The 72,089-nt window shown below is 40.2% G+C and overlaps 1 protein-coding gene across 3 annotated transcripts; it reads left to right on the top strand.

Moving 5' to 3' along the window:
• The first annotated feature begins 22,252 nt into the window (after nucleotides 1–22,252).
• Nucleotides 22,253–41,367, top strand: LOC147619210 (phosphatidylinositol 4-phosphate 5-kinase 9-like). Of its 3 annotated transcripts, XM_086772843.1 has the most exons (10): nucleotides 22,253–22,680; nucleotides 22,831–24,476; nucleotides 24,586–24,753; nucleotides 25,614–25,779; nucleotides 25,992–26,102; nucleotides 26,248–26,317; nucleotides 26,348–26,435; nucleotides 39,760–39,902; nucleotides 39,978–40,152; nucleotides 40,236–41,367. In XM_086772843.1, the coding sequence occupies exons 2-10, from the start codon at nucleotides 23,203–23,205 to the stop codon at nucleotides 40,525–40,527; spliced, it is 2,487 nt and encodes an 828-aa protein (XP_086628969.1). In that variant the 5' UTR covers nucleotides 22,253–22,680; nucleotides 22,831–23,202; the 3' UTR covers nucleotides 40,528–41,367. The 3 variants fall into 3 exon arrangements, with proteins under 3 accessions (XP_086628969.1, XP_086628968.1, XP_086628967.1); XM_086772842.1 differs by having other exon boundaries at nucleotides 26,248–26,435; nucleotides 39,999–40,152; XM_086772841.1 differs by having other exon boundaries at nucleotides 26,248–26,435.
• The last annotated feature ends 30,722 nt before the right edge of the window (nucleotides 41,368–72,089 follow it).

Genomic DNA, 72,089 nt, shown 5'->3' with positions numbered 1-72,089 from the left:
TATTGACAAGCTTTTAGACTTTTTTAGCTAGTGGCCTAAAAGCCTGCACGCATTAAATGCGGACAGCTAGTGAAGATGCCCCATATTAGATAGAGGATTAACCCTAATTAACTCATGTTAATTACACTAATGCAAAAACATAGAATGTGCAAAAAAATTTGTGTTGCAAATCCTCCCCTAATTTATGTTTTTATTCCAATTTCTCCACGTAAGGAGTCCAAATTAGGATAAATACTATGTTAGGAAACCAATTTTATGGTCTATTTAACCCAATTCTTTCAATTTCATGTTCAATTGACTTTTTTCCCCTTTTTGAAATTGAAAAATGCAGAAAAACAAGAAATGAAGAACACCAAAAATTGTACTTGTAAATGATAAGTTACAGTAGAGTTAACCTAAATGCACAAATTACAGAACTCATTGAAAATGCAAAAATTATAGAAATTGAAAAACATGTAGCATGTAGAAATTGTAAAACATGTAGAAATTGCAAAACCTATAGAAATTGTAGAAATTGAAGATAAGTTTCTTAAGATTTCAACAACATTGCAACAAAATGGATAGATTTTTAGAACTTCATTTCTACCATTCTTGAAAAAAAAAATAGAAATATAACATAAATCAACCATATGCACAACTCTATGTGGTGGGCTCGGTGATGGCCTCTACTACACCACCTATAGACACAAAAGAAGAGAACACAATAGAATCAAAACTAGGGGACACTGAAATCCCCGCTCCAAGGGCACTCATCAAACCTGCAACTATCCTTAGCCCTTCAACAGAGCTGACATCTCCAAACACGCAAACACTCTCCCAACCTCCCTATCTGATCTAGTTTCCTCGTTAGACTTTCCTCCCAAGTCAGCACCAGACCTCCAACACCTCAGATTTCCACCTATATGCCTCAACTAGCCTTAGCTGACTAAAAATCTAACTTAGAAATCCTCCCCTTGGTCCCAATCAAGTAAATGTCCTCCAGGCTCTCCAACCTTCCTCAAACATCATCTAACCTCAAGCTCTAACCCTTAGAGCCTCATTGAACCTACCAGTTACCCTCTGCACCTTACTGACTCAGATCTAATCTAGTGGCAGGCTGACTCAGAAATATTCATCAATGTCCTCTAACACCTATATACTCTCAAAACACTCAAACCAACTAGGATCTATCACGATAAACCCTCAGTTGACACCTTGCTGACTCTAAGACACCTTCAGCAGCCCACTAGTCCTTCTCACTGATGCTGATACTCTTGACTATCAGACCAAACTCCAAATAGGTTCCACTCAACCCAAATAGACTAGTTCTCCCCTCTCTACACACACAGCTAACAAGATCTGACATTTAAATGACTCAATCTGGCTCTAGCCTCTCAATTGAAGGTGACTCACTCAGTTCTCACACAGCTGACTATGGACTTGCACCCACATGGGTTCTTCCTCTAGCATCTCAATCAAAACAACACAAGTAAGGCACCATGGCATGAAAACTCATCAAACCACACAGAACTCAAGCTCCACTCACTCTATCCTTCATTGAAACAAAACATATAGTCTTAACATCCCTGAGACTTGGGGCTTAAAGAAAAAGAAGAAAACACAAAAAAACTCTTGGGTCCTTCATTGATAGACCTCAGCAACAACTTTTCATAGCAACATCTTCAAACTTCATAGAAGTCAGCATCCAACTAGCATTCAGTAGCATTAGTTGAGTAGTTCTAATCTAGACCAAGTATCTAACATAGGGGCTACAAAGAGAACCTAAGGGACACACCTCTTAGCTAATTTTCTAGACTCCAGCCCTTCCTCTACTCTGATTCGATCAGCCTTCTCACAATACACTATCCCTCTAAAAACTTGAACAAAAACTGCAGATACCCCAACCTGCAACTATCGACAGACCTGCAGGACTCCACTCAATTGCAACATGGGCTCTACTCTCCTCTCTCACTCGTGGTAACATGAACCACTTCGTCTTAGAGAGACCTTGAAAAAAACTATAATCCTCTACTTAAACCCCATGCCGCCTTGCCTTCTTTCAAGAATGTTTTGTAGCTCAGCTTACTCGTTCTCCCATACCGTTTCTATTTTCATTCGCACACCTGCGTTTGTCCACTCAATTGCCACACATCTTTTGCCACTTGGGATCCTCTACACACTATCTTATCTACATTTCTTCTTCCTATATTACATATTTAGGATGGGCTTGGGATTCCCCTCACATATATCCCACCCCCTTGGATGAAAACATTCATGTTTTCAAACCTTATTTCCTACAACTCTCCTTCTTGCTAACTTACGTCTCCACCTTTCCAAGACTACATGCCAAAAGGCCACCATAAAAACACTTACCAACCATGCATAAAGAAACTTTGTTTTATAGCCCATCCCCTCGGGTCAAATGGCGTGAAATGGTCAAACACATCAGCCTTCCAAACTAAGGCACACATCTATGAAAAAAACACCAAAATCTGCCTCTTCATCACATCCAATCACCCGCTCTTTTTGCGTCACAAAAACCTCATAAGTGCTCACATCACACTAACACCATAGTAAACATAACCATTATCAAATAAAAACAAATCCTTTATGTTTTTTGCTGCAGCTACACCTGACAACCCACTATGAGGCACACCTACAAACTCTTCATTTAAACAAACCACAACACCTGCTGCATCATCCTTGCACATAAAATATGGCTCACGTGGATTAACTATTATGCCATACTCATCCTCATGCTCAGCAAACTCAGAGAATATACTCTCCATATCCTTTGTCTCAAATAAATCATCTCTCAAACCATTTAATGAAGCCAAATCATCAACATCACATAAAGAAGGAAAATCCAAGCAGCAACTATCAGCCATGTCCACGCTCACATTACTCCTATCACTCTCAACAACTTGAGACACTTTTGTCTCCTCACTACTGCTTTCTTGTATCTTCTGCGCTTCAAGACCTTAGGCATCTCTTCAAGACTCTCCACACCTTGCAAAGCATATTCAACCTCGTTCAAGCTCTCTTGCCTTGACTCCACATTGACACATGTATTGTCTCCCACATCACCACCATCACTCTCAATCAAGCCTTCACTTTCTTCACACTCAAATACTGAGCTAGCAGCAACTTCTTCATCATCAAACTTTAAATCATATGACATTGCATCCAGACTCATAAAAACATGAGACATATCATGATCCACTACTGAGTCTGACATTCCAACTTCAACCCATACCTACAAACTTTTCGACTCCGATATTTTATCATAATCTACATCCGCAAACTCAATTCCCTGAATAGCTAGCAGGCGGCTCAAACCAGCATAGAACCTCAGCTTCTTCTCCTTGCTGCAAGAAATCTCAAGAGGTTCTTTCAAGCTCTTAGGTCTCTTATACTCCAGCTTCTCCCTCAAGGTAGGGTTCAACTGACTGATCAATGTCTGTAACTTTAGCATCTTCATATAAGTACCATATACCTTTGGCAAAGACATCTCTTTAGCATGCATAATTGCTCTCTCCCATGAATGCCATGCTTATTCAAATCTTTGCCAGAAATCAGCCACACATTCATCAACGTGCATATACATGACTACCTTCCTCTCCAAGCTTCATTCGAAGTCAATTTTCTTGCAAATCTCTAAAGAAACCTTTATTCCAACAATGCCCAACTATCTCTCACATCATCCTGCAAATCTTCATACCACATGCGTGCATGGTCCTCCAAGAAACAAAGGAAATGTCATCAACCATTCTCCTCTCTCACTCGGTAGCCCGACTTGCTCATTCTCCTATGTCGTTACTATTTTCATTCACGCACCTGTGTTTATCCACTTAATTTTCACCTGTGTTTATCCACTTAATTTTCATGCATCTTTTTCCACTTGGGATCCTCTACACACTACCTTATCTACATTTCTTCTTCATATATCACATATTTAGGATGGATGGGCTTGGGATTCCCCTCAGAATGCACTATGGCTATGCAGTGGGGCTTGGGATTCCCCTCACAATGCATTCAGAATGCACTATGGCTATGCAGTGGGGCTATCCCCCCCGGTAGCGACACCACTTATGGAAAGCCCTTGCACTATAGAAAGAGTGCAAGAACAAACCAATGCCATGGGGCTTTGCCCAACCACACTTGGGAGCATGAAATAGTTCAACCGAGAAACCAATATCCCATTACCTAGCTTACAATTGGATGGGTAAGGTGTGTCACTCAACTGAATAATTATGCTTTTGATTCATGTAGAAGATGATGTTTTTGTACAGTTGCACTCCAAAGCTCCACTCTACCGCCACCACCACCGTCACACTCTAAAGGAAGCTCAACCCTCCTCCACAGCTTACTCTCTCACACTCACTCTCTCACATGCAAGCAGGTAAGCACACTCACTCTCTCACACTCACTCTCTCACATGCAAGCAGGTAAGCACACATAAGAGCTCACACAAGCAAGCAAGAAATAGCATAAAAGAATGAGTCATAAGATAGTAGATATAGAAGAAGAACACTCTATTGAATTGGCATAAAAGAATGAGTCATAAGCATTACATTTTAGATTTTGTAGGTGACCTCTAGGGTTCACACTCTTGGGTGGCCAAAGTTAAAAGTTTGGTGCTCGGGCTCATTTGGCCACTCTAGCTAGTGTGAACACCTATTCTAAAGCTAGCACTCTCCACCTAAAATCCTATGGTGCGCCTTTAATATATAAGCAGTAAGCACACACTTAAAATATACAAAACATGGTTTTCAAGTAAATTTTGCACAATCTGGCGCATGTGGCCCAAAGGTGGTGAAAAGGATGTGGTGGTTGGCATCGACACCATAGAGGTCTTTGATAAGGGTTAACATAGTGCTTCTACTAACTACCTCATATTAAAGAATCCACACCACTTCTAAACCAACGGAGGCCTAGTATGAAGCACCTCTACATCACCTACCATTTTTCATTGTGCCTCAACAAGCTATGTGATGTGGCCATCAGGCTACCCAAAGCTGCACATCACTTTGTCCTACATCTAGTTGTTGCCGATGGATAAGTCCCCAACTAGCCACCACCACCAACTTCATAGCATATCCTGGACCATTCACACCATCCACTTCCCAGTAGCTTCACCACCCACTGACTTGGGTGATGCAAGGATCTGGTCACTATAAGAAGGAGGGTATGTTAACCATGTTAATAACCACTCCCTTTGTTAACATGGTTTCGTTCATCTGACTTACCGTAAGGCGCTCTATGATCTTACCCATGAAAAAGGGCACTTATCTTTTATAAGAGAGTGTCAAAATATATAAAGCAGCCTTACCATGTGCTTACTGTCAAACAGGGAAAGTCTACAAACTTAGTGTACATAGTTACTTAAGACTAGTGATAGAGAGGCCATACCATTTTTTAAGATTAGCTAGCCTAGTGTGAACACTCCTCATTTGTATATGTCACTTTTATAATAATCAAGACAATCATTTGAATACTTAAGACTAGTGATAGAGAGGCCAGACCATTTTTTAAGATTAGCTAGCCTAGTGTGAACACTCCTCATTTGTATATAAGTCACTTTTATAATAAGCAAGACAATCATTCCCTTGCAATAGTTCTCTTTTGAGCTCTCTTTCTTCCTTCTTCTTTCTTCCCTCTTCTTGCTTGCTTGCATGCTATTGTATTCTTACTTGCTTAATGGATGCTTATTTAGATGGATGTGATGGTAGCTTTCCCTCTTCCATTAGTTTCTTCTTTTCTCGCCTTTTGTGAGAGAGAACCATCAAGAAAGGACCATCTCTTCTTGCCTCCATCTAGGCATTAAGAGCTCTCCCTCACCCCTTTGGCAAGGAGCATTTCGATGTGGCAATGGAGTAAGGATGTGACAGACAAGCTATTACACCTACAATGGAGTAAGGATGTGGCAATGGAGTAAGGATGTGACGGACAAGCTATTACACCTACAATGGAAAGTTGCATTTATAGCTCAAAGGAGGCAAGACTCGACAACACATACTTTGGCAAGGCACGTAAGCTCTTGACTTGAACAATTATGTTATCATCCTAGTCTGTTGATATGAAGCTTTTGCGGCATAGCGTCAATTGTAGATGGACACCATCATAACTTAAAAAGGTTATAAATAGTAACTTGTATATAAAAGGACCTTATTAAGCTCCTTTTCTACAAAGGCCATTGTAAAAAAATTATTACTTGTATATAAAAGGACATATTTAAGCTCCTTCCCTACAAAGACCATTGTTATCTTTCACTTTCCTTATCATGTGCTTAACATGTCCTAATATTTCTAAACCATTAAAAAAAGCATGTGTATTAATCATACTTTCAAATTTTCAAATGAGATATGCATGTTATCCTTAACTTGGAGGAATTTAAAATGATGAGTAACATTAAGCTCAAGACCCTTTGATCTAAAGAAAGATGTAAAATATACATAAGTAAACCACAACAAAGAATTTATAGCAACTAAAGTGATATGCTTAACCTTGTTGAGGAATTTATAGAAGCAACTAAAGTGATATACTTAATCTTGTTGAAGAATTGCAACTTATATTTCACCATTTAAGTTATTAAAGTCCGCTTTTCTTTTCAACATAGGCACAATTAACAAAGGTAAATTGACAAACTCTTGGGAGTGCAACTTATAAGTTTGCATATACCTTTTTTTAGTAGAAAAATAAAAATATGTATCATGACCTTAATAGAGCTTTCTCATCACCTTCATACCGGTTTAACTCCTCGTGGCAATAACATTATTTGAACTTGTGGGATTGATTTTTATTTTTATATATATGTTTCCCTTATATGCTCAAGAACCTTGTGAGGGATTTTGTAATTTATTATACTACATTAGCTAAATATTAAATTGCCACCACTGATATCCTCAAATCTAATTTGTCACATCCATAATAAAGACCTATAGGCTAAAACACTTAAAAAAATGTGCAAGCATATTTGTAGTTTTGCATTTATATTTTTAATCTTTTTATCCATATCTTACACTAGTAAATAATTAAAAATATATATAAAGTATCCCATTTCACATCAGCAACTTTGTGAAAACATAGTGTGTTTGTGTGTGTGTGTGTGTGTGTGTGTGTGTGTGTGTGTGTGTGTGTGAGAGAGAGGAGAGAGAGAGAGAGAGAGAGAGAGAGAGAGAGAGAGAGAGAGAGAGACTCTGCCCTTAGTCTAGTCAAAACATCATGTTTAAAGAAGGGAACATTCATCATGGGAAAAGACACTTTCAAGTTTTGTGGTTTAGATGTCAAGTAGTTAGTCATGGGTGACTTGATAGTACACTTAAAAATTACTTGAGAGGGACAATGAAGATAGAAGGCATGAAGATCATGATGTTGCTTCATCAAAATCTTAGACATATAAGGATAATAGAATACATACTAACTTGTCTCCATGCTCTTAAAAAATAATGAGAAGCTTTATTATAAAGCTTTATAAATGTGTTGTAGAAGCATCACAACGTGATGAAAAGATATAATTGAACTAGTCATAAGGACTGTACTTAGAATATAACTCTTTAATTTCCAAGCACATCCAGTACCAAAAGCACTAGATATGCACATGATAATGTGTATTGGGTTTGAAATAATATTTTATTGCTTTAAAAAAGGGGAGCCATTTTAATGAGTTTGAGAGAGTAAAAACTTTGTTCCTACTAAAAAATGTCCATATGATGAGCACCACAATCATGGAAAAGATAAGCTATCACTTGAAGTGCTATGTTAACTATTTTTCACCCCCACACAACATGATAAGATTCCATGCAAGAAAACATCTCTACTAATTTGAAGCGGTTTTAGAAACTTTGTAATCATGCCTATATCTATGTTAAGGTGTATATTGTGGTGTAAAAAATGAGATGAACATTGAGTCTACATTATATGCTTTTGGGCTTGTTAATTGCTAAGGAGACAACATAATGATTACAAAGGAAGCCTTTATGAAAACGAGTGTGCTTGAATGTGAGGCATATGGACAAAAGGAATAATAGCAATCCTTGCCAAAGTAACCTCCTTTTAGTTTTAAAAGTGAACAAATCCATTATTAAATTAACCAACATGACTTTTAGGAACCACCAACTAAATATTGAATGCTACTTATCATGATATTGATTTGAAATATAAAAAAGAATCAACATGTTCATGAAGGGGTTTTACAATGCTATCATATTTTAATTTTGGCAAGATCTAGCCTAAGTGTTTAACACCTTGGCTTGTCGATGTGTAGGCATATGGTCCAAATCTTAGCACCTAAATTTAATACTTAATATCTCAATCAAAATAAAAGACATCAATTTTTTATGGTGTCAATACAAATTATGTTTTTGGGGTAAGCAAAGAGATTTTTTATGGTGTCAATACAGACTATGTTTTTTTGGCAAGTCATTGATTTTTTGTATGTTTTAGTGGCTGGCCATTTTTAGTACATATTTTTTCATTACTTCCATTTTTAGTGCAATAATTCATGGGCAAGGAGTGTATCTACTCCTTCAAAGTCAACCAAGACTTGCACTTAGCCCCATCCATGCTCCATATGGTTTGGTTTAGCCATGAGATATCAGTAGGTATCTTTATAATATGCAAGGAATTTTTATCTTCCTTGCTAGTCTATCACACTTCTTGTGACCATGGCTAGGACTTAGCCCCATCCATGCTCCATATGGTTTGGTTTAGCCATGAGATAATAGCTATCTTTATCATAAGCAAGGAATTTTTCCTTCCATCTTGTGACCATGGCTGACCACACCCATGGGTAAGAATATTAACCTTTCTCACTAGATAATTTCCTCTAGTGGTGGTGAGCTAGTGTGGTGGGGTTTGAACTTATACTATTGGGCTACAAGAAACCGCACAATAATGAAGGCGAAGCACTACAATTGGAGCTTTACTATTAAGTAGTGCAATTGAGAATTTTAACTCTAAAGTAACAATAGTAGTTAGGGCATAGAGAGACGAACCCCTCAATTGCATTCAACTATGCTAGAAGGTGCACACTAGTGTTGATTCATTAATCTCAAAATTTTACTCGCATCAATATAATATAGTATAATATATATTAAAGCTAGGTATGAAAATGGTAGTTTAAAGTCTAGTAAGAAATATCAATCACCAATATTGTATGTGAGAGTGGGTAGAAGCCTCTAAATTTACGATTACTACAATGACGTGGAAAGTGAAGGAGGTTATTACAATATTATAGGAATCATTCTAATAATACTACTGTGAGGTAGAAAGTGGAGGAGGCCAATACAATATTGTATAAATCGTTCTAATAATAGGAGACATATTTTCGCGCAATAAAAGAAACACACATGAGAGAGAGAGAGAGAGAGAGAGAGAGAGAGAGAGAGAGAGAGAGAGAGAGAGAGAGAGAGAGAGAGAGAGAGAGAGAGAGAGAGAGAGAGAGAGAAACACACATGAGAGAGAGAGAGAGAGAGAGAGAGAGAGAGAGAGAGAGAGAGAATAATGGGTTCAAGTATAAACCTTAATTTGGTAAGATAAATATGTAGAAAAATCTACAAACAAAAATGAGCAAGTTTGAATAATATTACCTGTATATATTCTTGAAGACACACACAAGTACTTAACTTTATTTAAAATAATAATATAAGCATAATATTTTTGAGGATACACACACACACAAGTACTTAGCTTTATTTTAAAAAAATATAAGCATAATATTGATTAGTAAAGTAAATGGCATGGGAATAATGACCAATAAAGTAAATGGCATGTGATAGGGTTAACAAAGTGTAAATGTAAGAGTGTAGAAGTGTGTGCATGTGTGTGTGTGTGTGTGTGTGTAGACTTGACAAAACTTCAAATGATTTTGTCCTATATTTGTAGATAACACTCATCAAAGAAACAAATTTTAAAGTCTTTAAATAGCATAATAAAGGATTTAAATATTATGAAGTAATGTAAATGTTCCTCCTTGGAAATTGAAATGTTTCTCCTTATGTAATGTAAATGTTTCTCATTAAAAATGTCAATCATTTACTCCAACCATCACCACTCACCTGTGCCCACCATTCCAAAGGATAAGTTGATAACAATATACTTAATCCCATGGGGGAAGCTTCAATAGGCTTCAATCAGAATTTGATCCTTCAAATTTTGTTCCCTTTATTGAATCAATATAGAAATAGACTTGGAATGTTTTTTTCCCCTTTATTGGACCAATATAGGAATAATGTTTAGTTTCTTCAATAACATTGTTGTTATAAAAGGAAATTCTCTAGCTGTCTGAAATTTAAACATCTATGTACTTTTGCTAAATTCAACTTCTTGAAATTAAAATCTAATTGTTTTATAATTTTCTTTTAGATATATTTCTCATCACTCTTACTTCAAAAATTTTAATTTTGTTTTTTTATTTGAAATGAATAACTAGTTTATTTTTTGTACACACACCCCTACTCATGGGTGCCCCCTTCCCCTTATAATGCCACTCCTAGGCCATAGCTAGCACTAGGACCTTGCCTAGAGACTTTGAATTGTTATGCTACATGGCTTAAGACTATAATAGTTGGTTTCTCAAAGTATATTCTTGCTTAGATGTTCATCCGAAATAAATATTTGCCTAGTTTGTTTTGCCATGGTCTTAAACAAAGAGGTCTCAACAAGCTTATGTGATACATCTTATTTGCCTATGTCATTTTGCCATGGTCTTAGAGGTTCATCCTAGATAAAGATTTGCATAGTTTATTTTGCCAGGGTCTTAAACAAAGAAGTCTCAAGTTTTCATGATACATAACTAAGCCTATCTTATTTGCCTAAGTTATTTTGTCATGGTCTTATCAACAAAAAGTGCCTAGTTTATGTGATGTATAGCTAGGCATATTTGCATAGATTCATTGAGACACATTAAGTGAATGCCAACATTATTCTCTTAAGTTCTTTTGAGAGATATTCAAAATAATGGCCCTAAAATGATGAAAATTGGTATAGGTAATAGTGATTGAGCCCACAACCATAAGAGATCATTCCATAAAGATTCAATATTGTATTCAACCCTAACAACTTTGCAAAAACGATTGTGGTAAATTTGTTTAAGTAAAAAGATAGTTACAAAAACATAGACACTATTAAATTAACTTGAAAAAAATATCACACGTAGAGTTTAAATGTTGTCATCATCCTAAAATCTTAATAAACTTCTTTTTGTGGCATGGCCTTAATTGTAGATGGGCACCACCATGACCTTAATTGTAGATGGGCACCACCATGACCTTAACCATAAATGGACACCACCTATTGACTTAAACTTGAAAAGTTAAAAAAACTATAACTTATATATTTAGGCTTCTTACCTACAAAGGCCATTGTAATCTTGGACTCCCCTTATTATGTGCTTAACATGTGTTGGGACCAATCCTAGACCATAAAGAACGTGTAGTAATCCTTTTATATTTTTATGTGATATTATAAGAATATAGCACAATGGAAAGATAGATAGCAAAACAAAGTGCAATAGATATAGAATTTAAAAATTCTAGTACAATGTGATATTGTTGTCCACCCATGTGCTCTAAGTAGAGCTTAGATGGTGATCTAAACAGAATCTAGATGGAGGAAGTACTAAGTGTGGAGGGTATGGATACTCACAAGCATTGGATACTTAACTGTGTCCATATATAGTGCTGCAGGTGGTGTGGTACGCATATGCAACATGGACAATTTTACGAAGTCACCGCCTACCACGTATCAAAAACACAGCCAACCATCCACCGCCCACTAATAATGAACTTAGGTATCTTAGGAAATATTCCAAGAATATTCTCCATACTGTCAGGGAACCCTAGAACCCCCCAGCAGAGCAGGGGTGCTGTCCCAGGCCCAAGCTAACGTTTACACCCCTTACCATCTCCTCTGATGACCCATCAATGGGGTTAACCATCCATTGCCCACTAATAATGAACTTAGGTATCTTAGGGAATATTCCAAGAATATTCTCCATACCATCATCATCGGGGAACCCTAGAAGCCCCCAGAAAGGGTGCTGCCCCCAGGCCCGAGCTAACGCTTGCACCCCCCTTACCATCTCCTGACCACATCAATGGTCACAATAATGTCTAAGCCAGGGTTCCCACCAAAGACATGTGCACCAATGGCTTCTCCTCATAATGGGGGCCTTTGCAAATGTGCACAAAACATAGATGAAAGATATATGCTGAGAGGTTTGCATTGAGTGTAGACTAAGAGATATCACATGCATGTTATCTTGACTTAAAAAAATTAAAAGCAATACATCAAACTCAAGACCCTTTGATCTAAAGAATAGTATGCTTTAGATGCTAGCCATAATTACGATAAATAAGTTGACTGCAACAAAGGATTACTAGCAAATAAATTGATTTACTTTCACTTTGTTGAGATATTACAACTTACATTTCACCATTTGAGTTATAAAAGCTCTCTCTTATTTTGAACATGCGCACAAATAACTATTATGGCTCACCCTAACCCTCCTTGAAACACATCCAAAAAGAGATTACCTGGTGAACCGAACACTGTCGTGAGGATCTTTCCAAACGATCGAGCTCATAACCCTTGAGGTCTCCAAGCTCTACAACTCCTTGAGAAGCAATTCCACCGCGTCTCCCGCGAGCGTTGTCACACCGTCGCGTTACACTATGGGTCCTCGTCCCTCCTCTCACCTCACTTCACTCACACACACTCACTAGCATGCATTAGGGAGAGAGATTAGCAAGAGCTGTGTGGCTGGTCGGGTACTTTAGGCTCATAAGAGGCCTAAAGCTATTACAATGACTACTCTCATAATATATCCATGAAGTACATCACTTAGGTCTTCATCCTAACTTGCTACCACATGCTCTTGAAGTGGGAAGCGCCCATAAATACTCCGTCACACCATTACAAGTGCCCATCCAAGTTGTAGCTTTGGACACTATTACTTTATATCTTGAATGTATGACCCTTTGGTGTATCTACCATGACTCCTTGATGTAAGATAATGGCGGTAGCTCTTGTTAATCCTAGAATTGGATTAACATTCCCCCCTTCCTAATGGCGATCACGTTCGTGTAATTGCGTTGAAGACCTTTGTGTGGGGAGAATGAACAAGCTTGTCGATAGCTTTGATGTTGAATGATGTTCAATGGTCTTTGTTCAATGGCTTTGATGTTGAATGATGGCTTTGATGTTGAATGATGTTCAATGGTCTTTGTTCCTCCGGAGGAAATAAGAAAAGCTAGTTAATGAATGAAGAGGTTAGTTATGTATTGGGAATTCCTAAACGGGGTGGGAGGTTTTTGCAAATGATTGCATTTTTATATTTGTGTGAGCCTTTTTCTTTCTTTCTTTCTTTTTTGGCCCACTTTGTTTTTGGCAATCATCAGCAAAGTTACATGTGATTTTTGTTAGTGGTGGGGACACTAAGAGATGTTAATACTGGGAGAGAAGAGAGAGAAGGATCCGGAGGAACGTAGACTTAATCATCAGAACGAGATGGTGATTCTCAGTTCCTCATTTAATTCATTGAAGCAACATTCATCATTCGAAGTAATTGGCTTGTGATGATGTCCCTTTGTGTGGTAGGATTCTTGTCAAATGTTGTTGAGTAGGACCTGATCTTTTTTTCTTCTACCCATGTGCTTTTTATGTTTTTATGCATAATTAAGTGCTCTTAGAAGCAGATTTTCATGAAGTACAAGAATTGAGTCATATAGACTCTTATTGAACTACTCTGTGTTGAGGATTGAAAGAATTATGTCGACTTGTGATTCTAATATAGATATCTTCACTAAGGATTGAAGATCATTAATTTGTAAAGATGGTGGCATCCTTTGGAGAGGTTTATAATTTAAAGAAAAATTCTAGGCGATGGGTTGTACCATTCACCAGGCTTCCGCCCACCATGGCCTCCCCATCTAGAGATGTACCTGGAAGTTATCGATGGTGAGGCTTTGGTGCAAATGTTCTCCAGTGCATGAGTATGGATATGTACTCATGGAGCAGCTACTACATTAATTTAGCCAAAATAATAGTAAGCAATAAGCTTAACAAATATATAGTGGCTATTGTGTGATATGGCTTAATCCGTGATGATGCTTAAATCGTGAAAGTGCAGGTTCTTAAGCCGTTAGATGGAACTCCTTCAATTGTAATTCCGTGAGACGGAATTCCGTGAACTTGTAAATTTTAACCCTCTGTGTGTGTTTTTTTTTTGGTCTTCTAGGTCATGACTTGCAAAGCAACAGCTTCTTGTGTGCTCATTTCTCACTACCAGAGGGGTGACAAGAGCATTGTTATTTTGTTCTTGATGTGCTCAGCCTCCGTATTTAATCTTGAATTTGTTGCTAAAATGATGTCGAGGCAATAGGGAGGACTACTGATTGTTTGCTTGAACACACAAGCTCTTATGTTGGTGACGAGAGTGGTGGAGGGATTTGCTTGCTCTTGCTTGGGATTCATTATTGTTGAACTATAGGTAAAGTTGTTGGGGTTGAAGTCGATGGTGAGGTTTTCTTCACATTGTTCAATTTTGGCAACCATATGATGGAATTGCCATCATAGTATCCTTATTGTTGAAGTACATGCACAAGCACCCATCTTTGATGAACACTGTAATGTTGCATTGGTGGAGTTCTTTGAGGAACTCACATAGGCTCTTGTAAATGGTGTTGTGGAGTATTCTTCTTCCTTGGCTTCGAGTGCTTCGTTGAGGAAGAGCTTTTGATTTTCAAGGCACCCAAATTCGATTGGCACCTTCATAGTAGCCTTGAGCTATAATGTTTTTGGTAGTACCCTTGTGCTTGTAGCAATGTTTTTGGTACCCACGCTTGTTGCATTGGTGGAGTTCTTTGAGGAACTCACATAGGCTCTTGTGAACGGTGTTGTGGAGTATTCTTCTTCCTTGGCTTCGAGTGCTTCGTTGAGGAAGAGTTTTTTATTTTCAAGGCACCCAAATTTGATTGGCACCTTCATAGTAGCCTTGAGCTACAAGTAGTTGCTTCTCCACCCACATTTTGATACTATTAAGATATCATGATTATGGGAATCTTGGTGGAGTTTTCTTTTGGGTTGGTGTGGAATGTTTGGGGCCCTCCGTGACTTGGGTTGGTGCTGAGGCTACATGTTTGAGACTCACCGGCATTGTTGATGATGAGGTTAGAGTCTCTTGTGGAGTGGCTGACGAGGCCTTTGAGCATGTGGTTGTCTCCTTTTGGTGAGGTTTGTTGATGAAGATGCATAGGAGCCGGGGCCTTTCCTTTGAGTTCCCTGTTAGAGTTAGATAGTTGGGCTCTGGGAACTTCTTCAAGAATAGCTGTTGATTGCGAGGTTTTGGCATCGAACTTCGTAGGTGAGGATGGGGTTGAAAGAGTAGAGGCTTTTTTGGAGTTGGTTGTTGACGCAGATTGTAGGTCATTATGTAGAGGGGCTTTTGTGGAAGAGGCTTGTATCCTTTTGCGTTCAGCATCATAGATATCCATTAAAGTTGGATCCTCTTCCTGGCAGTATGGTATTGTCAACTTTTTGTCGTTGATCGACATGATGACTCTATCACTAGCAAAGCACAGTGGTGCTTGGGCAGCAATAGTCCATTTATGCCCTAAGATCAAACACATACTTAACCACAAAAAACTTGAAAGTGAGGGGGTTAGTTTCAATATACATTGTATGTTCAAAGTACCCCAAACATGGCATGTTCAAGTCTCGTGTAAAGGTAATTCTTTCACGATGTGTCGTGAGTGTCCCATAGCTCGAGAGTCATGAGATTGTGTTCTCGTGTTGGAGAAAGCTGTGCTTGAGTTGTAGTGATTTTATTTGAAATTTTCAATCCAACCAAAATCCTAGGGATTTTTTCAATATTGGAAGTTCCTGCTCTTGCAAGGTTTCTTCCTCCCGTTAATAACAATTGTACATTGCTGTGGCAGGAGTGTTCAAGGTGACTGTTTGCATGGATTCATCTACTAGTGAATACAACGATTCACTTACCAAGGTCCACCAAAGACGACATCATACTCAAGGGAATCTAGGGTAACATGAAATGTAAACTCCATATCGCTATCGATTGTTTGAGTAGTGTATCTAAAGTAACATGGAACTTCAATGTTTTGTTAATTGGTTCCTTTTGCAAGACTATTGCTTGTCAGGGTAAGTTTAGGTTGTCCCAATGACACCCAAGTGTCTATTGTCATGATGTTATGACTTGCTCGAGGGCTAATCAATGCGCGTTTGTGCTGAACATCATTGCCTGTAGGGAAATCCAACCATGGATGTTTCGGTTATTGTTCCAGCTTTAGATCTTGTGTTTGTTTCATATTCCCATTCACTTTCATCCTCTGTTTGGGTCTCAGCTTTTTCAAGAGTACCCAATGCATACAATGGCACACTTGGCCCTCTGACAATTCTTAATGAGGGCTCTTTTGAAACTTGCGAATCCTGACATTCCTGTTTTATGTAGTTCGTTATGTCCTTGTATAACTCAGGTTGAGCCATTAAAGGTACAAGTGTTGATCTGATAATGGCTTTATCATGAGAGAAGTGCATTCCTCCGAGTGAGGTTTCGAGAGACTGTTTTTATCTTGTAAGGGAATTATCGAATTCCTCACGTGCTTTCTCAAGGCTATAGTTCGTACAGTCTGTTTCAAATGACTCTTTTGTAGAGAGTATGCCTTCCTCTTGAAAGGGAAAGCGGTACTCCTCTAGGCTTTGTATCTTGGTTGCTGTTTTAGGTTTGGCATTATGAGGTTCAATCACAACCGGTGACCCTGTAAGACATTCAGCCAAGCTAAGCATGCTCTCCTGAGCTTGCTTTTTGCGTTCTGTATATGTCATGTGATCATCATTATCCATTTGGGGTGGTTGGTGGGTTCTAGTTTCTTGCTTGGTCTATGTGGTGCATTGAGTGAAGAGCAAGAACTTGTTTCATCCTCACATAGTGAGATGTACTAGAACTTGTTTCATTCTTAGACTTTCTTTGGTTTGTCAGTTTTTCCCTATGTTTACCCATGCGATGAGATCAAATTTTCTTTTGGGTTTTTGTATCCTGTGTCGTACATATGGGTGTTGAGATTTGTGTGGTGGTCTTTGATGTGGATGCTTCTGCATCCTGTATAGCTTTTGGCTCTTTCGTGTTTATGTCCCCTTTTGGGTTTTGTCCTCTGCTGCAGGCTCCTTTTTCCTATCTTTTGGGTTTTTGTCCTCTGTAGGCTCTTTTTCCCTATCTTTTAACTCGACCTTGGTTTCGATAGTTTTTTGTAGTCCCTTATTTTTCTTGGGTTTAGAAGGTTTTGTTTTTTCTTTTAGGTTCTGTTTTAAAACATGTTCTTTTACCCATGTTGAGGTATTGTCTTTTACGTTCTTTTTTACTGTTTGTCGTGCCTTGGCTTGTAAGCACATTTAAGGGCACCTTAGACAATTGCTCGTTTTGTACACTTAAGATGTTAAGAGTTGTAAGTTGCATTGAAGCAACTCGTCTTGGGCAATCTTGGAACATGTGATCAATGTCACATCGTTCACACACATTGGTCACAAGGTGTCAGTGACTATCGGCATGGAAGTATTCCAAACTGTGCAATCTGCCACCTTGTGAGGTCCACAATAATAGAAACACTGAAGTGTCTCATTAACTGCTTCCTAAGAAATTTCTACCCTTTGGACTGTTTCTGTGTTTGGTGCACGGAAGATGGAGATTTTGAGTCCATTGTGGATGAAGCGGGACACTTTTTAGTATCATGGTCAAAGGTTTTACAATATATGTAGTATAGAAGAACAGGTGCCTTGTATGCACAATGAGGATTGGGATGGTCGTAGTGATTGCATTCAACACAAGGCATTTCGCTCCTCACTTTTAGAGGCATTAAGGATGTCTGGTTTTGAAGGTTTTCATCCTCTCTTAGAGATGTTGGCTGTAAGGTTTTAAGCAAGGCTACATAAAATTCTGAGAATGTCAATTCTGAGATTGATCTTTCTTTTGCCATTGCTTCACTTGGTTTAGATAAGGAACACCTCGTAGCATGCTCATCTTCCAGCATGTTGTCATCTAAACACATTGCTTCTGGGGCAGTTGGGATTTCCAAAAGGCTTCACATCTCTGTTTCAAACATTTGAATGAATTGAACAGGGTCGGTTGTTCCATTATATTTGCCCATAATTTTGGAAATTTGTACGGTCATATTTATGTATGAAGCATTGAATCATTGAGGCCATATGTGAGTACTCTTGTTGGAAGAGACTCATATTTGCCCATATTTTTGGAAATTTGTACGGTCATATTTCTGTATGAATCATTGAGGCCGTATGTGAGTGCTCTTGTTGGAAGAGACTCAGTGAGTCCTTGGGCCACCCCCCTTCCTAGACTAGTCAGTATGTCCAAGGTGTGGGCATCCAGGAAAGGGTTGGTACTTATAGGATTTGCGGGAATGTAAGGCAAGGGACCAAATCCCGATTGAATCGAAAAGTGATAGGGGGTGTAAAACCGGATGACACGCTTGTTATAGGCATGGCCAATGGCATGGGGAGGTGAATTGGTGGCATAGATCTCAATGGCTCGAAGATGTTAGCCATTGGGTTGAGTCCTTGTGTGTTATGCATGTAATGCAGTAGGAGGGCCCTGATGAAACCAGTACCACACTGATTTGTAATCTGGATTCCTACCTACAGACGCAAGCCAACAATAAGGATGAAGCTATCAGAATTCGCTCTCGCACATGATGGCTAGCTAAGGGTGACGCCCCAACCAGCTTTTTCTTTTGAACAATCCGAGAGAGATGCCAACAGGAAATAATAAGTAGGGTACAAAAACCATATGGTTCCATCACTGAAGATGAAAAAGAGATAACCTCCCTCCTTACTACGCACTTGTCAGCCATTAGTGGAGCCACACTCGCCCTTGAGGATGGATGCCTGGAGCGACATGATAACTTTTTGTTAAGAATATCCACCTCAATTGATCGATCATCCCTCATAGTGTTGAATAGGCTGTTCACAGAAGATGAGCTAAGGTATGCTATGGGAAAAGAAAAGACCCCGAGTCCGGATGGCTTGCCCATAGAATTTTTTTGGCACTTCTAGTAGCTTATCAAGGCTGACCTATGTGCTATGATTAATGAAGCTTACCGAAGGGAGGAGCTTTCCCCTGATTTACCTCAGGCCCCTGAGGTAAATCGGGGACACATAAAGCTTACCCGAAGAGAGCTCATAGGCTGATAGATGGGGACTGGTGATACCACTCACCATGCTGAACACCTCATATAATGTGTTTGCCAAAGCCATAGCTCTTAGGATAAAATTCCTACTTCCTAGAGTGGTTGACCTTAATCAATTTGGGTTCGTGCACGGATGATAGATCAAAAGGCGGTTCTTAATGTTCAATGTGGTATTGACTATGCACTCTCACTCAAGCAACCATACATGCTTCTCAATCTTGATATGGATAAAGCATATGATAGGGTTAGATGGGATTTCATGCTGGCAGTTTTGGAAAAGATGGGATTTGGATGAGCCCTGATTGGGATGGTTCATTCTCTTTGCTGATAAATGCCAATGCAGAGGTCATAATCAATGGAATGACAGTTGGGGGAGTATGTATTGCAGAGATCTGTCAGGCACAGGGTTGCCCTCTTGCCCCACTCCTTTTTGCCACAGTTACTGAGCCACTGCTGGCTAATGTTCGCTACTTTCAAAAGAGAGGCCTAATTAAAAGCCTCCCTCTCCCGGAAGGGGACCATGAGATGACTACCCAATTCTTACCCAATTCTTACCCAATTCTTCACTGATGACAATAGTTCTATTTTGGTGTATGAAGAAACTAACATTGATGCGTTCCTACAGGTAGTGGATGAATTCTACCAACTGTTGGGGTTGGTGAATAGTACTACCAAAGCTGAAGCCTTGCTACTGGACAGAGGAGATAGACAACTGTGAAATCTCAAATACGACTTCAAATGGATCCCCCATGGCACCCCTCTTAGACTGCTAGGCTGTCCTATCGGCACGGACATTAGTAACAAGCAAAGGTTCGACTAGTTTTTTTCTCGACTACAAGGTAAAATGGTACACTAGAGCAAGGCCTACCTATCATTCACTGGGCACCTGGTGATACTTAAGCATGTATTGTCATCCTACACGACATATCTTGCCTCTTGTTGTGCATTCTCCTAGTCAGGGGTAAGATCAACAAACTCTTCCGAGACTTCCTCTGGAGTAGAGCAGAGGGAAAGAGTTGGCACTCAATATCATGGGCACAAGTCTGCTCCCCTAAACAGAAACAAGGGTAGGGAATCACTAATCTTCAAGTGAGCTCTCAAACTCTCACGCTTAAATGGCTACAAAGGACGCCCATGGGGAGTAATCGTCAGATATTTCATCCAGAATGCTTCTGGCCTGCCTAGGCGATGACCAAACCTGTCTTGGAAGCAAAGGATCACCTCAAGAGGCAAGTGCACAGTCAAACATTCAACTCTAGTGAATGGTCTTATGGTTGGGTGGCAGGAACTATTCACTAGGCTACAGTGGAAGGGCTAACGGCCTCTTACCGGTGATGGGGCACTGGGTGAAAGCATCTAGTGGTTGATGTGCAACATGGACAATGGCAAGCCACAGCACTGAGGAACGTTAATCAGACCCGAAAATTGCACAAAAAGGGAGTGCAGACATGGAATAATCTATGGGACAACATCACTACCCAATGGATGGAATGGGACCTTATAGTTCATCGGTTTAGTCTTACTCCGCCTGCTCTTGCTACCTTACAAGCCTGCTGTAGAAGCTCCGCTTGCTCAATGGATGAAATGGGACCTTATAGTTCATTGGTTTAGTCTTACTCCGCCTGCTCTTGCTACCTTACAAGCCTGTTGTAGAAGTTCTTCCGTTCCCCTGATTCGCAAGGCTGAAAATTGGCTTGCCACCAACTAGGTCACCAACAAGGGCAAACTGCTACCTGAGCTGAAAGGAGCTTGTACATGTCACAGGCGCACTGGTATAGTAGCTTGGCTCATCGATGGAAATGCCCTAGGAACCTGGGCTTGTCGCACCGTAGTTGTATGGTCGGCAACACCATCTCTACGGGTTAATGTATTTCTCTGGAGGCTCTTGCATCTCAAGCTCCCTACAAGAGACATAATTGCAAGTTGGGCGCCTATCTTGCCGATGTGCCCATTCTACCACACCCATAATGAGGATCCATTTCATATATTTTGGGCATGCCCAACTGCCCAAGCTTTATGGAGAGGCACAAAGAAGTGGCTGGACATTAGGGGCACATAGCACCAATTTTCTTGGAAGCATGCGCTGTTGGGGGACACCACTTTTCTTAACCCGGCACTTGCCAATATCTGGCCTTGGATCCGCTATGCAGTGCTTCAGCAGATCTGGTTTGCACGAAATCAGATTGTCTTTCGACGGTGCCCACATATGCAACACCTAGAATGGAAGGAAGAGAGGTTTGTGGCTGAATTGAGAACTCTCACCGGCCCTTTCAAGTCGGAGCTCTTGGACTTAGCCAAGCGGTTGCTCTTCGGTTCTTAGACTGTTCATCAGAGGCGACATATCACTTTACTTTTTTGTAACTAACCATTTCTAATAATAAAATCACTTTCTCCCTTAAAAAATATGTAACTCATAGTTTTTGCCTTGTAAGGAGAAGATATTGTAACTATAGTTTTTTTTGCCTTACGGTTGCCTACCTGGAGCCCAATTTCCAATCGATTACTGGTACGTGTGAACAGGCCCAGAATAGCTTTCCTGCATGGCTTAGTAGTTACGCGGTTATGCAAATGGCGGGACCTGCAGACGACCGTCGAGTCGTCGACGGTAACTGCCGGCAGCGTAGTTTCCCTTTCTGCAGCGTCAATAGCCTGCAGGCTATTGACCGTTGCAGTTGAAATCTTCCCGTTACGCGCTAAGCCGTTGTCGTGCATTCCCAGTCGTCATAGCACCCCCAAGGTGGGCCCTCGGGGAAAGTGTCCACACTGTGGAACTGGTCGCTAGAATATGTCCGTCGGCCACGTCAGCCAGACAACCGTGTTGCTTTCAGCGACGGCGTCCAATTTAGCGCTCTAAAATTTAATTTAGGCTTAAAATTTATATTACAGTTGCAAACAAAAATAAAAAAAAGACTCCCTTGATATATATACAGTGTGTTGCCGCGTTTTATTTCTTTACAATTAAATTAAGTAATAATATTAATTGAAACATAAAATCTAACAACTCATACAATTAAATTAAGTAATAATATTAATTGAATCATAAAATCTAACAACTCATACATTACCTCTCTCTTTCTGTCTCTCTCTCTCTCAACCTGTGTCTGTGCAGAAAACCCTCATTTTCTGTTTTCCACAAACCCCTTCTGTCCTTCCGATTCTTCTGCAGATTGCATCCGCAGCACACGAGAAAAGACGAAGATCGCTGCTGATCTCGCGTTCTGCTTTTCTTCGCTGGTCCAGAACGAAGAACATACGGCTTCCCGCTTTCCAACAACACCCCCACCTGCCAAGCTCACTCTACACAGGGTCGGTTCTCATTTGTTTGCCTTTCTTTTCGATCTAGATCTCCATCCAGTGGCTAGGCGCGGCTTTGGTTTCATCGCCTGGAGAGTGGGGCGGCGGGTGGGACCATCAGCCGCATCGAGTCTGGACACAATCGGGCTGCTTCCATTTTGGCATTTCGGTCCTTTTCATGGTGTTATAGCAGGTGCGGTTATCTTGCAGATCACCAGCTACATTCTTGCTTAGTTGCGGATCTTGCTTTAAGCTTTCCGGAATGATATGCGCAATTCGGTTTTCGTGTGTCTTTATCACATCTTATCATGAGCTTTAAAAGAGTAAACCGGCATCATTGCAGGAAAATTTCTCAGTATTTCTAGAGACACATCCAATTTTGCCGACGGGGCCATCTTGACGCATGCAACTTCGGTATTTTCCTGTGTTTTTTTGCCGAACTCACACAAGCATAGCCCCATGCAAGGTCACCATTTGATTTGAGTTTGTGTGAAGCTTTTGAGCATTTATCCCTGAGACACTGAATTGATTGAGGGCCCCGCCTGCACTCTCCACAGTGGCGAACCTCAGAGATACAGTGGAGACCCAGAAAGGGCCTGCCACCTTTCTTCAGCCTGGACGAGTTTTCAAAAGCCTTTTTAATGACTTTCCTTTCCAGACCAGAAAGGCCTCAGTGGTTCCTGAAAACACAATACTTTGTGAAGAAGCTCTCTACATGTCTGGCCTCGAAGCTTGTGCTGATTATGATGCACTCTATAGCCTCTCCCAAGGCCAGAAGGAGAATTCTTACAGCGAGTTGTTTAATGCATGTGGCAGAGAAAAATCATGTGGCCTTGCCAGCATAGACTTAAGGTCAGGTGAGCCTGTTGGAGAGCGGTTGCTTCCTAATGGAGACATCTATGTGGGATCTTGGCAAGGCAACCTCCCAGAAGGAACAGGTAAATACCTGTGGTCGGATGGCTGTATGTATGAAGGAGAGTGGGCAAAAGGCAAAAAATCAGGAAAGGGCAAAATCTCCTGGCCTTCAGGAGCCACTTATGAGGGTGACTTCATGGCAGGTTATATTCATGGTGTTGGGACCTATACAGGAGTTGATGGAACCACTTACAAAGGCAGTTGGTATATGAATGAGAATAAAGGCATTGGCACAAAGAGCTATCCGAATGGAGATGTTTATGAGGGCTCATGGCACCAGGGAGTACCAGAAGGGGTTGGCAGATACCTATGGAAGAATGGGAATGAGTATGTTGGAGACTGGAAATCAGGAGTCATGTCTGGCAGAGGTGTACTGATGTGGGCCTGTGGTGATAAATATGATGGCCAGTGGTCGGATGGACTAGAGCATGGCCATGGTGTTTACTCATGGGTGGATGGTAGCACATATGTGGGCACTTGGAGCAGAGGACTGAAGGATGGAAAGGGTACATTTATCCCACCTGGATTAACTTGCATCGGCGGAGGCCCCTTCTCAAACATTGAAGAACAGGAAGAATCAGGAGACGAAGGTAGTAGGTTCCATATTTCTCAGAGGCCGAGAAGCTCTTCTGTGTCTGACAATGAACAGTGGGTTTTCAGATTGTCCAGCCGTGGATCTTCTGCAGACAAGCTTACAGGCAGTGAGACTTCACCAGGTTCTGATAATGGATTGGAAAACTGCCTACCTTTTGAACGGCGCTGGAGCCTTGATGACTCCTTTGATCGGATCCTGGGGTTGGATGATGATGCTGATGTTTTGAAAACGCAGGAGGGTGTAAATGAAAGATACTGTATGGCAGAGCAAGATACTTTCGTATCATTAGTGGTTGAAAGGGAATATGTACAGGGTGTGCTCATAAATGAGCTTGTAAAAGAAAGTCCAAGTTCACGCATGGCGAAGCCTTTAAGGAGGCAACACAAGCGTCACACGAGGGAGCCCATCAGAGCAGGAGAGACAATTTTCAAAGGACATCAAAGCTATGATTTGATGTTGAACTTGCAGCTAGGAATAAGGTGCTAATTTGCTGCCAGTCTTCTTATGAAACTTTTGTAGCAAGTTTGCATTAGGCATAGGATTAGAAGACCAAGTCTCTGATGAGCTGCTGTTTTTGAAATTTTTTAGATACACAGTAGGGAAGATTACCCCAGAGCCAAAGCGTGAGATTTCTGCTGCTGATTTTGGTCCCAAAGCAAGAATCTGGATGAACTTTCGAAGGGAGGGTTCTCAGCTCACTCCGCCACATCAGTCCACTGACTTCAAATGGAAAGACTACTGCCCTGTGGTCTTCAGGTCTCATTCTACCATAATGCATTTTATTCATTTAGTGCAGCCTTTGATTGCTCAAGGTGGACTCGTGCTGCTGTTGCTAAAGTTTTTTTTTCCTGCTCGTTTGATATCGTTGGCCTTTGTTCACTGTAACACTGTCTACGTGCTGCTGGCAGCAAATAGTTGAGTCTAGTTGATGGTTTTTGATCTGATGCCCAGGGTACCATATTTCCGCTCATGGTATAGATTTGATATCGTTGGCCGTTGGTAAACATTTACATGCTGCTGGCAGCAAATAGTTGAGTCTAGTTGATGGTTTTTGATCTGATGCCCAGGGTACCATATTTTGCCCTGGTAACATATCTTATTATTATACTAATGAGGTAGTGTGGAGTTGGTTGCTTGTTTTTGTAGGGGATAGTTTTGCGTGGTTTAGTTGAGCACTCGTGGTCCTTTGTAGACCGTAGTGTTGTTTCGTCCTATCTTTCAATGCATTTCTTACATTATGGATCGCTTTATCATGGTATTGTTGTCATTGCTGAGTCTAAGCTTCTATTCGAAGAGGCACTTGAGAGAGCTGTTCAAGATTGACACAGCAGACTACATGCTCTTGGTACCATATTTTTCCCTGGTACCATACCTCATTATTATACTAATGAGGTTGTAGTGTGGCCATGTTTTGCCCTGGTTACATATCTTTAAACTAATGAGGTATGTGTTGGTTGCTTGTTTTTGTAGGGGATAGGATAATTTGGCGTGGTTTATTTGAGCACTCGTGTTTCGTGCTGAAATGTTTTGTTTTATCTTTCGATGCATTTCCCACATTATAGATTGCTTTATCACAGTATCATTTTCATTGCTGAGTCTAAGTTCCTATCAAACAGGCACTTGAGAGAGCTGTTCAAGATTGATACAGCAGACTACATGCTCTCTATCTGTGGAAATAGTGGGTTGAGGGAACTTTCTTCTCCTGGGAAAAGTGGAAGTGTATTTTATCTTTCTCATGATGATCGGTTCATGATCAAAACCATGCGGAAGGCTGAGGTGAAGGTACATTGTACTGGAATCTCTCTATCTAATCAGTTGGATTTTTCTTCTTTGTGGTGACATTGCCAAATTGGTTTTTATTGGAGAATTTTAAAAATTGATATTGGGACTTGATACTCGTCCAAACCCCCACCTCCCTGTCCTCCAGGAGATTGGTGCTTTATGAGAAGACTCTCATGAGATATTTTTCCAATAATTTAGAGCTGTGATTTCAGGTCTTGCTCAGAATGCTTCCCAACTATTATGACCATGTCCAAATGTATGAGAATACCCTCATAACAAAATTTTTTGGTCTTCACCGAATCAAGCCTGCTGGTGGCCAGAAGGTGTGATTCTACCCTGTATAATAGCCAAACAACCCAGAAAACCATATGTTATTGGGCACGAAAAATCGGGTTTCTATGCTTTAGCTGTTTTGCAGACTTCAAAAATTTGTGACGCTTGCTGCTGATGACAAATTGTGTTCTGCAGGTTCGTTTCGTAGTGATGGGCAACATGTTCTGTACAGAGTTGCGGATTCATCGAAGGTTTGATCTAAAAGGGTCTTCTCAAGGACGCTCTGCTGACAAGGTGGAGATGGATGAGAATACAACTCTGAAGGACTTGGATTTGGATTTTGTATTCCGACTTGAACCTTCTTGGCGGCAGGCTTTGCTAAGGTTGGTGGCATGTCGCTTCCGTAGGTCTTAAATCCAAGCCTTGCCAGTGTCTCTGTTTCCTTAAATAATTCGTGCTATCTTTTGTATGTGAATGACCATGAATTAGGCTTCCATCCTATTGTTGGTGGTTACTAATTAGCAAGCATGCCTTGGATTGTGTTTTTCAACTATTTCAGGTTTTGAGCTTAGGTTTGGAAATCTTGGGGCTTAACTTAAGATTTGGCTACTTGTTTTTACTAGTATCTTAGAGTATGCCCATGCACATACAGGCCATCAATGAACTGATTGGTGCTTTTTTTTAATGGTCAGGGAATGCTTTCAGCCTGTCCCAAAAAAAAAAGAAACCCAGTCTTGAAGTATCTTTTTGTTCTCTTATCCTTAATATGTAACATCCTCTTGTAGCTTTCCACAGAGCTTGCAAATTTACTTTAGAGTTCCAACTACACATCAGTCTATTCATATCCAATTGTCACGGAAGCATCAAAATACAGGTTGTTGATATGCAAAACACAACGTGTGCGCGCCAAAAAAAAAGAAAAAAAAGTTTTGAAAAAGTGGTGTGGCGATGGTGACGTGGCATTGACACGTAGCAGGGAAGCAGCGCAAGGTCACCTTATAGGCTCGGAATGATGCGATCAGCTTTTGGAAAGCAAAATATTAAAAACTTTTTAAAAACTAAAAAGAGAAGACACTATTCTCCAAGATCCCGAGTTTATGAGAATTTTTGACCAACTATCTGAGAAGATTGAGTAAATGCAGAAAGGGGATGAGCAACCAACAAAGGAGGATGCAAGGTGGTTCCAAAGTAGTGAACGATACGTTTAGTACGTTTGGAAAATGTGTTGAGAAGATTCCAAACGTAGTGAATGCTGCTCCCGATATATATGTATACAAAATTTATAGTTTACTTATAAAATTTTGAAATATGAAGTTTGAAGATTCATCAATGAACATTAAAGCACTTACTAATACTATATAACCTTTAATTTCAATTTTGCACAACTTACAACTTACAAGTCACAAGTGACAATGGTAAATGCAAATATCAAATAAAATAAGTCACAAGTGACAATGGTAAATGCAAATATCAAATAAAATAATTAAACAACGAACATAGATGAAAGTAAGATGGATCATAGATAAATCATAAATCCGAAATCATAAGACTGTAGACATATGTTATACATGATACTAGAGAGAATATGATCTGAATTCTGATTCCTAGAGGCTGGGCTCCTCAAACTAAGAGGCTGGGCTTGACCAACAAAGCAAAGTCTGGACTAGTCACAAAAAAAAACTAGTAACTATAAACTACAATAACAGCTAGCTACTCATCTAAACCAGATGATGACTCTGAAGAAACATCTCCATCTGTCAACATGTTGCCATCCGAGTTAGTCAGGCTCTCTGACCATTTGCACTGTAGGAATGGCGTCACTCGTATCTATGGGTCCCTCATCTAAGAGATCATCATCATCATCATCATCATCATCATGTGTAAGTGACTCGCGCTGCTGAGCTATTTGAGCACGGCTTCTCCCACCACGGCAGCCCCGACCACCTGGACTGCTAGTAGAAGCTCCATGAGCATCAGCATCTACAATACTCATAGCTCGTGATCGAGCACGTGTAACCTTGCGACCTATGCTCTCAAGCTCTCAGTGGAGCTCTCGGTATATCTCCTTCTGCTCGTCTCGCAACCGGTCCTCCTAAAGCTGAGCCTCCGCATCACTAGTATGAGCGAGGAGCCTATCGAAAATAAAGGGATCCACCTGCCACATGTGACATGGCATATAACACATATCAAGAGTCAATACTCAATGCTCAATGCTCAATGCTCATGAGCATTCATTAGGACTCAAGAGTCAATGCTCATGAGGTTACACATAATGAAGTTAAATAATAAACATTTCGAGTTGGCAAGTAATTTACCTCCCTCGGCTGTCTTGAGTGTGCGCAAAAGACGGAGGTTGGATCGACAAAACACCAACCTCTCTAACTGCTGAGTACTCAAGCGATTACGGATCTTAGTGTGCACAAGAGAGTATGCACTCCAATTCCGTTCGCATGTACCAGCAGAGCAACTCTGCACATGCCACATAGCACTGGCAAATGTCAAAAGACAAGATTACACGTTGGCTGCATTGTACAAACTAAGAACTTTAAAGTTACAAACCTGAGATATCAATCTACTTTCTGGACAGTTTTGGCGTGGTATCCATGGATGTCCCACCACGTAAGTGGTTTCGCCTGCCCTTGAACTGTTGAGGCACTCAACTTGCCTAAGGCAACTTGCACCCAAATGTGGTAGACGACCAACTCCTCATCGAAGGTCACCATGTCATCATAGCTAAGCACTTGAGACACATAAGCATCGGATGGAGTAATGTTGCAATCCCATGAATGGGATGACGCATGAAAGCCCATCGTGAGTCAATAATGGCCATTACCTTGCCACGTCTGACATTCCAAAATAGATATTCAATAGTAATTACATCATATAACCAAAATTACAGCACATAGCATAAACCATATTATATAATAGATATACTTGGTAGGAGTGATAGTCGGCGAGGTGACTAATGACACCATCTCTCTCATCCGATGAAAATGATGATAGAGGAGCCCCAATGTAGAGCCCTCCATGTTGTTGAATTGGATGAAGACATACATGGGTTTAAGGAGCTTTGCTAAGTCCTCAATATCAAACCAAAAGGACTCATCCAACACCTTGCGTTGGATGTATCGAGTGGGCTTGGTGGTTGAATCACGCATCTCCCTTCATGCTGGTGATACCACCAAGGCTCGAAGTGCATCTTGTACCTCATGTAGCTTGCTAAGCACAAGATACATATAGGCAAATCGGGTCTTGGATGGCCACACCATGTCAAAGTGTGAGTGGGATCGGAAGATAGATAATGCCTGGTGTTTCTTCTGGAAGAAGGTAGTGATGCGTACGGCCTTATCCACAACTGGCTTCACTCATCGAAGCTTCCCTATGTCCTCCATCATGGGGTCCAAGCAGTGTGTAGCACATGGAGTCCACACAATGGATGGGAACTCTGCCTCAATCATCTCTCCCATGCTCTTGCAGTTGGACGCATTGTCCGTAATGACTTGCATCACATTCTCTGGGCCAATATCGGTAAATGGAGTCCACACAATGGATGGGAACTCTGCCTCAATCATCTCTCCCATGCTCTTGTAGTTGGACGCATTGTCCGTAATGACTTGCATCACATTCTCTGGGCCAATATCGGTAAGAGCCTGCCTGATGTGTTGGAAGATGAATGCCGCAGTGATCCTCTCCTCTGCCTTGCCCTGCATCCACTACATGCAAGAAATATGTGCCCATGCAACTTGAAACAAGGATGTTGATGATATGTCTTCTCCGCACATCACTCCATCCATCTGAAATGATACTATAACCGTGCTTCTTCCAAGATGATCTTATTGGCTCTAGTGCATTCTCTATGCGCTGTTTCTCATCCTCTAGCATGGTTGTCCGCATCTTCTGGTAGTCTAATCCATTCCGGTTCTCACATGGACCTACATCGGAGACGGCTTTAATCATTCTTTTCCATTGATCTGTGCGAAGGACATTCAAGGAGAGACTGCACTCAATGAGAGTGCGCTCTATCTCTCTCTTTGCCTCCCACTGCCTCTCCTTCACCCACGAGGATTGGTTCAATGTACCACGTAGAGTGGCCTGATGGTGTTGTCCTGCACTACCACATGCAATATCCTCCACATGAGACTGTCCATCATCTACTCTAGCCCTCTTTCGGTTGGGACATGCACCTGAAATTGTGGATGGCCCTTTCACTGAGCTTGACTGTGACATCTGTCCACCCACATATGAACATGCTGGCTCCCCAGCAGCTGATGGGCCCATATGCGCAGGTGTATCTAGCTGCTTATCCTCAATGATGACTCTACCAGCCCTACCAAGCTGTGTTCTGAGGAAGATCCATGGGTTTTCTCACCGAATCTCATCAACCGCCTCCTGTGGTGCATTTGCACATGGTCCAATGTTGCCTCCCGTACCTTGGCCAGACCAACATGATAAATAACACGAGCGGATGTGCTAGTAAATATTCCTCCACAATATTTGCACTTCCACATGCGCGTGTTGGAGCGACTGACACCTGGGGTGTTAGGTGTGCCTTGCCCATACGTAACTCGGCGCACGCGGAATCTATGGCATATGCACAAAAAGCAATGAAGAAAATGGAGAAATGTCAAGACGACTCAAGAGTTATATCTGTGGGTTTTCCCACCGAATCTCATCAACCGCCTCCTGTGGTGCATTTGCACATGGTCCAATGCCGCCTCCCGTACTTTGCCCAACATGATAAATAACACGAGTGGATGTGCTAGTAAATATTCCTCCACAGTATTTGCACTTCCACACACGTGCGTTGGAGCGATCGACACTTGGGGTGTTGGGTGTGCCTTGCCCATACGGAACTCGGTGCACGCGGCATCTATGACATGCACAAAAAGCAATCAAGAAAATGGAGAAATGTTGAGATGACTCAAGAGTTATAATATATATTTCAAGCACAAAATGAATTATGTTTCAGCTTGTGTGTAGGGGTCCGTGGAGGGGAGAGAGAGAGAGAGAGAGAGAGAGAGAGTTGAGCGTGTGCGGGAGGGAGAAAGAGAGAGAGTTGAGCCGCCCGACGGCTTGTGTGGGAGAGAGAGAGAGAGAGAGAGAGAGAGAGAGAGAGAGAGAGAGAGACTTGAGCGTGTGCAATAAGCTCGAGTGCAGCACGACTAGAGAAGCCCCCTCGAAGCGTAGCATGACTAGCACGAGAAGGCTGAGCGCCCGCTGCCGAATAGAGGTTGCTGCACGCACGTAAGGAACAACGAAAAAAAATTGATGTTGACGTGCATCGAATTTTTTAACCTACATAATCATAATGCCACGTTCACTAACGTTTCCAAACGTTAGTGAACGTTTTAAACGTTCCAAACGTTTGGATCAAATCGAAACGACATTTGGATGCAACCTTGAGAGGATGTGGCTGAAAATCAAAAGTCTTCATCAAAGAGATCTCCCTCAAAGAGATCACCTAGTCCTCCATCTTCTCGTGGAAGGAAGAGATACCATTCCAAATCAGCCCACTCTTATTGTGGGAAAAGTCGACATGGTCGAAAAAGGTCGAGGAGCCCATCTTCTTCATCAAGCCTTTTATCTACCTCATCTTCCTCCCCTTCTAGGTCACCCTCTCCACGACATGGAAAGATGCAAAGCTAAGGAATTCAAAAGAGGAGGAAGAACGATGTGGCTTACACCATACGACAGAGCTTATGGTTACGCACACAAAGCCCTCACTTTTATCCACCGATTCGATTTTGCTTTTGGTTCAGAAAACTATTCAAAGTCATCCAAGATTCGCATGGTTAGTTTATATCTTACGGAGACAGCCAATGTACTCATGGTTGAGGGAACATCTCCCAAGAAATGGAAAGAATTCAAAAAGCAATTTTATGATCAGGTTTTACCTGAGAAGTTTGAAGATGATGTGTACCTTGCATGGGAAAGATTGCGGATGGAAACAGGTGAGACAATTGATCATTACAACAAGAAATTTTGGGATGCATATCTTAGGATTACTCCTTTTAAAGAGATTTTTGAGAAGTCTAAGTTAAGAAAGTATTGGGTTGGTTTATGAATGTATGCCCGAATGATACCATCCAAGATTTGATGCATTGAGCTTCAGTTGCTATGAGGGTCTACATGGTAGGTGAACCAAAGAAAATGTTACTAGCTGGGCATTCTCAACGCTTTCGGACCTATGGACAGGCTCGTCCACAGCAAGCCGATAGCTCCTGATGTTGGTGGACCTACATCCCAAGCATATATAAAAGCATAATAGCATAAATCAGTTAGTCTTTTAGTTCATTCAGCATTCATTCATCATTAGCATTAGTAGCACTGTGTAGAAGGGGCCAGGGTCAACCCCTTGGGCCCACACATGTACAAGGATCCATCCACCTTTTTTGTACCATATATAAATAAAGAAAGCCTTGACACCCAATCTCTCTTTTTCTCTCTCCTTTGTCTTATTCATGTTTATTTAGCATCAATGTTCTTAATCAGGCTTAGGGTTGTGGATCAGTAGAGCAAGGCTTCCGCGCATGCAACATAACCAGTACATCACATACTTTTTGGCATGGTTTCTTACTCTTGAAACAGCCGGCAAATGAGTGCTACACTGTGGTCCAACCCTTGGGAGTCTTTCTACAATGCTATTTCTTGGATATCTACATGCTGAAAATGCTTTGGAGCATTTCTATCGTCGACAATTTGATCAAAAGTTGATTTCTTCTCTCAAAACCAAAAAATTCAGCAGTAAGAGTTTTCACAAATTCTCTCTACCTACTCTACTCTACATTCATGTGCTTGACCATTAAGGTTTTCTATGACCTTTCTGACGCTTCTAATTCCACCCTCTTGTTTATCATCGAATACCACTGCGGGTACTGCATTCAAAGTGGGCAAGAGCTAAATTTCACAAATTCTCTCTACCTACTCTACTCTACATTCATGTGCTTGACCATTAAGGTTTTCTATGACCTTTGTGACGCTTCTAATTCCACCCTCTTGTTTATCATCGAATACCACTGCAGGTACTGCATTCAAAGTGGGCAAGAGCTGAATAACATTGGTGGTTGAGGGCAAGGGTGGAGGGGGTGGTACAGCTGTGGCGGTGTAGCCACTGTAGAGGCTTATTGCTTGCTTTTTCGGCTTGCCATTTGGTACAATCCTTCTTTGCATGTCCCGTGTGGTGGCAGAAAAAACAACTGTTCTCTTTGAAGTACCGCTTCTTCTCATCTGACTGTAGGAATCCTCCGGTAAGACCCTTCTTGATCTTTTCTTCAAGAGTCTTCTTGGGTCCATCTTGTCGCTCCTTTCCAGTTCAAGAGCTATTTTGGTCCTTCTTCTTTTGGTCTTTGTTGTTGGATGCTCCCTTTGCCTTACTTGCCTACTGGTTGGACACCTGGTTTTGCTGGGAGCTATTCTGGCCCTTTTTCTTCTGGTCTTTGTTGTTGGATGCTCCCTTGCCTGTCGGTTGGACGCTTGGTTTTACTGGGTGGTCTGTGTCTGCTCTGCTGCTGAGGTTTGGGGGTGACTGGAGCGGTTTTGGGCTGGCCTCCATTGAAGATCATCTCGTGGTTCTGCGCAAGAGTCAAAGACGGCCATATCATAACTCTGGGGTTCGAAGTTTCGAACGGGGAACCGAATGTTTGGATCCAATCCCTTAATGAATTGCTTCAGCTTCTCCTCCTCGGACTTGTTGATGTGATTACTTTGTTGGAGTAGGTGAGGACATGGGAACTGTTCTGGGTGAGTTTGTAGAACTCGTCTTCGAGATTCGTCATGTACTGTGGAGGTAGAAACCTTGTCTTTAGATCAGACACAAAGATGTCCCAATCATAGTCCGGTAAGCCGGTGTAGGAATTTGTGTGCAAACGGGACCAATGTTGCCACCAAGTGATTGCATCACCTATGAGGTGTGGAGCCGCCAGATGGACTTTATCTTGGGAGTTTGTAATCTTGGAAAGTGAAAAATGGGCAACAAATTGGTGGATGAATTGGGTCACAACCGAATGGTCGCACTTGCCCGTTGTACTTGGTGAAGTTCGGTGAGGCACGGATGATGGTTGTCGAGGGTGTGGTTGGGGTTGTGGAGGGTTGAGAAGGGTAGAAAGAAGTTACCAAAGTCCACAGTGTCTGTTGGAACTGGTCCCTTAGGTCTTCTCGGGCCTGTTGCTTATGGTTCGTCTTTGCTTCGAGCTTTGCCCGCAATCGCTCCTCTTTGGCCTTTCTCTGCCAGCTGTTCGGCCCATCTTGCTTCACGGTCTCGCTTTTCTTTTTCAGTCATCCATCGACACCACTGCTCTATTGAGGAACTTTGTTCTTTGGGTGTCTCTTGCTGGGCCAAGGTTGACCGTTGCCTGTAATTCTGCCAGTTTTTTTACATTTGGACTCTTTCGAGTTGAATCTGGGGTTGCCTTATCTGCTCCTTTAATTCTAGTTGTCTTCGTCTTCTTCTTGTGGAAGCATTTCTTCGAATTGTTGTTCTTCTTTTGAAATGTCTTCGAAGCTTGATTCCATGGTGGATGGGCGAGTGGTTTTTCTCGATCTCAGCTTTACCATCCACAAAATGTGCGTGAAAACAATATTTTTCCGAGCTCTAAAAAGGGGATTTTTTTGGGTATGTTTGGTTTTATTTGGGGATTTTGTCTTTGCTGTTGGTCGACAACCTTTAGGCTGGTTGACCAGCACTCCCCCTTGGTATATATAGCGTTGCCTTATCATTCACCTGAGTGTACCACTTCATTGCACATATCCGGTACCATATGTTGCCTCTGCCTCTGCCTCTGCCTCTTGCTTCTGCTTCTGCTTCTGCTTCTGCTTCTGCTGGGCTCTACACAACATCGCTTCATCATCCTCGCCTGACATTCAGCACATCAGCTTTTTCTCTTATGGCCACATCACAGGACAGCAGCCCACTCTGCCACAGGCCACACCGTGGGACAGCAGCCCTCTCTGCTACATTCAGTGCTTACATCAGCGTTTACATCAGCACTTCATCATCACATCATCAGCTACATCAGCGTTTACATCAGCCTATTTTCATCGCTTACATCAGGGTTTACATCAGCGCTTACATCAGCATATCATCAGCGTTTTCTCCACAGCTCATGGGACAGCAGCCCCCTGTGCTACACATAGAGCACTTCAGCGTTTTTGCCTCAGCTCTCACCATCGGGACAACAGTCCACTCTCTGCCACATCATACCATCGGGACGGCAGCCCACTCTCTGCTTATCTTCACCATCGACACATCAGGTACGCAGCACCTGTGTCACCAGCGCTTGCACCACTCGGGATGGCAGCCCTCTCTGCTCCTTACCACATCAGGTACACAGCACCCCGTGTCACCAGAGCTTGCACCATTCGAAACGGCAACCCCCTCTGCTCCTCACCACCGCTTAGGTTCGCAGCACCCTTGTCACCAGAGCTTGCACCCCTCACGTAGTCAGCAACACCCTTGTCATCAGAGCTTGCACCCTTCAGGTCTTGCAGCACCCTTGTCATTAGAGCTTGCACCACCAACACCACCACCACCACTCGGGACGGCAGCCCTCTTTGCTCTTCATCTACCACCTCAGGTACAACAGCACCCGTCACCAGAGCCTGCATCACCTCATCTTTCTCTGCCACTACCACCTCGGAGTGCCTCTGCATCCACCGACGCGTGCCTTCGATACCGACCACCTCTCGGAGTGCTTTGCCTCACATCGACGCGAGCCTTTGTCATCGACCGTGTTTCAGCTCCGACATCATCTTTGCTTCTACACCGGTCTTTTCTACTCAGAGTCACCTCACATCTGAGGGCTCTTGTACATATGTTCACTCACCATTATATATAGACTCACTCACATATTTCATGATGTGTTGTTTTGCTCTGATCTCTCGTACATCTGGTCCTTTCGTCCCTTTGCCCTCACAAAATGCTCTCACCCTAGGTTGCCGGGTTGAATCACGTCCCAAGCTCTAATACCGATGTAGCATATGCCAAGCTAGGACTGTGGGAAACAACAAGGCCCTCTTTAAACCTGGGTTTAGTGAGTCTTTAGCAATCCTTTAAACAACATACATGAATATGAAAGATGTAGTCGAGACGACACCAGATGGGGTCCCAAATTACTCACTGAAGGGCCCCCCTTGCGAGCAGGAGTTTTTGTTTTATTTCTTTTGGAGAACTAAATACAAGCTGGACTGTGTCCACAAGACAGAGCAGACAAACTGACTGATTGACCGCCAAACGCAAGGACAAAGTGACCAAACACTGGGCAGAACTATGCATAAGTTGTAGGCGATTGTGAAGCCATCTTCGAAGAGAATACACTAGCTCGAGATTGAGGGTTGGTGTGCTGAGAACTCTGGGAAGAGACTGAGCTTGTGATGCCTTGGCTTGAAAGCACAAAGAATGCTGAAAGTATGCAAAGGCTGGATGCCTAAGCACACATGCTTGACTGTTTGCTTCAAAACTTGGTTTGTGTCTGATGATTTATGGACTGAGGCTGCTCGGCTTTTTATATGTCCAAATGGGTGCTAGTCGGCTGGCTTATGATGCTGTTGGCCTGTTTTATTATTTGCTAGGACTGATTTAATCAGCATTAAATGCTGAATTAAGCGTGGGCTTGGTTGGCTTCTGGCCGTGGCTTCTGGCCGACTGCTGTCTGGCTTGGCCGTTGCAATGCAATGCAGCCCACCCCTGGCCGACTGCTGCCCAGGCCCTCACAAGGGCTTCCGACTAGGTTTGGTTGGTGGCTAAAGGTGATTATTACCTTTTGCAATGCTGCCCCTCCTTGGGGCTGGCCTTAGGGCAGGCCTCTGCAACTTACATGGATGCAGCTAACATGCCTCTGATGCATACTACTCCTAAGGCTGACATTTACATGCACCTACATGAAGATTACTTGCTGAATTCTCCAAAGTGGGTTAAGAGGACTGACCTGATTGCTTATATATTATGTTGGGCTGCTGGTCGGCCGTAAAAAGGTTGTCGGCCAGTTCACGTGGACAATAAAATGCCAAAAATCGCATCAAATGCTGTGCGGCCAGCATTTAATGCTACGCAGTCTTGTTGCTGGCCGACTGCTCTACTACCAAACTTGCTGCCTAGACTGTGTGCATGTTGACAGGAGTCATAAAACTCCCTGATGCTATTGGCTGCCTCTAGTAGAGGTTCAGGGCTGTAAACAGCCCTTAGCCTGGCTGTCGACTGGAACAATAGCCAAGTGGGTCAAGAGGATTGACTCCAAACTGACCTCTATGTCTCAGAGACTGACCTACGTAGCTCGTGCGTGATTGTTCCTGGACTGAGGGCTCACAATGGGGTCACGGCGTACGACAAATATTCCTAGAAAAAGGTATTACTTCTGTACAAATGTTGCACTGATGATCATGCCAATGTGTCACTGTGTACCCCACAGGGTGCATGTGACAGCATAGGGGCTAGTTCTAGTGTCCACCATCATTGGAGATAGCATGTCCAATAGCCATGCTATTTTTGTTCGTGACGATGTGTGGAGTAGAGAACGAGTTCGCCATATGATCCATACTGGGTTGGAGCGGAGGAGCATCATTTGCACTGCTCCACGTGAATCAGGAAGGGATGTCACGTGCACACTATCTCCCCAATGTGATGTGGACATGCTTCTACCCATTGGCTAGCTATGACATCCCTTCTTGCTTCAATTGGAGCACAAGTGCAAATGATGCTCCACCGCTCCAACTTGGTAGTGTGATGTGGACATGCTTCTACCCATTGGCTAGTTGTGACATCCCTTCTTGCTTCACTTGGAGCACAGGTGCAAATGATGGTCCACCGCTCCAACTTGGTACGAATTGTATGGCGAACTTGCTCTATGCTCCACACATTGCTACGAACACCAATAGCAAGGAGTCTAGGCCTTAGCCATATTCATTTATTGATCATCATTGAGAACTTAAGGAGCAGTGCTACCATTGAGTATCTCACCAAATCCATTGAGGAGGATGAGATGAGTGATGTAGATAGTCGATCTCTATTCAGCATTGTATATTCTTCATGTTAGTAATACATGCTAGATTAGGTCACCAAATCCATTGAGGAGGATGAGATGAGTGATGCAGATAGTCTATCTCTATTCAGCATTGTATATTCTTCATGTTAGTAATACATGGTAGATTAGGTCATGTCCCTCTACCATTGAGTATCTCACCAAATCCATTGGGGAGGATGAGATGAGTGATGCAGATAGTCCATCTCTATTCAGCATTGTATATTCTTCATGTTAGTAATACATGGTAGATTAGGTCATCTCTCTCTACTGTGTATCGAGCATGAAGAAGAAGCAATTTGTTGTGCATGGGTTTATGTCTCTGACTAGGCACTAATTGCAATCAATCAATTCGTAAACATGCTTCTGCAAGCACCCATGTTACAAAGAAATACCAGTTTCTTGCGAAACCCTAGGGAATTGGTTTGAAAAGCTTATAGAAATTTCACTCGTGCACACCTCTTTGTCCTTGGTTGTTTTAGGGCACTCAGATGAATCCTCCCAAGATCTTCTAAACACAAGACAAATACAAGATTAGCTCCCAATTAAGGTCTGGCATCCCGTACTGCCATGACCTGCCCTAATAACGGGGCCATCGGTGGACTGTCCGCATCACGGTGTACTAACCGGAGTGGGTTAGCACTCATGGTCTAGGTACAGACCCCATGTACACAAAAACACAATACAACAATAGTCCACTCCACTCATAACCCATACTTATATAGTTTTTGCCAATAGCCAATAAACGCTTTACTTGTGGGATTATTAACTCCTTTTTTTTTCAACTAACCTTTGGCCCAAGATCCTCCCATAGTTATCGTTTTTCACTCCATGTAGGTGCTTTTTTTTTTCTGCCTGTAGGTGATTTGCTGAGGAAGCACCTAAGATCTCTTGGTCCTAGTCAAGCACCTTATTAACTTATAAGCTTTATTATTAACTTATAAGCTTTTATGAGCCTTATAATCAGCCTACCTACTTATCTTCTAGGCCAACCTAATCCTAGGATTAGTCAACCTAACCCTAGGTTAGCCTCAGGTGCATAACATGCATGGCTGTACAGTGTGGGAAGGCTAGCCAAAACCATGGAGAGAGAATCATCCTTGAGGACTGGTTGAATTCTTCCATATATGGGGGTGGGTGGCCTTTTGCACATGACGCATCAGAATTAACAATAATAGTAACTCAATTAAATCAAAGGGGTCCTTGGGATTTCATGTCTCCAAATTTTGTGGACATTCACATCTAGACAATGTCCTCATTGGAAAACAGTTTCGTGTACACATCACTTCCCATTCATCAGACATGCAGAGTATGAATGCATAGGCAAATTTCAAGGACAATTTTTGTGCTCTTTGCTGCTGGCCGACTGTGATGCCTAGGTACCTAAGGGCTTTAGATGCTGCAAATGCTTGGCTAAAGTGCTTATGATGCTAATGATGCTTTCACATGTGCTGCTTGAAATGCTTTGGTGCTGGGGATGCTGCTTTGCTCATGACCAGGATGCTCTATATGCTGATGACATGCTCTGACATGCCTGAGATTAACTGCTAATGCAGGCTTAAGATGATGCCAGCCTGTCACTGTGCACCCTTAAGGGGTGTGCATGTGACATTTTCATCCTCCAAAGCTTGTACCAAATAATTTTTCAAGCATGGGGTCAAGTTGGTGACAGATTGATGTCTTTGTGCGTTAACAGGCAAATCGAATGTGACTGTAAGTTTTTGGAGTCCGAATGCATTATGGACTACAGTCTCTTGTTGGGCCTCCACTTCAGGGCTCCACAGTTTCCTGCAATTTTTTCTCCAGGACCTTGTTACCCACCAGAACTTTCAGCTGAAGGTATGCAACATCTAAATAGTTTTCAATGCATGAGAAAATAGAAAAGTAGCAAGTCCTTTTAATCAGAATACGTAGGTTGTCTTGATGCTACACCAGGAGCAGGACCAGCAGCTTCCAAAGGTTTGGTCCTTGTTGCACATGAACCAGATAAAAATAAAATTCCTCCCGGCTCACATGTGAGAGGCAGTCCCTTGAAAGCTGCTGCAACAGGCAATGAGGAGGTTGATCTGTTGCTGCCAGGAACTGCAAGGTTTGTCTAGATTGCTTTTACTCATACAGAAACATGCAGGGAATTCACATGGTCATCTTCTAAGCTGACCATTGTGTGCGTAGGTTGCGAATACAGTTGGGTGTTAACATGCCTGCTAGGGCAGACCGCAGGCCACCCTGCAGGGAAAAAGAGAATGTTAGTCTAGAACGGGAGTATTCTGGGGAAGCTTATGATGTAGTGCTATATCTTGGGATCATTGATATTTTGCAAGAGTACGACATGGGCAAGAAACTAGAGCATGCTTATAAGTCTCTTCAGTTCGACTCCCTTTCAATTTCAGCTGTGGATCCGAGCCTTTACTCCAGACGATTCCAGGACTTCATACGGAAGACATTTCCTGACAGCTGGGACTAGAAATAGGAGCATTTGATACACATCTCCAGGTATCACAAAAGCATGGGAGAAAACTGCCTTCTTGTGCAACTTTACATGTCAGGGTAACACCTGTTGCGGCCGAAAATATATACATCTATATTTTTCTTGCCTGCTATGCTACTCACAAGCAAAGTTGTACCATATATGAAACATGGACTGTCATATATGTAACATGGTGCATGCCAGGTTTTTCTTCTTCTGAAGGGATCAACCACCGAGGAAGCTGTTGGGAAACTGTAGCAGGCAGGCAAGTGCTAACCTCTTGAAGGTATACTTACAGCTTGTACTGGGGCACTTCTTCCAACTTGTGGACAATTTTACTGGTGCAAGTAGCCCCCCCCAAAAATGATACAAAGGGGATTGCACAACTATATAGTAAAAATGTATACTGGCTATAATGAGAGGCAAATGGGTGAGCATTGCAAAATGCACTACCCCCCCCTTCTCAAAATCATTGATGTATCAGAGTTTGCAATGTGTATGTAGCAAATATCATTTTGCTAACACTAGGGTATTTTCTGTGAGATTTCATTCAATCTCATGAACTTCTTGCTTTCACCCTGGAATTAGTCAGGATGGAGCTCAACTGAGTTATGACATCCTTTCTTTACATTGTAAGCCTTATGATTCAACCACCCATCCTGAATACTAGTGCAAGTGTAGCCTGGCAGTGCAGTAACCCTTTGTACACCAGCATTATTTTTTTTATAGAACACAGATATTTGCTATTTTTTTGGATAATGCAGGCTCCAAAGGGTTGCTAATCAAGACTTGTAATTTTCACAAGTTGAATGTTTGTAACTCATCATCTTCAGTCAATTTCACTTTGTGGACTATTGTGACCTTAGATTTTTAATTTGAAGTGCATTGAATGAAAGAAAAATTTCATTTAAATGTTTGTCAACTTGAAGTGCTTATGAATATGAATGAAAGAAAATTTCGATTGTTTTTGATGAGGCTTGTTATTTATGAGGCCAATTGTAAATTTTTTAATTTAAAATTTACCTTTTGAAAGTAGTCAAGTTTCACATGTTTTGCTGAGCCGAAGTAATGAAGTGTCATTAAATGTTACATATTATTGCAGTCTACTTCTAGTTTTAATCCCCTGGAGGAAATACTTTGTGAAGGTCACTCTATGGAAATACTTTGTGAAGGTCACTCTTAAATCAGAAGAAACCTTTCAGGTTTACTTCTTAGATCTTAAAGGTTACTTCTAGTTTTTTGGCATTTCCTTGCGAAGGTGTGGCCGGAAAATGCATGAATTTGTCTTCTAGTGATTATCATGAAAACCTAGGTACTCAAGGTGTGACGTTACATTGAAGAGTTCACGCAGCATAATCATGGAAGGTGAGGTGAGTACATTGATGAAACGTAGACACAAAGAAAAGACATGATTTGATTCCTAGGGAACCAGTATATTATCGCATTGCTCTCGTGTTCTCTTTCTTGATTACAACAAAGACCAACTATTTGGAGTTACATGGCCCCAAGCCCAACCCCACTAACTTTATCGATAAGGAGCTTGAAAACCAGATATCAATCACAAGGGCACTACGCAATGTAGAGGCACCATATATTTATTGCTACTTTACAACTTTGACCTCCCAGTGTACTTTTTTTACTTAACCCACTAACTCTATTGACAACAAGCTTGAAAACTAGATATCAATCACAAGGGAACTGAGCCATGTAGAGGCACAATATATGTATTGCCAATATGTCTCCTCCCATTGAGCACCCACATTAACTGTCCATATCCCCCTTGTTGTTTCTTATTGCAAAGAGCCTTTTTGCAATGGTCACATCTTTTAAAATGATGCACATGCAACATAATGGAGACATCTTTCAAAATGATGACATGCAACATGATGGATACATCTTTCAAAATGAAAACCACAATTTCACATGCAGCTAATTAATTAACATAACCAGTTTTGATTTTGGTCTTTGTTTTCGGTATCTGTCAATCATCTTGTGATTCTTGTATCCTCCAATACGTATTAGTTTTTAAAAATAAGAGCTCTCTCTCTCTCTCTCTCTCTCTCACACACACACACACGCACACACACACACACACGCACACACACACTTGCTACGGCATAACCGATTCCCATGTACGATGTACAGATCGTTAAATATCGTAAAATGATTTCCCCTTATCACTATGAAACCCACCATTTATGGTCTTAAAAAGCAATGCAAAATACTTCGCCAATTCACACAGTTGCTAAATTATGCTAGGCAACGACTGCTTTACTAAATGATGCTACGCGACAGCTTCGTTAACTGATGCGTTTTTTGCAGTGTACATAAGCTTGATTGTCAATATTGTTGATGCTTGCATGGTAGTGTTTTTTGCAGTGTACATAAGACTGATTGTGAATATTGTTTGATGCTTGACAACCATGCAGGGTGTTACTCCTGGGATCTTAAGAAGATTAGAGATTGCACCTCATCCACCTAATCAACCTGACCAGATCAAGTTGACCCTTCAGGAGTTGCCTTGATGGAGCTTGTGGAGTCCTCTAGAGGAGATCAAGAAGCCTAAGGTGGACAAGGGTATGGCCAAGATAGAAGAAGTGGAAGTTTTAAGAGGAGTCTACCTTTTAAAGAAAACACAGCTAAGGTCGAGACATAGGCTAGAGAAGGGGCTCAAGAACAAAGCCAACAGAACACACATTACCATGCATGCTTTCTCCTTGGGAAAAGGTGAATAGGCATATAATTTGTGTGATGATGTTAACCACTTCATAGGTTAACACGGTTTCACTCGCCTGCTGGTAAGGCACTTTGCCATCTTACCCGCTCGAACATGCACTTATTTTTTGGTAAGACGGTGTTGAAACATATAAAGCAGCCTTACCAAATAGAGAAAGTCTAAGGACTTTGTGTATATACTTAAGACTAAGTGATAGATAAGTTTGGCCGGCTTACTATAAAAACTAGTCACTTGTATATAAGTTATTTTTGACAATCATTCCCTTGCAATAGAATACTTGTGAGCTCTTCTCTCCCCTATTCTTGCTTGCACGTATATATCCTATTGGATCTTATTTGTTGGATGGATGCATGCTAGATAGTTTTTTTTGTAGGTTTCCACCTTGCATTAGCTTTTTCTTCTTTCCCCACCTTTTGTGAGAGAACCATCGTGAAGGCTATCTCTTTTAACGTCCATCTAGGCATAGAGAGCTCTTCCTTCATCCCATTGGTAAAGGAGCATACCAGTGTGACAATGGAGAGATGCGATGGATGAGCTTGCGTACCCACATCGGGAAGTTACAATTGCATCTGTAAGGCAAGGCCCAACGACACATAATTTGGTAAGGCTAAGGTTACAATTGCATCTGTAAGGCAAGGCCCAACGACACATAATTTGGTAAGGCTAAGGTAAGCTCTTGACTTGAACATATTTGGCACTGCCAACAACAACGGGGACTAGCCTAGGGATTAGCTCTATTTATTTGTTCATTCCAAGCTATTGGGACAACCCAACATTGCTCGGTGTTTATTAGGAGATCACACTCCAAAAAACATATGATTTTGAAGTCTTGGATGTGTTTAATTGTTGTTGCTTTTGACTTTGATTTGAACTTGTTACATTAGGGCATTCTATTTTCATCTCTTGGAAGGGAAAAATCTTGGTTTCTTGGTGATTTGCATGATTTTGGAGCCTAAAAGGCTTAGATTTCATTGCATTGAGCCAAGGAATCGCTTAACAATTGTGATTAGGAGTGGAATCCACTCCAAAAACATGAGCATTGAGCTCCATTAGGTATGGATTAGCGCATGAATTGGTAGCTTAGAAGCATGCAAATCCAACAAAAAACAATATAAAGCATAATCACCATTACCTAGGATTAGGATCCATCAACGTGAACGAGCTCCCTGATTGCAAACGATGAGAGTATACTAGGTGTCTGTCTGGAGTTAACCTCAACTCCTTCATCATGTCTGTAAGTCATAAGATTTGATTCAAAGGTAGTAGGTGAGGCTGAACCTTTGAGGTAGCTAGCTACGTGGTCAAAAAGACCGGTAGCTGGCTTAACTGGTGAGACTTGGTTAGGGTTCTCACTTCTTGGGACTAGGGATCCTTCCATTGACTCAAAATCTGACGAAGTATCATTGGCCCCTAGCATAGGTCCTTGTACAATGCTAAATTGGGTTCCAACCGAAGGTCATGTGCCCAGTGTAGGCTGGTACGTGGGTCCATAGTCCTACGAACAAAGACGTAAATCTAGGCACGTGAGCCTTCAAACATGAGTTTGGAGATGTGAGCCTACAGACATGAGCTTGTAGAGGTAGGTATCCGAATACTACCTCAACCCGTTACTACTACCTTATAGACTTACACCTACTCATGTCCTTTAAGGATTTTCTTACCATCAAAGACTTGGTCATACCTACTCATGTCCTTTAAGGATTTTCTTACCATTCAATCTATACTAGCTAAATTCTAAGGAAAATTCTTGTCCTTTGTAATTATTAAGGAATTAAAAGATAATTATTTTCTAATAATTGCACACGAACTTTATCATAGGCCTATTACATAAAACTTCATGCCCCAAGTAGGCCTATTTCATAAAACTAAAGTGCGTAAGCCTAGTTTATACAAAAAAGGCATGAGCCTATAGAACTAACCTACAAACGTGAGTCTGCATATGTAAACATATAGACATGAGCGTATAGACATGAGCTTAGATACGTGAATCTGCAGACGTGAGCTTGGACATATGTCTACAAGCGCGAACCTAGAGATGTGAGCTGAGTAAAAGAAAAGAAAGGTTCAAAAATCCAAAAAACTCAAAACTCAAGATTTTTTTTGGTGTTACAAAAAAATCATTTTTTTGGTAGCTTGAGTAGACTAAACGTGGTTGAAATCAATTTCTGATTCCGATTTGTATTAGGAATCTCTAGAGATCGTTTCATTACAGTGAAACTCGATGCAAACCCAATCTGGAGTAATTATTGAAAATGATAATGCAATTGACAATAGTACATCAAACCACACTTCCTTAAACCCACCCATAACCTCTGGTCCTAGTAAATGACCAGCACTCAATAGAGCGCTTCTTCCCATTGAAGGTAAAACTCCTTCGTATTGACCTCTAATGAGGATCTTTAGGATAAAATGGCCAACTAAACACAAATGTGAGCGGAGGTACAATGGAATACATGGAAACATGAGCCACCATGGTCCTCCAAGCCCCATATGTACCAACTAGCTTTTTAAAGAGCTCCATAAACTTCATGAAAAGGACACTAAATCACCTTATCTTTGGTTGAAGCTCTAGTGAAGAAGTAGGAGATCCACCAAGAACATCAAGGTTTGCTTCCTCAGGAAGCGATTAAACCATACCCGACATTGCAATGTTTCAAACATTTGGTGTCGATCTTGAGCTGGATTTAGCCCAAGTTGACATGATCAATATTAAGCAGCCTAACAATCATAGTTAATGATAATCAAACATGTCTTATTTCCTATAATATTAAGGATAAGTGTCCTTAAAACACACGATAATAAGCACATACATAATACAAGAAGGAGTCCCACTTTCCACATGAGCTTAATATAGAAGCGTCTTCACCACCATCATGAAACAAAGTTTGAGTTTTTCTTCTTTCAAACGAGGAACATGGAACACAAGGAAGAGTAAAAAGCCAATGTTTGAGACTACCTTAAACCAAAGGGTTCCTATAAACCACTTCATTTGGTAACATGGTTTCACCTACCCGAGACGACCTATCGTAAGGCGCTTTGCCATCTTACCCACACTAAAACGAGCACTTATCCTTTGTAAGACGGTGGTTAATGTCAAATAGGGAAAGTTTATGAACTCTATATACATACTTGCTTAAGGTTAGTAATAGAGATACCGGACCATTTTTAAGTTTGGTCAGCCTAGTGTGAAAACTAGTCATTTGTATATGTCATTTTTAAAAATAAGCAAGATACAATCATTTCCTTGTAATAGTTTTCTTGTGAGCTCTCCTCTTCCCTCTTATTGCTTACTTGTATGCCATTGGATGATAGTTTTGATTATAGGTTGTCTTCTTGCATTAGCTTCCTCTTTGTAAGATTCCTCCCCAGCCTCTCAAAATGTCCAGCATCTTCCCCTGTAATCAATCCCTCTTTAGAAATATAAAAGACTTGTTTCTAACTGTTTTAACCTAGAGAGAGAAAATATTCTAGAGAGAGAATATTCAAAATTTTAATATTTTTGGATAGAAAATTATCTCATCTTATTAAAATAAGTTCCCCTGAAACAGAAATTCAAAAAGAACTTTCCAATGTGCAATTGGAATCAATTGGAAATGGGTATAAAGGACCTTAGCCTAAGGGTCTAGATTTTCAGAAATTTTTGGATTATGGTCCAATTAAGGTTCCTATGGGCCAATAGAATCAATCCATGTGTAGGGAGGAGATAAATCCAATTTGTAAAAGAAGATACCCAAAAATGAGTAAATGCTCACATAAGATGAAGAGTTGAAAATGTACAAGGTTTATTAGTAAAAAACTATGAGCAATATTAAAAATATGAGATATTTTGGGTATCCAAAAATGAGTAAATGCTCACATAAGATGAAGAGTTGAAAATGTACAAGGTTTATTAGTAAAAAACTATGAGCGATATTAAAATGATTCCATTATGACACATATGTAAGGAAGGGGAGTTCTTTAAAGGAGGTGCATATTTCACATAAGATGAAGAGTTGAAAATGTACAAGGTTTATTAGTAAAAAACTATGAGCAATATTAAAATGATTCCATTATGACACATATGTAAGGAAGGGGAGTTCTTTAAAGGAGGTGCATATTTCACATAAGATGAAGAGTTGAAAATGTACAAGGTTTATTAGTAAAAAACTATGAGCAATATTAAAATGATTCCATTATGACACATATGTAAGGAAAGGGAGTTCTTTAAAGGAGGTGCATATTTCACATGCTTGAATGAGTTTTAAACTCATAAAAATTGAGATATTTCATCTCTCCTCTCTCCTCATTTAAGTCTAGTTCCAAAAAGTTAGCTTAACTGACCTAAAAATGGTCAAATATTGACCAAACTGATTTAGAAAATTCTAGAATCAGTTTGTTTGGTTAGGAGCTCAATTTTTCCTATAAATAGAAGCCTCCCCCTTGTTGAAAAATATATAGTGTTTATGCATCGTTACTCTACTCCACCTAAGTCAAGAACTGTGAATTCATTTAATAATTCACTAGTTTTTGGAGCTTCCCTCTTTCTTCAATCCCCATTAGTGGCTCCATCAACATACTTAACCAATTGATTGGTTGGGGGCCTCTACCGTGAACAAAGAATCAAGCAAGTTGTAAGGTAATTAGTGAATATTGATCTTTCTATAATTTCTCAATGTTTCTCTCTTCTCAACCCCTCTCAAGCTTGAGAAGTTTAATTGGTATGGTTTTTTTAAATGCTATTGAAGTTTGAATAGTAGTGAAGAGTTACATAATTTAATAAATGCTATTGAAGTTAATTTTCATTTATGTTTAAATTCTAATGATTTTTATGTAAATTCTCTCTCTCACTCAAGAAATGGTCATACTCATGACCCGTTCTCAATCCAAATCAAGCTTTTCATAAAGCTTTTCCTTAACCCAAGATTAAGCTATGCTTGAGGCCAAATTAATGACTTTTTTCTATGCTTTTAGTTTATGTATATTGATGATTCAATCCATTATGGATTAATAATCCAATTAGAGATCATTTTAATTATTTCCTTAATGATAAGCATTATCCCTTAGAAAAATTGAGATTTATCAGTCATAGTAGCGGAGCTATGGCAAAATTTTTATAAAAATTATGCATAAAATAATCTCATTCAAAGCATAAAAAGAGGACTTCCTACCATATTCTAGGAATTATCATCCTAGATTAATTGAAAGAATTTCATTACAATCATGGAGAAATTGAATTTTAATATCATGCATAAAGGATAAGTTTTTATATCAAAAGTGTTATTTTTACCATTTTTATTTCATGCATAGAAGTATGCATAATGGATAAATTTTTATATCAAAAGTGTTATTTTTACCATTTTTATTTTCATGCATAGAAGTATGCATAATGGATAAATTTTTATATAAAAAGTGTTATTTTTATCATTTTTATTTTCATGCATAGAAGTATGCATAAAGGATAAATTTTTATATCAAAAGTGTTATTTTTATCATTTTTATTTTCATGCATAGAAGTATGCATAAAGGATAAATTTTTATATTAAAAGTGTTACTTTTATCATTTTTAATTTTCATGCATAGAAGTATGCATAAAGGAAAAATTTTTATATCAAAAGTGTTACTTTTATTATTTTTAAATTTCATGCATAAAGGAAAATTTTTTATATCAAAAGTGTTACTTTTATCATTTTTAATTTTCATGCATAGAAGTATGCATAAAGGAAAAAAAGTGTGACTTTTATCATAATTGAATTTCATGCATAGAGGTATGCATAAAAGTTGATTATTTTATTGTAAGAGTGTTACTTTTATCATATTGGATTTCATGCATATAGGTATGCATAAAAGATATTCTTTTTATACTAAAAGTGTGATTTTCCTCATAAATGGATTTTATGCTTAACTTAGATGCATAAGAGAAATTCTTTTATTCTAAAAGTGTAATTTCCTACCAAATTGGATTTATGCATAAGAAGATGCATAAAAGATTGATTTTAATTTCGAAAGTGTTAGTCTCCTTAAATGGAATTTATGTATAAATAAATGTGTAGAGAAATCTTATATCAAATATAAGAATTCTTTAAAAAAAAAAAAAAGATATGAAATGTGATAAGATGTGATAAGAGGTGTATGAGATGTGATAAGAATTGATAAGATGCGTATGAAAAGTGATAGGATGTGATAAGAGGTGTATGAGATGTGATAAGAATTGATAAGATGCGTATGGAAAGTGATAGGATGTGATAAGAGGTGTATGAGATGTGATAAGAATTGATAAGATGCGTATGAAAAGTGATAGGATGTGATAAGAGGTGTATGAGATGTAAAAAGATGTGATAAGATGTGTATGAGATGTGATAAGATTTGATAAGATGCGTACGAATAGTGATAGGATGTGATAAGAGGTGTATGAGATGTAAAAAGATGTGTATGAGATGTGATAGAATGTGTTAAGATGTATAGGGGATGTGTTAGGACGAGAATGGATGTAATATGGTTGTATGAATGTGATGTGGATGTATACATGTAGATGTATATGTATGAATGTGAATGTTGATGTGGATGTGGATGTATGGATGTAGATACGGATGTGTATGTATGTATGTGGATGTGTATGTATGAATGAGGATGTGAAAATGGATGTATGTATGTAGATGTGGATGTATGGATGTATGTATGTAGATGTGGATGTATGTATGTAGATGTGGATGTATGGATGTGATTGTGAATGAAGAGGTGGATGTGGATGTATGGATGTAGATACGGATGTGGATGTATGTATGTGAATGTGGATATATGAATGAGGATGTGAAAATGGATGTATGCATGTGAATGTGGATGTATGAATATGAATGTGGATGTGTGGATGTGGAAATGGAGGTATGGATGCATGAATGTAGATGTGGATGTATGCATGTAGATGCGTATGTATGAATGTGAAATTGGATGTATGATGTGGACGTACGAACATGGATATATATGTAGAATTATGAATATGAAGATGTATGTGAGATAATGTAGTCTATATGAGTGAATGGATGAGAACGAGTACACACTGAATGGAATGTGGAATAAGTAATGTGGTCCGAGAGTGGATAATATGGAAAGACAAGAGTTCGTTATAGAAACTGTATTTGTGACTGTTTGTAAATGACTGTTTTATGTCAAGAATGCTGGAGAAGCATTTTGACCGTCTTGAGGATTAAGGTCATGAAGAATGAACTGATAAAGTTGCAACTGCTGACGGAGAGTCAATGGAGGACGTCTCGCGTAGCAAGGTCGATCGAGGTCTTGACCAGCCTCGGCTCGATTTAAATGGTGAGCTTCCGGTACGGTGGATGAGGGACCAAGGAAGCGGCCTATGAGTGAAGCGCTAGGTCACCTGCGAAGGATCCTAGAGGGTGCTGACCATACGGTGCTCGGGCTCTGGGTCGCCGAAGATACCCACACGTGCGTCGTGGAAGATATTGGAACAAGGAGTAAGAGTTGTTTTCTGAAACCGGGCATGGATCTGGTTGATTGACCTTGCTGGTCCTCAACAGATGAGTCCATGGCTCTTTTATATGGATCTGTGGGTTGATCTTGCTGATCTTCTACGGAGATTCCATTCTATTATATGAATATATTGCCGGTTACTATGAGCTAGGAACTATGGAAAAGGCCCCTGAGAGAACAGGTGGTGAGCGTTCTGGTTGCCAATGATGCCATAAGTACACCGATGAAAGAATGACTGGAAATAAGGATTCAACCAGAGACTTTGAGGATTGTCATCAGTGACATAATGGTTTTATTAAAGGATTGTTTTAAAGCTAGTTGATGCTAAGAAAAAGGCAATTTCATATTGGGTGTGTAAGTGGTATGACTAGTTTTATGTTTGCATGAACTTCCGGCTAGGGGGTCTTGGAACTCTTTTCCTTGGTACCCGGGACAAAACCTAACCAAATTCCAAATTGGATCCCATCACTACAGTGGTTGGGCGGTTGGCTAACCCATGGGATCGGATGGGGTTAGGCTGGACTGATAGATCCGTAAATCGAGATTTTAATTTCTGTTATTACGATAGATAAAGTAAATCCCGGATAGTAATTGTTCTATGGATAGGAATCAACGGCTGTGCCTCTTGATGGGGAAAAAAGCGTTGATCCCAATGATCCAAGTGCAAGTTTCTTCCTTGATCCGACCGAGTATCTTTATAGCTGCAGTCGGATCAGCGTGATCGGTAATGATCTTGACTACGTTAGAGTACAAAGTTATCTGGTGGAATGGCCCGTGCTTTCCGGGCAAAGGGAGTTTTTCCGGTTTCGATTTTGGACAAACCGACGGATTAGTCTCTTGTCCGGATATCCGTGGGCGAGGCCCCGAGTGTGAGACCCCTACCCGCGCACGATGTGCTACTTCCGCTGCTAGTACCCCGAATCTGTTGCGTGGTGGAGACTGGGATCTCACAGTTGGTATTAGAGCAGCTTTTGAAAGCTAATAAAGATAATTAAATTCTTATCTGAAATTGGTAATAAGAATTCAGAAACAGCATTTTCATAATGTATTTTCATCCCGTAAGCTTCTTTAATGAAGAAATTTTAATCAAAGAAATTGTTTTTATAGATGGAAGTTCCACATTTATCTGGTATTCCCGACCTCACCCAGTCTCAAGATATGATTGCATTTGCCTTCGAGCATCTCATCTCTTCCGCTTCAACTCAAACAAGCCGAGCAAGACTCGCACGCCATTTCGCGGATTTATATTTTCCTACCCCAGCGGAGAGAATACAACATAAGTGGTTTGCAGGGCAATATGTCCACGCCCATTGCAACCGCCGTACAATGCTGTGGCAGAATCTCTCATTGACTATGATCCTGTTAAAGCTGAAAATGGTGCGTGGTGTCATTCTATATCATTCGACACCTCGAAATTTCAGACTTTCATGTCGAATTTATAGACTCCTTAGTCGATTTATCCCTAAGGAGAAAATAATAACTCCCTTCGCAGTTAGAGAACTTATGTAACAGGGCATGACTATGGCCCAGTACCGTCGTCTTATGCGTCTCTCGAAGAGATTTTGAATTTTGGAGCCGAGCCACTCTATGTAATTATTGCAACTTGTATATAAATATACAAATGTTTTTTTTTAAACGGACGATCGGATAAAGAAAAATCTATTTATCAGACTTAAGTCATAGATCTCCAATAAGATCAACTGAGGAGCAAATTATGTCAAAAGTTTATCAAGACGCACAAAAAGGTTGTAATTGTTTGATATAATTCATACAAATTGTTAATTCAAATTGAAATTCGTAAATTAGTAATTGGGTCTTCAATTGGAAGTACCGCAATTGTATGGAACCCTGACTTGCTTGAGACCTAAACATGATGGTATTTACCTTATAGTTTCGAGTATCATGACTATCCGTATATACCGAGGGTATAACTACAGCTCTTTACCGACAGTATATACGAGTAAATCTAAGACTTGAAATTATAAGCGTTAATGCTATCCAGATGATGATTTTGAATGTGGTTGATATGATTTTTAATTCTGTTTGAACTGATGAATTGATTTGGATTCTGATTGAAAAATGATGATCCTTGAAAATGGGTTGAAATGTAATAAGCTGAGCGAAACCACAATGTGGATGATTGGGACGAGTCCCTGTAATGATAAATGATGAAAATGATTCAGCAAATCACTATGAGATTAGTGGATTATGTTGTCAAATTGCTACTGTTAATACTTGAGACGGTAGATCAAGTTAAGGAATGACAAATTGAGAACTTGCTTAACTTAAATTCCGTGGAGGAATGTTCAGAAGGAAATTTTCGGTCTAATGGACCATTATCGTGTTAAAGATATGAATGATATGATATGAATGAATTGTTATTTAATGATGAATTCTATATAAGGGATATTTATCCCCATATTCTGTTGGGTTGACCGGAATATAAGGAACCCCAGAATAAATTGGATCTTAAGCAAAAAAGTTGTCCTCTACTTGCGAGATGAGGACATCTTGCACCTTTTAAGTGGGGTAGAATGTAAGATTCCTCCCCCAGCCTTAGAGGTATACAGGAGTAAGAATCTCCCTTTCTGATCTTATAATTATTCTCTCTCTAAAATAAAAGAAAGATTCTGTTTAAAAAAGGAAGAACCTTTTTCCTGAATACTTCTCAAGAGTCCCACCTGTTTTAAGGATTCAGAACAACGAGTTCAGAAGTGAGAATCGATGTTTTGGATATCAAGGTTTTGGTCTCGAGTACGGCCCAAAAGAAGTTCTTTATCTCTTGGGAAGTATAAGAAGTTATCTCCCAGATATTGTGGACCAAAGAAAGTAGGTGATTTAGCTTACGAACTTCTTTTATCTCCTCATCTCAAAGTTCTGAATGCCTTCTATAGAAAAATGTGCCAAACCTAAATCATGGAAAGACGGTAAAACTTCAGTGGCAAGTTACCGTTGGCTTCTAAGTTACGCTAGCTCCTTCCTTTATATAAGTCGTAACTTTTACTTGTCGTTCACAGTAATGTTACTTCCATCGATCTTCTTTCTTTCTTAATCTCCTTCATGGCTTGGCAACAAGAATTAGTTTTATCCATGATGATTTCTCACCTTCAAGACGCAAGGGAGTCTGTGAAGAAAGATTTTATAGAGCAGTATGAGCGCTCACTTTTCCCTCACTTGGGAACTTCTGTAGCGCAGACAAAATGGCGGACCTATCAAGACATAACTAGGGTAACACCCTGGGGTCAGCAGCACTTTCGTAACAATGTCCGCTTGGCCATGGTTATTGAAGCTTTGGGTTTGGGTCCCCGATACTACTGCGTCATGAGATCAAGGCATCCTGGGTTTTCTGAGCGGGTCTTCTTACTGGCATGTTTTCTTCCTCATGAGAAGATATGCCTTTACCCCGTTTTTGGCTTGCCTCTCAGAGGTCCTTTTGTTAGATCACCTCATACCACTGAGATAGGTGCGGCAATAACCAACAGAATTATTCCCATAGATGAGTTACCTTATACTTGTGCAGCTTGTGAGTGCTGCTTTTGTGATCATATGATGGACGGGCTTATGGAACTGTAAAGAGTTCTTCTATCTTTACTGTATAAGTTCTGAGAATGAATAAAGTTTAAATCTTGTTCTTATCTTGAATCTTGCTCTCTTGAGATTTTTTTAATTGGTGGTTAATCTTAATTAAAAAAATTTTTCTCTCAGTCTCATACTTGTGCATCTTGCGAAATTACCCCCAGTTTGCGAGATGAGGGCATCTCGCGTTTTTTAAGTGGGAGAGAATGTAAGATTCCTCCCCAGCCTCTCAAAATGTCCAGCATCTTCCCCTGTAATCAATCCCTCTTCAGAAATATAAAAGACTTGTTTCTAACTGTTTTAACCTAGAGAGAGAAAATATTCTAGAGAGAGAATATTCAAATTTTTAATATTTTTGGATAGAAAATTATCTCATCTTATTAAAATAAGTTCCCCTGAAACAGAAATTCAAAAAGAACTTTCCAATGTGCAATTGGAATTAATTGGAAATGGGTATAAAGGACCTTAGCCTAAGGGTCTAGATTTTCAGAAATTTTTGGATTATGGTCCAATTAAGGTTCCTATGGGCCAATAGCATCAATCCATGTGTAGGGAGGAGATAAATCCAATTTGTAAAAGAAGATACCCAAAAATGAGTAAATGCTCACATAAGATGAAGAGTTGAAAATGTACAAGGTTTATTAGTAAAAAACTATGAGCAATATTAAAAATATGAGATATTTTGGGTATCCAAAAATGAGTAAATGCTCACATAAGATGAAGAGTTGAAAATGTACAAGGTTTATTAGTAAAAAACTATGAGCGATATTAAAATGATTCCATTATGACACATATGTAAGGAAGGGGAGTTCTTTAAAGGAGGTGCATATTTCACATAAGATGAAGAGTTGAAAATGTACAAGGTTTATTAGTAAAAAACTATGAGCAATATTAAAATGATTCCATTATGACACATATGTAAGGAAGGGGAGTTCTTTAAAGGAGGTGCATATTTCACATAAGATGAAGAGTTGAAAATGTACAAGGTTTATTAGTAAAAAACTATGAGCAATATTAAAATGATTCCATTATGACACATATGTAAGGAAAGGGAGTTTTTTAAAGGAGGTGCATATTTCACATGCTTGAATGAGTTTTAAACTCATAAAAATTGAGATATTTCATCTCTCCTCTCTCCTCATTTAAGTCTAGTTCCAAAAAGTTAGCTTAACTGACCTAAAAATGGTCAAATATTGACCAAACTGATTTAGAAAATTCTAGAATCAGTTTGTTTGGTTAGGAGCTCAATTTTTCCTATAAATAGAAGCCTCCCCCTTGTTGAAAAATATATAGTGTTTATGCATCGTTACTCTACTCCACCTAAGTCAAGAACTGTGAATTCATTTAATAATTCACTAGTTTTTGGAGCTTCCCTCTTTCTTCAATCCCCATTAGTGGCTCCATCAACATACTTAACCAATTGATTGGTTGGGGGCCTCTACCGTGAACAAAGAATCAAGCAAGTTGTAAGGTAATTAGTGAATATTGATCTTTCTATAATTTCTCAATGTTTCTCTCTTCTCAACCCCTCTCAAGCTTGAGAAGTTTAATTGGTATGGTTTTTTTAAATGCTATTGAAGTTTGAATAGTAGTGAAGAGTTACATAATTTAATAAATGCTATTGAAGTTAATTTTCATTTATGTTTAAATTCTAATGATTTTTATGTAAATTCTCTCTCTCACTCAAGAAATGGTCATACTCATGACCCGTTCTCAATCCAAATCAAGCTTTTCATAAAGCTTTTTCTTAACCCAAGATTAAGCTATGCTTGAGGCCAAATTAATGACTTTTTTCTATGCTTTTAGTTTATGTATATTGATGATTCAATCCATTATGGATTAATAATCCAATTAGAGATCATTTTAATTATTTCCTTAATGATAAGCATTATCCCTTAGAAAAATTGAGATTTATCAGTCATAGCAGCGGAGCTATGGCAAAATTTTTATAAAAATTATGCATAAAATAATCTCATTCAAAGCATAAAAAGAGGACTTCCTACCATATTCTAGGAATTATCATCCTAGATTAATTGAAAGAATTTCATTACAATCATGGAGAAATTGAATTTTAATATCATGCATAAAGGATAAGTTTTTATATCAAAAGTGTTATTTTTACCATTTTTATTTCATGCATAGAAGTATGCATAATGGATAAATTTTTATATCAAAAGTGTTATTTTTACCATTTTTATTTTCATGCATAGAAGTATGCATAATGGATAAATTTTTATATCAAAATTGTTATTTTTATCATTTTTATTTTCATGCATAGAAGTATGCATAAAGGATAAATTTTTATATTAAAAGTGTTATTTTTATCATTTTTATTTTCATGCATAGAAGTATGCATAAAGGATAAATTTTTATATTAAAAGTGTTACTTTTATCATTTTTAATTTTCATGCATAGAAGTATGCATAAAGGAAAATTTTTTATATCAAAAGTGTTACTTTTATCATTTTTAATTTTCATGCATAGAAGTATGCATAAAGGAAAATTTTTTATATCAAAAGTGTTACTTTTATCATTTTTAATTTTCATGCATAGAAGTATGCATAAAGGAAAAATTTTTATATCAAAAGTGTTACTTTTATCATATTGGATTTCATGCATAGAGGTATGCATAAAAGTTGATTATTTTATTATAAAAGTGTGACTTTTATCATAATTGAATTTCATGCATAGAGGTATGCATAAAAGTTGATTATTTTATTGTAAGAGTGTTACTTTTATCATATTGGATTTCATGCATATAGGTATGCATAAAAGATATTCTTTTTATACTAAAAGTGTGATTTTCCTCATAAATGGATTTTATGCTTAACTTAGATGCATAAGAGAAATTCTTTTATTCTAAAAGTGTAATTTCCTACCAAATTGAATTTATGCATAAGAAGATGCATAAAAGATTGATTTTAATTTCGAAAGTGTTAGTCTCCTTAAATGGAATTTATGTATAAATAAATGTGTAGAGAAATCTTATATCAAATATAAGAATTCTTTAAAAAAAAAAAAGATATGAAATGTGATAAGATGTGATAAGAGGTGTATGAGATGTGATAAGAATTGATAAGATGCGTATGGAAAGTGATAGGATGTGATAAGAGGTGTATGAGATGTGATAAGAATTGATAAGATGCGTATGGAAAGTGATAGGATGTGATAAGAGGTGTATGAGATGTGATAAGAATTGATAAGATGCGTATGGAAAGTGATAGGATGTGATAAGAGGTGTATGAGATGTAAAAAGATGTGATAAGATGTGTATGAGATGTGATAAGATTTGATAAGATGCGTACGAAAAGTGATAGGATGTGATAAGAGGTGTATGAGATGTAAAAAGATGTGTATGAGATGTGATAGAATGTGTTAAGATGAGTTAGGATGTGTTAAGATGTATAGGGGATGTGTTAGGACGAGAATGGATGTAATATGGTTGTATGAATGTGATGTGGATGTATACATGTAGATGTTTATGTATGAATGTGAATGTTGATGTGGATGTGGATGTATGGTATGAAGATGTATGTGAGATAATGTAGTCTATATGAGTGAATGGATGAGAACGAGTACACACTGAATGGAATGTGGAATAAGTAATGTGGTCCAAGAGTGGATAATATGGAAAGACAAGAGTTCGTTATAGAAACTGTATTTGTGACTGTTTGTAAATGACTGTTTTATGTCAAGAATGCTGGAGAAGCATTTTGACCGTCTTGAGGATTAAGGTCATGAAGACTGAACTGATAAAGTTGCAACTGCTGACGGAGAGTCAATGGAGGACGTCTCGCGTAGCAAGGTCGATCGAGGTCTTGACCAGCCTCGGCTCGATTTAAATGGTGAGCTTCCGGTACGGTGGATGAGGGACCAAGGAAGCGGCCTATGAGTGAAGCGCTAGGTCACCTGCGAAGGATCCTAGAGGGTGCTGACCATACGGTGCTCGGGCTCTGGGTCGCCGAAGATACCCACACGTGCGTCGTGGAAGATATTGGAACAAGGAGTAAGAGTTGTTTCCTGAAACCGGGCATGGATCTGGTTGATTGACCTTGCTGGTCCTCAACAGATGAGTCCATGGCTCTTTTATATGGATCTGTGGGTTGATCTTGCTGATCTTCTACGGAGATTCCATTCTATTATATGAATATATTGCCAGTTACTATGAGCTAGGAACTATGGAAAAGGCCCCTGAGAGAACAGGTGGTGAGCGTTCTGGTTGCCAATGATGCCATAAGTACACCGATGAAAGAATGACTGGAAATAAGGATTCAACCAGAGACTTTGAGGATTGTCATCAGTGACATAATGGTTTTATTAAAGGATTGTTTTAAAGCTAGTTGATGCTAAGAAAAAGGCAATTTCATATTGGGTGTGTAAGTGGTATGACTAGTTTTATGTTTGCATGAACTTCCGGCTAGGGGGTCTTGGAACTCTTTTCCTTGGTAACCGGGACAAAACCTAACCAAATTCCAAATTGGATCCCATCACTACAGTGGTTGGGCAGTTGGCTAACCCATGGGATCGGATGGGGTTAGGCTGGACTGATGGATCCGTAAATCGAGATTTTAATTTCTGTTATTACGATAGATAAAGTAAATCCCGGATAGTAATTGTTCTATGGATAGGAATCAACGGCTGTGCCTCTTGATGGGGAAAAAAGCGTTGATCCCAATGATCCAAGTACAAGTTTCTTCCTTGATCCGACCGAGTATCTTTATAGCTGTAGTTGGATCAGCGTGATCGGTAATGATCTTGACTACGTTAGAGTACAAAGTTATCTGGTGGAATCGCCCGTGCTTTCCGGGCAAAGGGAGTTTTTCCGGTTTCGATTTTGGACAAACCGACGGATTAGTCTCTTGTCCGGATATCCGTGGGCGAGGCCCCGAGTGTGAGACCCCTACCCGCGCACGATGTGCTACTTCCGCTGCTAGTACCCCGAATCTGTTGCGTGGTGGAGACTGGGATCTCACACTCTTCATTCCAAGGAGCATTCTGGTGTGAGGATGCCGAGACGAATGAGCTCTCCCTCATGTAAGATTCCTCCCTCCGGCTTTTGAGGTGTGCAGGTGTAAGAACCTCCCCTTTTGATCTTATAATTATTCCCCTCTCTGAAATAAAAGAAAGATCCTGTTTTACCATGTTTTGGCCTAGAGGGAGGTAATTCAAAATCGAGATATTTTTGGATATAAAAATCCTCCTAGTGTCTAAAATGGTTTCCCTTGAAACAGTTATTCAAAAAAAATATTCCAATGTGCGATTGGAATAAATTGAAATCAGGTAAAAAGGATCTTAGCCTAAGGGTCCAGATTTTATGAAATTTTTGAATTAAGGTTCCTATGGACCAATTAGATTAATCCAAATGTAGGGAGGAGATAAATTGAAGAATAAAAGAAAATCCTCCCAAAAATGAGTAAATACTCACATAAGATGAAGAGTTGACTAAGGACAAGATTATTAGTTAAAAAAGAAGAGATATTTAGAAGAAATGATGCATTTTGACACCTCAGTGTGGGAAAATTCTCCTCATGAAGGAGGCGCCTATTTCACATGTGTGGTTGAGTTTTAAACTCACAAATAATGAGATATTTTCATCCATTTCCTCTTTAAAGGAATTGGTGGCCACTCTTGTTGCAAACAAGAGTAGATCCCTCAAACCATCAAGCCAAAGAAAAGCTCACAAAAATTCATGTAAGCTAGAAATCCTACTTTTTCTTTATTCCATTTAATGGTTTTCTAATTTTTGTTTGCTTTAAATGAAAAACGATGCTATGCCTTGTTGGAAAGGCTTTCCCCCTCTCTTCATTCTTGAATTTAGCCTTTCTTTATCCTAGATGTGTAATCAAATTGTTAGCATTAAACTTTTCATATTGTTTCTCTTTAAAAAGTAAAATTTGATTAGTTTAGAATGCTTTAAACCATTTGGGATAATTTCTAAGTAACTTGAGAATGAAAGAAATTGAAAAATGAAGTGTTATTTTTATTCTATGCATAGAAAAATGCATATTAGAAATATTTTTATAATAAAAGTGTTATTTTCATTAGAATTAATTTCTATGCATAGAAAGATGCATATTGGGAATATTTTGATTATAAAAGTGTTACTTTCATCAAAATTGATTTTTATGCATAAAAGAGTTTTTTTAATGATAAAAGTGTTACTTTCATTAAAATTAAATTTATGCATAAATAGATGCATAAAATTTTATAAAAGCGTCACTTTCATCAAATTTGGATTTTATGCATAGAAAGATGCATAAAGAATTTGATTTTTATTTCAAAAGAGTTATTCTCATCAATTTTGATTTTATGCATAGAAAGATGCATAAAGAAATTTATTTTTATTTCAAAAGAGTTATTCTCCTTAAAAATGAATTTATGCATAAATACATAAGATGAAGAGTTGACTAAGGACAAGGTTATTAGTTAAAAAAGAAGAGATATTTAGAAGAAATGATGCATTTTTGACACAGTGTGGGGAAATTTCCCTCATGAAGGAGGCACCTATTTCACATGTGTGGTTGAGTTTAAAACTCACAAATAATGAGATATTTTCATCTCTCCTCTCTCCTGCTTCAACTAGATCCAAAAAGTAGGCTAAACTGACCTAAAAATGGTCAAAAATTGACCAAATTGATCTGAAAAATTCTAGAATCAGTTTGCTTGGTTAGAGGCTCACTTTTTCCTATAAATGAAGCCTCCCCCTTTGTAAATTGTTAATAGTGTTTTATGCGTTGTTACTCTACTCCTCCCTAGAGCAAAAAAACAGTGAATTTATTGATAATTAATTAGTTTTTGACCGTTTCCTCTTCAAAAGAATTGGTGGCTACTCTTGTTGCAAACAAGAGAAGATCCCTCAAACCATCAAGCCAAAGGAAAGCTCGAAAAAAAATTATGTACGCTAGAAATCGTACTTTTTCTTTATTCCATTTAATGGTTTTCTAATTTTTGTTTGCTTTAAATGAAAAACGATGCTATGCCTTGTTGGAAAGGCTTTCCCCCTCTCTTCATTCTTGAATTCAGCCTTTCTTTATCCTAGATGTGTAATCAAATTGTTAGAATTAAACTTTTCATATTGTTTCTCTTTAAAAAGTGAAATTTGATTAGTTTAGAATGCTTTAAACCATTTGGGATAATTTCTAAGTAACTTGAGAATGAAAGAAATTGAAAAATGGTTAGCCATACAAGGAGGTTATGGCAAAATTTTCTTAAATTTTGTGAAATAAGTTTTATCTTTTATTATTCAAAAAGAGTAATCCCCATCGCTTGTGTATTCTAAAAGTGTTATTTTTATTCTATGCATAGAAAAATGCATATTAGAAATATTTTTATAATAAAAATGTTATTTTCATTAGAATTAATTTCTATGCATAGAAAGATGCATATTTGAAATATTTTGATTATAAAAGTGTTGCTTTCATCAAAATTGATTATAAAAGGTTACTTTCATCAAAATTGATTTTTATGCATAAATAGATGCATAAAAGAGTTTTTTTATTATAAAAGTGTTACTTTCATTAAAATTGAATTTATGCATAAAATTTTATAAAAGCGTTACTTTCATCAAATTTGGATTTTATGCATAGAAAGATGCATAAAGAAATTTATTTTTATTTCAAAAGAGTTATTCTCATCAATTTTGATTTTATGCATAGAAAGATGCATAAAGAAATTTATTTTTATTTCAAAAGAGTTATTCTCATCAATTTTTTTTCAAAGAGCTTGTCCGGGATGGCTTGTTCAAGAATCACTTCTATATATAACTTAATTTTTCAGTATGTCTATTCCCAATATGCCAAGATCATGGACACAAGAAGAAGATGATCGACTAGTTGGGGAAGAGCCACGAGGCCTCTAACTAAGCCCAACTGGGTTCTAGAGCTTTCCAGCTTCAGTTTGACTCAATTTGGACAAGATTTGGACCAATTGGGCTCCCTTTTTTATCAGATCATATCTGCTTCTTCGAATTCTCTGTCTGTCCTCTTCTTATCTGCATACTGCTTCTGTCTATCCTAGGCAGCTTTTATATCTTTGCGAATTGACTGCATCTGCTGCTCCATGTCATCAAGCATCTGTCTAGACATCTCGACCCTAATTAATGGGTCAGACCAAGTTAATAGAGTTAAGTAATCTTGTCCATACAGAGCTTTGAAAGGGCTATTTTTATTTCAAAAGAGTTATTCTCCTTAAAATTGAATTTATGCATAAATAGATGCATAAACGGTTTTTTATTAAAGTGTTATTTCCCACTGAAGTTGTTCTTATGTATAAATAGATGCGTAAAGAATCTTTATATCAAAAATAATAATTCTCTTACATTCTATAAATAGATGTGATATGAATCAGATAGATAAGAATAAATAGAGGATGGATATGAAGAGAATAGAAGTGATGAGAATGAAAGGTAAATAGATGATGGATATGATGAGAATGAATCAGATAGATAAGAATAAATAGAGGATGGATATGATGAGAATAGAAGTGATGAGAATGAAAGGTAAATAGATGTGATGATATGTGATGCGAATTAGATAGATGGGAAAGAATGGATGTGATGAGAATGAGAGATAAATAGATGTGATGAGATGGGATGCGAATCAGATAGATAGGAAAGAATGGATGGATGGATGTGATGAGAATGAGAGGTAAATAGATATGATGAGATGGGATGCGAATCATATAGATGGGAAAGAATGGATGGATGGCTGTGATGAGAATAGAAGTGAAAAGAATGAGAGGTAAATAGATGTGATGATATGTGATGCGAATCAGATAGATGGGATTGAATGGATGGATGGATGCCATGAGAATAGGAGCGACGAGAATGAAAGGTAAATAGATGTGATGATATGTGATGGGAAAGAATGGATGGATGGATGTGATGAGAATAGAATTGATGAGAATGAGAGGTAAATAGATGTGATAGATAGATGGGATTGAATGGATGGATGCGATGAGAATAGGAGTGACGAGAATGTGAGGTGAATAGATGTGATGAGATGTAATGCGAATCAGATAGATGGGAAAGAATGGATGAATGGATGTGATGAGAATGAGAGGTAAATAGATGTGATGAGATGTAATGCGAATCAGATAGATGTGAAAGAATGGATGAATGGATGTGATGAGAATAGAAGTGATGAGAATGAGGTAAATAGATGTGATGAGATGTGATGTGAATCAGATAAATGTGAATGAATAGATGAGATGTGATGTCATGTGAATCAGGATGTAAATGAATGATATAGGATGTAAATGAATGTGTTAGCATGTGAATCAGGATGTGAATGAATGATATAGGATGTGAATTAATGTGATAGCATGTGAATGAATGATAAGGGTAAGTGATGAGATAGAAAAAGATGTGATTAGATGAGAATGGGAATACTTATAATATGAATGTGGATTGATGTGTGGGTAATGTGGATTGATGTGGATGGATGAGTGGATAATGTGGATTGATGTGGATGGATGTATGGATGATGTGGATTGATGTGTGGGTAATGTGGATTGATGTGAATGGATGTATGGATGATGTGGATTGATGTGTGGATAATGTGGATGGATGTATGGATGATGTGGATTGACGTGTGGATTGATGTGGATGGATGTATGGATGATATGGATGGATGTGTGGATGATATGGATTGACGTGTGGATTGATGTGGATGGATGTATGGAAGATATGGATGGATGTGTGGATAATATTGATTGATGTGGATGGATGTATGGATGATGTGGATCGGTGTGGATGATGTGGATGGATGTATGGATGATGTGGATTGATGTGTGGATGATGTGGATTGATGTATGGATGATGTGGATTGATGTGTGGATGATGTGATTTGATGCGGGAATGATATGATGTAATAGGGATCGATGAAGAAAAAAAAAATTTGTGGGAAGATGAGAAAAGATGGGGACTAATGTAAAAGGATGTGGAGTGATGTTAACCCATGGCGGACATTGCGACGTACTATATTTTACGTCATTAATTTAAATATTCTGAGTCATGGGCCGGGCTTGTCGGCACCATATGTTAAGGATGAAGGGATTGGGTGATCGCCGATGAGAGGCGCACCTTGGATATCAGTAGGATAAGGGTTAGGGTCGGCCGGCCATGTATGGGCGCCCAAGTGTGAACGGCCAAGTCACCTATAAGAGTCAAATGTAACCCTAAAATCCTTATTCTCATGTGTTGTGAATACAAGAGTGCTCTTGCCTTATCTCTTTGGTTTCCTTCTCCTGCGAGTGAGAGAGAGAGAGAGAGAGAGAGAGAGTGAGAGAGCGATCGAGCACTGTGTAGCGGCACAGCGGCGACGGCGGCTCCTCCTTCACGGCTGCGACGCGGGAATCCTTCAAGGCAGCGGTTGAGCGGTGAGTGACACATCCTTTGGCATTCTGTTTGAGCTTCCTTCCCTGGTTGTATGCTTGCAGCCATTCGTGGCTCGCATACGGTGTCCGGCAAGTCCCCAGCTACGACCTGTGCGGCAAAAGCGCACATTTTTGGCGCCGCTGCCGGGGAGTTGCCCTGCACCAAGCTCCAGTTTGCAGCTCGGCTGCTGCGTGAAGTTTAATCTACACTGTAGGAAAGGCGTCTGTGTTGCTGTTGAGGTGTTTCTGTGGTTTTCAATCTCTGTTTCTGCAATTTGTCTTCTGTATTCCTGTTTCTTTTGTTATATTTTCGCTCCGCGTGTGGGCGTACGTTCTGTTATCTGGTTTCTGCGTGTGAGAGGGATTTCTGAATCCCCAGATCTGTGCTGTGTGTGCGAACTGCACCGCGGCCAAGGCTGAACCCTAAGGAAACCCTAGAAAACTTATCTCACAAAAAAAAACAGAAAATAAAAAATAAAAAAATTACAAAAAATAAAAAAGAAAAAATTAAATTTTATTTTCAAAGAAAGAACCAAACATGTGGAGAGGAAAGATTTTCTAATTGGAGAAAAATTTTTTGAAAAGAAAGAACCCCAATTGACCCACGACCCCGGCCTCGGCCTCGGCCTCGGTCTTTTGATATATATATATAGGAGAGTGAGCCTCCATAGCTTTCTTTCAAGTGAGAGCTTATGGGAAGTTGTGCCTTATATGTAGCCCACTCCCCAAGGAGTAAAGTGAGCATGTGGGATAAAGCCCTCACCCTTTCCTCCACAAGCAAATAGGCTTTTGCCCCTTTCCCCCAAAGGAAACGGACTGTTTTGAGGACTACAGGAGCTCTGGATAGGCGAACACGGTGCTGTAAAGCACACTAGGACCCTTTGAACGATACGCTTGTTTCGAGCTATCACACGCCCTAGTCCAAGTTCGACCGTAGGTAAGGGGGTCAAAAACGGGTTAAAAACAACACAAAAACAAGTAAAAACGGGGTGCAAAACACCTAAGAAACCACTTGTGTGAGTTTCAAGGGTAGTTACCAACGCACGTAGGGTACCCACGTCACATGCATCTACGCTCTGGTCGGGTGCTAGAGCTTGAACCACTAGAAAGCGTTTCAGTCTACGCAGGCTCACACCATCCCTCCACGTTGGCATCTTGGCCTTCGGCTGGAACCCAAGGGAGTGCAACCCAAGATCCACGAATAGTGGATAATGACTCATCCTCTGACTCAGAAGCCATGGAAGAGCACCCTACCAAGAAACCCTGAGGAGACAAGCCAAAACATGCCAGTGTGGGCCCCACAACCCGGATCTAGCATGTTTAGTCGTCTAATAGAGACCTTTAGTAGAGCTACACGCTCTGAACATGCGACAAGCGAAGTAAATGAGGAAGGAGGGGTAGTAGATTCGCCATTCACATCTTATGTAGACCCTACCCTCCCAAAGAGTGTCCATGTGGATATTCTACCCACTTCGTTTAATGAGGGCCCTACTGAGCTACCACCTTCCGATACTCTTCCTAAAGTAGAGGTCCCTAGAAGCCAATCCATAAGAAGTGACATTGCGTCCACTTCAACAAGAGAACCGTTTGGCACACCAAGTCTAGATGGGATATTTCTCAATGAAAATTGGGAATATGATCTACACACAGAGACTCTAACGGACCTATACACGGGTTACACATACCATGTAGGTTGGTTGGAAGTCCTACGATCCACATCTAGCGCCACTAATCTAGAGGAGCAACAGCAAATGATATGTGATGTTATTCATAGAATTATCCAAATTGAAAGGCAAAATAGGGGAGTGGACCTAGTTTCCACTGGCCCTATGAGGTTTTTGGATACGGGCAAGGCCAAACAACCAACCCTATCACAATTGGAGACTCCCTCGGTGAGTCCCATAGACCCTTCATATGTTGTTTCACCTGGAGTCTCAATGCAGGTTGAGCCCACGAGCAGTAACTTTACCTTTCCAACCTTGGCTCAACTTTCCATTAGGGAATCCACAATGCCTACCCCAATGATGAGCATGACAGAAAGTGCACCTGTTACCACTGTAGTTAGTACGACACCACTACCTAGTGGAACAGTACCTACAACAGTGCATGGTAGTGCCTATCGGCCTTATGTACCTATTGCTACTCATGCCCATGTAGCTCCTACGCCTCCTAGTATGCCAATGGCGTATGCTCCAAGACTGCCTTATCACAACCCTTATCCAAGAGGAGCTAGGCCTAGCTACATATCATATCCTACGTCATTTGCCAACCTACTCAGACCAACGCCAACTCCTATCAGCCAGGCTATCCCAGAAGTGCCTCCACCAGCTATGCCTGCTCACCTAGGTGATCTCGCAGCGTTTGCTCAGACGATCGGACGATCCATTGCGGAAAACATGCGGGGCATGCCTGAGAGAGAACCTAGAAGCAAGGCAGTACAAGTGGCTAAGCTCACTCAAAACTTCAGTGGTAACGAGGACGTTAGGAAGCACATTGAAGTCTTTGAACACGTGTGTGATTCCTTGGAAGAGCACAATGAGCTGCATAAGTGTAAAGCCCTAGGCTTAACCTTGAGTGGGAAGGCTGGAGATTGGTATCGAACCTTAAGGGTTGAAGAGCGCACTCACTACCCCACTCTCAAGAGATTGTTCTTGAAAGAATACATACGTGAGGGTGTGCTTTGGGGAGTAGCATCTCAACTCCAAAAAGCTGAACGCGAGGAAGGGGAGTCAGTGAGAGACTTTATAAGTCGATTGAAGCATCTAAATTCTCGCTGCACTCCCGATGAACGCTTCAATAACAACCAACTCCTCGATAGATTCATCCGAGGATTGCGCCACGAGGACATTTACAATGGCCTAGTCATTAGAGGTCTTACAACGTGGGAAGCAGTCACTGCCAATGCAATCCAGTTAGAAGACAACTTGATGATTGCAGGTAAAAAGGTGTCTTCAGAAACAAAATCCGTTAGTTTGCAAGTATCTGGGCACGAGCCAATGACGGTAAAACCTATTGCCAAGGAGCCCAAGGTATCTTAAATGTCTGTGACCGACCTTACTAAGGCTCTCCAAGAATACTTTAGGGGTAATCGAGCTCCTCAGAATAGCCATATGTACCCAAGGAGAGAGCAACAATGGTGTTCGGTGTGCTTAGGACCACATAGCACGAGTGAATGTCCCACATTTAGAGTCAAATTCAATGGAAATTGCAATGCATGTGGTAAGTATGGCCATCAATCTAAAGATTGCCTAACACTTAAGCGAATGTTGGCAAACCAGGCACCACTAGCTTGGTCAAACACACCTCAAGTACCCGCGCTAATGCCTGCACAACCTATCGAGCAACCGTCACAGCACATAGTTCCAAGGAATCCGAATGTAGTCCAGTCTGTGCCGTTACCACCGCCAGTGCTAGGACCACAACCTCCACATCGGCGGATTACCCCTGTAAACCAGATGGGTTGTGAGTCACATAGTGCATGTGGGGATTATGAAGAGGAGATAGACCCCACTGTTCCATACGGGATTGATACGTTTGAAATGATTCCCCGGTACTACATGGAGGATCATTTCGGGCAAGTTAAGCCTGTATATCAAGCGGCTGCTCTCGCCACAAGGGGGCAAAACCTTAATACCATGGCAAGGAGACCACCTCTTCAATGCTATGAGTGTGGTGGACCGCATCGTGTAGCGGAGTGCCCTAATAGGCTACAGAAGATTGCCACTCAAATGCAACCAAATCAAGGGAGCACATCGAGAATGCCGGTACTTACATGTAATCGTTGTGGCATAGATCATTTGATCGCTCAATGTCCACATAATCCTAATGCACCCAAGATTACGCCATTGAATTTGGTTGAGGTAGCACGAGGAACCACACCTGTTGTACCCGCGAATGTAGTTACACGGTCAATGCTTCAAAATCAAAACTACATTCTTGAAGAGAGGGATACTGCATCAATCGCTCAGGCAAAGAAAAAGAAAACACGACGAAAGAGATCGCTTAATGCCACGAGCTCCAAGCCTTGTTCAAAGACCAACATAGGGACAGGAGACGACCCCGTGTATATGAATGATCCTGAAGATGATTCTGATTCAATAGAAACCATGGGGACCAGAGCCACTACCTTAAGGGAGGAACCCACTCGGGAGCTCAATGAAGGAGAATCAAGCGAGTACAAAAATAAGGGGAAACAGAAGGAAACTTCCTCGGCCCCACAACCAAGTCAGTTAATGCCCTCTCGACCACCCAAACTGACTGAGACTACCCAAGACAAGCCACGTGGGCCAAAAACCCTCAAGAAAAAGATTGGAACTTACCCAAACCCAGTTGAGGAGATTGAACAAGTGCAACACTTAAGGGATTTGGTGGAAGAAACACAAAGAGAACTGGAGTCAAACCCGAGAAAAATCAAAATTTTAGACACAGTGTTTCCTACGCAAGTTCAGCCTCACAGGAACCATAAACCGTTAGCTATACCTAGTATCATTCGGGAAGAAAGTGAGGATAGGACATCTGGAAGTGGGCAAACACCCTTCTTGCTGGAAAGAATGTTTAGTGAGGGAATGCCTGACCCCATCGAAGAGGAAGTGATTCCATCTTCACCAGTCCCTAGTCAAGGGGCGATGTCTCGAAAAGTACCGTTGAATGTGTCTAAGCTAATGGATTTCATGTCCTCTGAAATCAGAACCACGATCATATCCAAATTATACGGAGATCCTGAGCTATTCTTAGCTCTTCGGGCATTTCTCAATGGAGAACTAAAGGCGGGGCTACCACAATTTGCAAATATGGATAGACCCGACACGCTTCAAGATGAAGGGGAGCATTGGGATCTACAACCCAACCTAGATGAAGATTCGGTCGTTGAAATACCTGTGAACAAGTTGGGACAGTACTTTGAAGGTGACGAATCTAATGCCACCCTCCCCATTACTACCAAGGGATTAACTCTAAAGGGAATCCTTGATGGTGGTGCTGGAGTGAGCATTGTGACTAAAAACTGTTGGGAATCTATGGGAAGGCCTCACCTCGAAGTCACAAACATAGTGGTTAAGATGGCAAACGGAACCATAGCTAAACCTATTGGAATGTTAAGGGACCTTAAGATCAAGGTCCTGGGATACAAGGTAAAACATACCTTCATTGTAATGGATTTCTCCAAGCATCCTATGTCATATCAAATGATCTTAGGACGTCCTTTCATGAGGGAAGCACAAATGGTACATGACTGGTCGAAAAACCATGTCTACCTACAATTCCAGGACTCTGTCATTCGAGTTGATCTTGAGAATGGTCGTGCACATCCTTTAGGAAGCAAGGTTATCATCGATAATCGATCGGATACCACTGTTCATTCCGCCCCATTAAGGTATTGCTATACATGCAAAAAAGAGACTGATGATGGGAAAGATTCTCCTTACATGGATGTCCTACCGGGTATGACTGAGTCGGATAACGTGGATTGGGTACACCTAGCGGCAACCATAGACACATGGGGAAATAGAGGCACAAGTTGGGTAACACCTGAGGGGCAAGATATGCCACCGTTAGTGCCAATAAACATGATAGGTGTTATGCACATGACTCCTGATGGCGAGAACGTGGCAAACTCCACCGACACTGAAAGTAGCAAAGACTCTGACCAATGCAACTCTGAGTATGAATCTCAAGAAGAAACTGACCCTGAGCCTGATGGGGAAAATGAATCAAATATTCACACAAATATGGAAGCAAGGTGCTCAAGGCCTGGGACAGTGGCCTCCTGCAGTTCATCCGAAAGTGAAGATCGACCAAGTGAGTCCGAATCTGATAGAAACAAAAATCAAAAACTTGGTAAGAAGAAAACGAGACATAAGCGCCAACGCTATCGAGCTAATGTACGCACTGCAATAAACAAGGAAAGATCCACTGCAGAATGGCTTAGTTATGTAGGAGCCATTGACGCTCATCGGAAGATAGCGGATAATTGGGGACAATACCTCCAAAGTGTCATGTGGTGTATTCCGCAACCTCATGACGTCGCCCAATTAGAAATCGAAGAGAAGCCAAAACTAAGTCGTACTGCAAGAAGGCGGCAAAACCAAGAGTTGGCTCAACAACAAAAGGAGGCGGAATTAAAAGAAAAAAACCGGGCACAACAAGAACCAGTAGACTTACACCCCGCACCCGAGCATTTCAAATCATTCACCACAGGGGAACGTAAAGTAGTCTACACAAAAGCCCAACGAACGCCTACCAATGGGAGTAGCGGTGTCTACGATGGCCCTGCAGTAGTTAAGGAGATAGACTTAGCAGATCCGGGTGAGGAGTCTAAACCAGTTTTTATTGCTCAAGACCTCACCAAGGCGGAAGAAGCTGCACTTACGAAGCTTCTTAAAGAATTCAAGGATATATTTGCTTGGACATATCATGATATGAAGGGTGTTCCACCTTCGGTGGTGCAACACACGATTCCAATGATTAGCACTGCTAAACCAGTCCAGCAACGTCCCTACCCAATGAATCCTAAGTACGCAAAGATTGTACAAGAGGAAATTGAAAAGCTGGTAAAATGTGGATTCATATACCCAATTGAGCACTCAGAATGGGTTTCTCCGATAGTCATCGTGCCAAAGAAGAATGGGAAACTCAGAGTGTGCGTTGATCTCAAAAAGGTTAATGCAGCCACCAGAAGGGATCATTACCCCTTGCCATATTCTGAACATGTGCTTGAAAGAGTGGCAGGCAAGAAGGCATATAGCTTTTTAGATGGGTACTCGGGTTACAATCAGATCACAATTGCAGACGAGGACCAAGCTAAAACAGCATTTATCACGGAGTTTGGAGTGTTTGCCTTTCGCGTCATGGCTTTTGGCCTGACCAATGCACCTGCAACATTCCAACGATTGATAAACACGGCCTTTAAGGAATATCTAAGGGACTTCTGTGAAGCTTTCTTAGACAATCTTTGTGTTCATTCCTCTTGGAATGAGCACTTGATGTGTTTACGAAAAATATTTGAAAGGTGTAGATTATATCGCATCTCCTTGAATCCTTTCAAATGCCAATTTTGGGTTAAACACGGAGTTATCTTAGGGCATATAGTGTCCAAAAATGGGATTTCTACTGACGAGAGTAAAATCAAGGTCATTCTGGAATTACCCCCACCCACCAACTACAAGGGAGTCCAACGCTTTATGGGCCACGTTGGTTATTATCGAAGGTTTATTCTCTTCTTTGCCGAGATAGCTCGACCATTGTATAAGCTTCTCATCGAGTTTATTTGGACCGAAGAATGTGACCGTGCCTATGAGCTATTAAAGAAGGCCTTGGCGAGTGCTCCAATCTTGAGAATGCCTAACTGGGATTTACTCTTCCATGTGCATATTGATGCATCAAACTTTGCTATTGGGTGTGT

This window comes from Cibotium barometz, chromosome 33, assembly GCF_041138505.1.
Source record: "Cibotium barometz isolate CiBa-2024 chromosome 33, ASM4113850v1, whole genome shotgun sequence".
NCBI lineage: Eukaryota > Viridiplantae > Streptophyta > Polypodiopsida > Cyatheales > Cibotiaceae > Cibotium > Cibotium barometz.
This window is presented reverse-complemented; position numbering and strand designations above follow the sequence as displayed.

Bases quoted from the DNA above. Each gene is read 5' to 3' on its own strand.
- LOC147619210 (XM_086772841.1), top strand. From the start codon at position 23,203: ATGTCTGGCCTCGAAGCTTGTGCTGATTATGATGCACTCTATAGCCTC. The intron at 24,754-25,613 runs GTCTCATTCTAC...CCTATCAAACAG, and splicing joins TACTGCCCTGTGGTCTTCAG to GCACTTGAGAGAGCTGTTCA. The intron at 26,436-39,759 runs GTTGGTGGCATG...GTGCGTTAACAG, and splicing joins TGGCGGCAGGCTTTGCTAAG to GCAAATCGAATGTGACTGTA.